The sequence below is a fragment of the Sphaeramia orbicularis genome, chromosome 5, assembly GCF_902148855.1.
Source record: "Sphaeramia orbicularis chromosome 5, fSphaOr1.1, whole genome shotgun sequence".
Taxonomy (NCBI): domain Eukaryota; kingdom Metazoa; phylum Chordata; class Actinopteri; order Kurtiformes; family Apogonidae; genus Sphaeramia; species Sphaeramia orbicularis.
The window spans coordinates 5,182,650-5,247,353 of NC_043961.1; the positions used below are offsets into that span (position 1 = coordinate 5,182,650).

At 38.5% G+C, this 64,704-nt stretch overlaps 1 protein-coding gene and 2 long non-coding RNA genes across 3 annotated transcripts; 1 reads left to right on the forward strand and 2 right to left on the reverse strand.

Annotated features, from left to right (window-relative positions):
• Positions 1–8,904: 8,904 nt before the first annotated feature.
• Positions 8,905–20,586, reverse strand: LOC115420137 (uncharacterized). Its single transcript, XR_003935512.1, has 3 exons — positions 20,403–20,586; positions 17,971–17,975; positions 8,905–8,917 (listed from the first exon to the last, which is right to left on the reverse strand). It is a non-coding gene; the product is annotated as an uncharacterized LOC115420137 (long non-coding RNA).
• A 7,435-nt stretch (positions 20,587–28,021) lies between these two features.
• Positions 28,022–47,654, forward strand: LOC115420257 (uncharacterized). The gene is made up of 3 exons (XR_003935526.1): positions 28,022–28,034; positions 40,645–40,653; positions 47,538–47,654. It is a non-coding gene; the product is annotated as an uncharacterized LOC115420257 (long non-coding RNA).
• p3h1 (prolyl 3-hydroxylase 1) lies at positions 30,632–56,926 on the reverse strand. The gene is given in 16 exon segments (XM_030135540.1): positions 30,632–32,190; positions 33,938–34,078; positions 34,179–34,254; positions 36,184–36,301; positions 38,001–38,148; positions 38,225–38,320; positions 40,884–41,011; positions 41,105–41,232; positions 42,081–42,133; positions 42,221–42,310; positions 44,658–44,797; positions 46,123–46,251; positions 46,337–46,526; positions 48,180–48,332; positions 56,388–56,787; positions 56,789–56,926. Coding segments are annotated over 16 exon segments (2,625 nt in total). The 5' UTR covers positions 56,848–56,926; the 3' UTR covers positions 30,632–31,614.
• Between the last annotated feature and the right edge of the window lie 7,778 nt (positions 56,927–64,704).

Consider the following 64,704-nt stretch of genomic DNA (forward strand, 5'->3'; position numbering starts at 1 on the left):
AAAACAATCATCTATCATTTCAACGGCAAATCGCAGAAATGCAATCTGTAACACTCTGAAATGGTATTAAACTGACAAATTATGAAGTTATTTACAAAGAAAATACATACATTTATGTGTTTTTTTCATCACACTGCTGCACTTTTTTGCTGTGTTTACCTCCATCTGGCCGATGATTCGAACAGAATAATGCAAGATTTCTCATACCCCACTGTTTGTAGTGTGGTCAAGAAAAATCTCCATTTCAAAGGCCAAACAGCCTTTCTCCTCTGACTCATCGAGAATGGGGACACCCCTACCCCTTCACATGAACACAGAAAATTGAGGGGTAGGGGTAATGGGGAGGGGCCAAGGGGTGAACTGGGATAGGGCCTTAGTCTACTAAGTTCCAACCAGACAGTTTATGTTGACATTAGGAAGCGGTTATCGCCAACTTTGCAGAATCAGAAATGATTCAGAACGGTGGCAATCAAGGCATTTATTATTTGTTTGTTTATTATTTATTGAGGATCCCCATTAGCCGCCGCACAAACACCAGGCTAGTCGTCCTGTAGTCCTCTTTAAAAGAAAAAAAAAAGTTCAGTATGCAAAATCACAACACACAGATCCAAAAAAGAGGAAAAAAAGGGGAAAAAAAAAGAGAAAATTAAACAATACACATCTAAAAAAAAGAGAGAGAAAAAAAGGGGGAAAAAAAACAATATACAGATCCAAAAACGAGGGAAAAAAGAGAGGAAAAAAAACAATTCACAGATCCAAAAAAGAGGAAAAAAGGGAAAAAAACAATACACAGATCTAAAAAAAAAGAGAGAAAAAGGGAAAAAACAACAGCAACAAAAAACATACACAGGTCCAAAAGAGGGGGAAAAAAGGGAAAAAAAAACAATTCACAGATCCAAAAAGAGGAAAAAAAGAGAACAAATAACAATACGCAGATTCAAAAAAGAGGGAAAAAAAAGGAAAAAAAACACAGATCAAAAAGAGGAAAAAAAGGGAAAAAAAAAAAAAAAAATACACAGATCTAAAAAAAAAAGAGAAAAAAAGGGAAAAAACAACAAAAAACCCCCATACACAGATCCAAAAAAGAGGGAAAAAAGGGAAAAAAGAGAGGAAAAAAACAATACACAGATCCAAAAAGAGGAAAAAAGAGAACAAATAACAATACACAGATCCAAAAAAGAGGGAAAAAAGAAAAAAAATACACAGATCCAAAAAGAGGAAAAAAAGGGAAAAGAAAGAAAAAAAAACACAACAATACACAGATCTAAAGAAAGAGAGAAAAAAAGGGAAAACATCAACAAAAAAAACATACACAGATCCAAAAAGAGGAAAAAAAGAGAACAAATAACAATACGCAGATTCAAAAAAGAGGGAAAAAAAAGAAAAAAAACACAGATCAAAAAGAGGAAAAAAAGGGAAAAAAAAGAAAAAAAAATACACAGATCTAAAAAAAAAAGAGAAAAAAAGGGAAAAAACAACAAAAAAAACCCATACACAGATCCAAAAAAGAGGGGAAAAAGGGAAAAAAGAGAGGAAAAAAACAATACACAGATCCAAAAAGAGGAAAAAAAGAGAACAAATAACAATACACAGATCCAAAAAAGAGGGAAAAAAGAAAAAAAATACACAGATCCAAAAAGAGGAAAAAAAGGGAAAAGAAAGAAAAAAAAAAAAACACAACAATACACAGATCTAAAGAAAGAGAGAAAAAAGGGAAAACAACATCAACAAAAAAAACATACACAGATCCAAAAAAGAGGGAAAAAATGGGAAAAAAAAACAACAACCAAAAAAACAATACACAGATCCAGTTACAGTAAAAAAAAAGAAAGGAGAAGAAGGAGGAAAAAAAAAAAAAAAAAAAAGGCATTGGAGTAAATAAATACGTTTTCCTAAATTCTAGGAGTCACAAATTTTTTCTACTATGGCCATGAAATGAGTATTAACTTCTGTTCTAAGTAGTCTTTAAAAGGTCTTAAAAAGTCTTAAACTTGTAGAAACCTGTAGAACCTTGGGACAGGAGGTGGAGGCTGATGGAGGGAGAAGCTTTTTGTCAAAGTGGTGCTTCACCTCCCTGAAGGAAAAAGCCCAGCGTTGCGAAGTTCTTCCCCACAGACCTGCTAATGCCTCCTGACGGGCTAACATTTCAAACACCCCAACAAGTAACACGCAACCCTTTTACAAAGGCCAAGCAGCGGAGCTCTGTTTTCAGTCACTGTAAAACTGTCCATTTGTGTGATAATGTGGGCTGCCTGGTATTCATAAAGAATCATTATTTCTGCATTCAGTTTTATGGCTGCCAGTAAAAATGTCATTCTTGCTGTTAGTGCTGTAGTTTATTCGGGCTCATTAGCCGTTAGCACCACACAGTGCCATGCAGTATGTGCCCAGCTCCGTCTGTGATTTACATAAACTGAAGTGTACGACCTCATAATCACATTTTAAAGCACTCGATGGGACTCACATTAACACAGTTATGCTTTAAACCACAGGTGTCAAACGTGCGGCCCGGGGGCCAAATCCGGCCCGCCAAAGAGTCAAGTCCGGCCCTGGGATGAATTTGTGAAATGCAAAATTACACTACAGAGTGAGTCAGAAAAAACACTCTTTCCATTTAAAGAAATTGTACTGCTAAAACGGAAACACTGATTTTCCTTTTGACCATACAGTCATATTGATGTGGTTATTGAGCATGTCTGGTGATGTAGTCATAGATTTATTGCATTGCATAAGAGAGAGAAGGTCCATTGTTTATTGGGCACTGAAATACCTGCCAACACAATGTATGCCACAGTGAACAAACTTGAAATTGACAACAATTACAGGAGTCGGGGCTTTGCTTTCACACTCAGGACATAGGCCTACATGACAGTGCCCAGGGAGTTTTCATCATGGCAAGACCACAGCGATTGCAGGTATTATTTCCTCATCGAGTTGTCTGTTTGGGTCAGGAGAGAGAGTGGCCACCTAGATCCCCGGACTTGACCCCCCTTGATTTTTTCTTGTGGGGGTATCTTAAAAACCGTGTGTATCAGACTGTTCCACAAACTCTTCAGGAACTCCGAAATCGCATCACGGCTGAAATCCGAGCCCTACGACGAACACGAATGGCGAGAAGAGCTGTGTTAGAGATGCGACAACGAGCACAGATTTGCATCAATCTGAATGGTAGCCAGGTTGAAGGTCGTGCCGGACGACTTCGTTGAGACAAAACATTTTGATGGCGAGTAAACATGCTGTAATGGTTGACAATTTCAATTTCATTCACGGTGGCATAAACTGTGTTGGCAGATATTTCGGTGCACAATAAACAATGGACATTCCCTCTGTTATGCTATGCCATAAATCAATGATTCAATCGCCAGACATGCTCAATAACCACATCAATATGACTGTATGATCAAAAGAAAAATAAGCATTTCCATTTCAGTGGTACAATTTCTTTAAATGAAAAGAGCGTTTTTTCTGACTCACCCTGTAGATGATGTATCTTATTTTTGTGGAAGTCTCCTAAACCCCTGTCTATTTCATTTTGGCTTAAAGATGTTCTGTTTTTTCTTAAATTAGAAAAGATTCAACTCTCACTACAAGGCTCCTCAACTAAATTCTTTTACAAATTACAATCTTTTTTAGATTACCTTCAATCTTTACAAGCACTGCCTTCAGATTGATCTCTCACACCTCCACTCTACTCTATTTTATTATTGCTTAGGTGTTGTTGTTTTTTGTCGTAATTTGTTCTGTCTACCAATTATTGTCACATTTGATACGTCTAGGTTAGGGGTCTGCAACTTGTGGCTCCATGGCCACATATGGCTCTTTAGCATCTGTCTATGGCTCCTTTGGTCAAAAAACACAGGGAACATTTTGAAATGAACTGAATGAGTCATTAATTTTTGTTATCGGCCTACATCTATTCTAACTTTGTCCATCTGCAGCTTTACATGGAAGAAAATCATTTTTTCACAGCATAAAAACCAAAATGGATTATTTTCTTCCCAAATTCAATACAAGATGCTCAATTTGGATTTGGTCGTAGTTTGTAAGTAAGCCACTATACAAGAAATTTGCACTTTCTCTCCATTGCACTATGTAATTATGTTTTGGAAATAGTGTCCATCATTTAAAAAATTGTACAAATGTTGAATGTTTTCTTTCTTGTTTTCAAATAAGTAGCACAATGAACAAATAGATAGATAGATAGATAGATAGATAGATAGATAGATAGATAGATAGATAGATAGATAGATAGATAGATAGATAGATAGATAGATAGATAGATAGATAGATAGATAGATAGATAGATAGATAGATAGATAGATAGATAGATGTACTTTATTTATCCTAAACTGGTGAATTACAGAGAGGATACAGACATGTAAACATTTTCATAAATTTACTTTTTTCACTTTTATTATTTTTACTGGTTTGGCCCATTTGAGAGCCAACTAGAATATTGGAACAGTTTACCACTGTCTGTCTGTCTGTCTGTCTGTCTGTCTGTCTGTCTGTCTGTCTGTCTGTCACGCACGCTGTATAATAGAGGAATAAATAGAATGTTGAAAGTATGTAAAATTTCACTTTCGTTTCACGACAGCGTTCGTTACATTAGTTATGGACCGCACCCCCAGGTATATAATTGCGCCCCCCCCTCCCCCCCGGCTCTGACAAAAAAAAAAAAAAAAAAAATCCCCCGTGCACACACAAATACACACAGTGTCCTAAACAGTTTGTTCTCTGTCCTAAAATAAATAATTTGGTTCATTGTGTTGTCAGTGTTTGTCTTCAGTTTGTTTTAACAGAATACCAGTTTACCCTCTTGTTAATGTTTCACTTCATGTGGAATTTTTATGCTATTTTTCTGCAGAATGTGAACTGACAGAACTGTGATTAGATTTTCTTGTTTGTTCAAAACTACCTTTCAGGGAAAAGTGCAATACTAATGTTCAAAATACATTTAGTAATATTAATAATTAATTTTATTTTCTATTTGATTTGTAGCGGCAGAATTATATTATTCCTGTTTTTCTATATTCTATTGTCTCCAAAAATTGGGGGAAAAATGTTAAACAATTCATAAATGCATTAATAGACATTTTGAGGGGTTTTCTTTCTTCCCGTACCAAACCGAAAAAAACGAACGAGGTGAATTTCAACTCCTTTCCTCTGGACGGAGGTTCTTAGTCCCAAGGTGCAGGACACAGCGTTATAAAATCAGCTTTGTTCCTGTCGCCGTCACTGAGCTAAATAAGAAATAGTGACATTGCACTTGACTAACTTATTTAGTTATTTATTCCATTTCTTTGCTCTATTTATTATTATTGTGACTTCGAATTTTAAAATTTTTAAACGTTTTAATTTTATGTTCTTATCCTGGTTTTTATCCCCGATTGTTTTTATGTTATCTTTTCTGGTTTTATTGTGTTATATTGCATCTTGTTTTTATTTATTTGATCTTATTTATTTTATTCTTTTACTTTTCCATGCTGCTATACCGATGAATGGTGGAACACTGAGCGCTTTTTGTCCTGTCTGTAAGGGTGATCAAGTGCCTGTCTTGCATGTTCAATGTATGTGTTGTTGTAATGCCAAGGCAATCACCTAGACTGCAAAACAAATCTACCTACGGGTATAAATAAACTAACCTTGACCTTGAACCGTGGCTTTGAAAACCGAAAATGTACCAAACCGAAAATTTTGTGTACCGTTACAGGCCTAGTGAATTAATATCAGATTCCTGAACTAAAATGACTTTGACACCCCTGCAGTAGATGCAGTTTCCTCCACATCTATACATACTGGGCATCAGATGGGACCTCCGGCCCCCCTCTCAGCTGTGGTCCCATGCCCAGACCGGCACGACTGTGATCCCGGTCCTATAGGAGAATAAGGCGACAGTTCATGGTGGAATGAAGTCATCGGCAAGACATCCATCAGAACGAGCAGCAAAAACAATACAGCCCTCTGTGCCGCTAACACAAGGTTGGTTTTAGACAAGAGGCCGGACAGTGCTGAGATGGACAGGCAGCCGCAATGGAACTGACTGCTACAGTTTGACCCTGTCTTTGACTTTTACTGTAGATTTATTATTATTATCTCCTCAGCTCTAACAGGTTAACATCCCACTTAGAAGCACATGAACCCAGTCCAAACAAGTGAAGTTTCTGCTCCGAAAAGCCTCACAGGATTAATGCCCCCGCTGAAAATGACTTCTCAGAAAAAGGGACAATAACCACACAGAAACACACAGACATGGCCCAGAGCGCTGAGCCAGGGTTTACACAGATAAGTGACAGGCTGATCTGGAAAGTTGCTGCTAAAACGTGGGACAATGAAAAGTTTCCTTTGGATGTGCCAGCAGCCGGAGGAGCAGAGGCAGAGGTCATGTCAGTTCTCCATAGCCTGCTGTTTTATTCTCCTCTCCCCGGAGTCACGATCACAGTTAATCTCAGCTCCGCACCCCCGCTGTGCCCGACCCCAACCTGTCTCCGTGCCCGCTACGTCACCATGGTAACAAGAAACCATCATGTGGCACACAGACACGCAGAGGTACGGAAGCCCGTTTCCACTAATGTGAAGAAAAAATAACAAGAGATCGTAGACGTTAAAATAACGAGGTAATATCTTAAAGGGGTTATATTTATCTACACCCCATGGTTGAAAAACACGATTTACTGCAATAGTTTGTAAACACTTAGAAAAGATAGCCTACTTAAACAGGTCATATTTATCTAAACCCACTTTTCTTAGTCTGTGGTTCATTTATTTGTGTATTTGGACCCTAATAGTTCATACAGTTTGAATTTGAACCCTCCAGCTGCTGTAAAACTATCTTTATATTCATTAGGCCAAAAATCCAGTGGATTTCTACAACCTGTTTCAATTCCTTCCTAATTTGTTACATTTTTTAACTTTTCTTTTTTCTTTTTTCTTTTATCAAATACTAGAAATTTGAATTCCAGGCGACCCCACATGAGGTCCCGACCCCATGGTTGAAAAACACTGTTACTGCAATAGTTTGTAAACACTTAGAAAAGATGGCCAACTTAAACAGGTTATATCCCACTAAACCCACTTTTCTTAGTCTGTGGTTCATTTATTTGTGTATTTGGACCCTAATAGTTCATACAGTTTGAATTTGAACCCTCCAGCTGCTGCAAAACTATCTTATATTCATTCTGGCAAAAATCCAGTGGATTTCTACAACCTGTTTGAATTCCTCCTTAATTTGTTACGTTTTATAACTAGTTTTTTTTGTTTGTTTGTTTTATGAAATACTAGAAATTTCAGGCGACCCCATTTGAATTCCAGGCGACTCCACGTGGGGTCCTGACCCCAAGGTTGAAAAACACTCTGTTACTGCAATAGTTTGTAAACACTTAGAAAAGATGGCCAACTTAAACAGGTTATATTTCTCTAAACCCACTTTTTTTAATCTGTGGTTCATTTATTTGTGTATTTGGACCCTAATAGTTCATACAGTTTGAATTTGAACCCTCCAGCTGCTGTAAAACTATCTTTATATTCATTAGGCCAAAAATCCAGTGGATTTCTACAACCTGTTTCAATTCCTTCCTAATTTGTTACATTTTTTAACTTTTCTTTTTTCTTTTTTCTTTTATCAAATACTAGAAATTTGAATTCCAGGCGACCCCACATGAGGTCCCGACCCCATGGTTGAAAAACACTGTTACTGCAATAGTTTGTAAACACTTAGAAAAGATGGCCAACTTAAACAGGTTATATTTGTCTAAACCCACTTTTCTTAGTCTGTGGTTCATTTATTTGTGTATTTGGACCCTAATAGTTCATACAGTTTGAATTTGAACCCTCCAGCTGCTGCAAAACTATCTTTATATTCATTCTGGCAAAAATCCAGTGGATTTCTACAACCTGTTTGAATTCCTCCTTAATTTGTTACGTTTTATAACTAGTTTTTTTTGTTTGTTTGTTTTATGAAATACTAGAAATTTCAGGCGACCCCATTTGAATTCCAGGCGACTCCACGTGGGGTCCTGACCCCAAGGTTGAAAAACACTCTGTTACTGCAATAGTTTGTAAACACTTAGAAAAGATGGCCAACTTAAACAGGTTATATTTCTCTAAACCCACTTTTTTTAATCTGTGGTTCATTTATTTGTGTATTTGAACCCTAATAGTTCATACAGTTTGAATTTGAGCCCTCCAGCTGCTGTAAAACTGTCTTTACATTCACTCTGGTAAAAATCCAGTGGATTTCTACAACCTGTTTGAATTCCTGTTTAATTTGTTACGTCTATAACTAGTTACATGACGACATTTGCACATATAAGGCCCGGACTTCCGATGAACATTTATCCAGTACGACATACAAAGTGACTGTTCACTGGGCGATAACTTTTAGATAACTTACAGTAACTTGCAGTACATATTTCTGCGGTTTGTCTGTTTGTCTGTTAGTAAGATAACTCAAAAAGATATGGAAGGATTTTCAGGAAATTTTCAGGAAATGTTGATACTGGCGCAAGGAACGAATGATAAAATTTTGATGGTGTTGGGGGGGGGGGGGGGTCTGCCTTTGTGGAGTGCTTTTCTAGTAAAATATGAAATCAGCAAAAAAAGTGCTTGGTTATGGCACTATGAGAAAAGAACATCACCTTGGACAAGGCTTATGCAAACATGCATAATATCCTGTTCTTGCTCAAATTTGGGGCAAATAAAGTTTGGATATGGTAATAAACACATTAACCCTCCGGTATCCCATCCACCAAGGCCCTTACTAAGCACCAAGTGTGCATTTTTCGCACACTTGTGGAATAATGTAAAAAAAAAAAAATTCATACAGTTTGTTTTTAATTCTTTTACAATTTTTTCTATTTCATCAACTTGAGCCGTAAATAAAAATACCAAATACTCAATAATTGTCACATTTTTAACCCTTTAAATGCTGTGTTTGTAATGTAAACAAACCATTTTTTTTTTTGATGCAAAAAACACACAAAATTTTTTTTTTCAGTATACTACATAAAAAGTGGATCACATATTATTTGATTTTTTTCATCCTGGCATATGTCAATGATTAACTCCAAAATTGGTCAATTTGCATTATTATTTTTGGCGCTAGGTCAAATGTTCAAAAATATATCAAATCAAATAAATAAATCAAAAATCTTTGTTACCAAAATTAGTTTGTTGTTCTAAAAAAGTTACTTTATTGTCATAGTTGTAAGATAATTGCACATTACCTATTTTTATTTGGAAAAATATTGCCTCAGGGAGCAGGCTGGTTGGGTTTATTTGCATTGTTCAAGCAAAAATTGAAGTTATTTTTAATTTGCACAACAAATTATTCAAGGAAAAGCAAAAAGTATTTTTATGATATTGATGTTTCTTTCAATAAAAGTTGTAATTGCACCACTGTTGCAATGTTGTGGGGGTCCTGGAGATTTTTTGTCCTCCAAAGGGGGGCTCAACAGAAAAAGGTTGAGAAGCACTGTCTTACACACTCATACTCAAAACTGCTGCTCCCTCACCTTGCTCGACCACTCACACCATACGCACGTGCATGCACTACACACCGCTCTCGCACTTAAAGGAACACACACACACAATATACACACACACACACACACACACACTAATCTCATAACACTACCAAAGAAAGTTTTCACACAACACTGTGAACAGAACCTGCTGCAGGATCGCTGGTCTGTCTGTGAGCAAGGCATCAAACAGTCCATAACAGCATCCACCTGCATAGAACCAACAGCACCACTGTTCACAACTACACTGAATACAACAGCAGTACTGCAGTCACATGACTCACCGTCAGTCCACCTGTAGTAGACCCCCTGTCCAGTCAGTCCACCTGTAGTAGACCCCCTGTCCAGTCAGTCCACCTATAGTAGACCCCCTGTCCAGTCAGTCCACCTATAGTAGACCCCCTGTCCAGTTAGTCCACCTATAGTAGACCCCCTGTCCTGTCCAGTCAGTCCACCTATAGTAGACCCCCTGTCCAGTCAGTCCACCTATAGTAGACCCCCTGTCCAGTCAGTCCTGTCCAGTCAGTCCACCTATAGTAGACCCCCTGTCCAGTCAGTCCACCTATAGTAGACCCCCTGTCCAGTCAGTCCACCTATAGTAGACCCCCTGTCCAGTTAGTCCACCTATAGTAGACCCCCTGTCCTGTCCAGTCAGTCCACCTATAGTAGACCCCCTGTCCAGTCAGTCCACCTATAGTAGACCCCCTGTCCAGTTAGTCCACCTATAGTAGACCCCCTGTCCTGTCCAGTCAGTCCACCTATAGTAGACCCCCTGTCCAGTCAGTCCACCTATAGTAGACCCCCTGTCCAGTCAGTCCACCTATAGTAGACCCCCTGTCCAGTTAGTCCACCTATAGTAGACCCCCTGTCCTGTCCAGTCAGTCCACCTATAGTAGACCCCCTGTCCAGTCAGTCCACCTATAGTAGACCCCCTGTCCAGTCAGTCCTGTCCAGTCAGTCCACCTATAGTAGACCCCCTGTCCAGTCAATCCACCTATAGTAGACCCCCTGTCCAGTCAGTCCACCTATAGTAGACCCCCTGTCCAGTCAGTCCACCTATAGTAGACCCCCTGTCCAGTCAGTCCACCTATAGTAGACCCCCTGTCCAGTCAGTCCTGTCCAGTCAGTCCACCAATAGTAGACCCCCTGTCCAGTCAGTCCACCTATAGTAGACCCCCTGTCCAGTCAGTCCACCTGTAGTAGACCCCCTGTCCAGTCAGTCCACCTATAGTAGACCCCCTGTCCAGTCAGTCCACCTGTAGTAGACCCCCTGTCCAGTCAGTCCACCTGTAGTAGACCCCCTGTCCAGTCAGTCCACCTATAGTAGACCCCCTGTCCAGTCAGTCCACCTATAGTAGACCCCCTGTCCAGTCAGTCCACCTGTAGTAGACCCCCTGTCCAGTCAGTCCACCTGTAGTAGACCCCCTGTCCAGTCAGTCCACCTATAGTAGACCCCCTGTCCAGTCAGTCCACCTATAGTAGACCCCCTGTCCAGTCAGTCCACCTGTAGTAGACCCCCTGTCCAGTCAGTCCACCTATAGTAGACCCCCTGTCCAGTCAGTCCACCTATAGTAGACCCCCTGTCCAGTTAGTCCACCTATAGTAGACCCCCTGTCCTGTCCAGTCAGTCCACCTATAGTAGACCCCCTGTCCAGTCAGTCCACCTATAGTAGACCCCCTGTCCAGTCAGTCCTGTCCAGTCAGTCCACATATAGTAGACCCCCTGTCCAGTCAGTCCACCTATAGTAGACCCCCTGTCCAGTCAGTCCACCTATAGTAGACCCCCTGTCCAGTTAGTCCACCTATAGTAGACCCCCTGTCCTGTCCAGTCAGTCCACCTATAGTAGACCCCCTGTCCAGTCAGTCCACCTATAGTAGACCCCCTGTCCAGTTAGTCCACCTATAGTAGACCCCCTGTCCTGTCCAGTCAGTCCACCTATAGTAGACCCCCTGTCCTGTCCAGTCAGTCCACCTATAGTAGACCCCCTGTCCAGTCAGTCCACCTGTAGTAGACCCCCTGTCCAGTCAGTCCACCTATAGTAGACCCCCTGTCCAGTTAGTCCACCTATAGTAGATCCCCTGTCCAGTCAGTCCTGTCCAGTCAGTCCACCTATAGTAGACCCCCTGTCCAGTCAGTCCACCTATAGTAGACCCCCTGTCCAGTTAGTCCACCTATAGTAGACCCCCTGTCCAGTTAGTCCACCTATAGTAGACCCCCTGTCCTGTCCAGTCAGTCCACCTATAGTAGACCCCCTGTCCAGTCAGTCCACCTATAGTAGACCCCCTGTCCAGTTAGTCCACCTATAGTAGACCCCCTGTCCTGTCCAGTCAGTCCACCTATAGTAGACCCCCTGTCCAGTCAGTCCACCTATAGTAGACCCCCTGTCCAGTCAGTCCACCTATAGTAGACCCCCTGTCCTGTCCAGTCAGTCCACCTATAGTAGACCCCCTGTCCAGTCAGTCCACCTATAGTAGACCCCCCGTCCAGTCAGTCCACCTATAGTAGACCCCCTGTCCAGTCAGTCCACCTATAGTAGACCCCCTGTCCAGTCAGTCCTGTCCAGTCAGTCCACCAATAGTAGACCCCCTGTCCAGTCGGTCCACCTATAGTAGACCCCCTGTCCAGTCAGTCCACCTATAGTAGACCCCCTGTCCAGTCAGTCCACCTATAGTAGACCCCCTGTCCAGTTAGTCCACCTATAGTAGACCCCCTGTCCAGTTAGTCCACCTATAGTAGACCCCCTGTCCTGTCCAGTCAGTCCACCTATAGTAGACCCCCTGTCCAGTCAGTCCACCTATAGTAGACCCCCTGTCCAGTCAGTCCACCTATAGTAGACCCCCTGTCCAGTTAGTCCACCTATAGTAGACCCCCTGTCCTGTCCAGTCAGTCCACCTATAGTAGACCCCCTGTCCAGTCAGTCCACCTATAGTAGACCCCCTGTCCAGTCAGTCCACCTATAGTAGACCCCCTGTCCTGTCCAGTCAGTCCACCTATAGTAGACCCCCTGTCCAGTCAGTCCACCTATAGTAGACCCCCCGTCCAGTCAGTCCACCTATAGTAGACCCCCTGTCCAGTCAGTCCACCTATAGTAGACCCCCTGTCCAGTCAGTCCTGTCCAGTCAGTCCACCAATAGTAGACCCCCTGTCCAGTCAGTCCACCTATAGTAGACCCCCTGTCCTGTCAGTCCACCTATAGTAGACCCCCCGTCCAGTCAGTCCACCTATAGTAGACCCCCTGTCCTGTCAGTCCACCTATAGTAGACCCCCCGTCCAGTCAGTCCACCTATAGTAGACCCCCTGTCCAGTCAGTCCACCTATAGTAGACCCCCTGTCCAGTCAGTCCTGTCCAGTCAGTCCACCAATAGTAGACCCCCTGTCCAGTCGGTCCACCTATAGTAGACCCCCTGTCCAGTCAGTCCACCTATAGTAGACCCCCTGTCCAGTCAGTCCACCTATAGTAGACCCCTGTCCAGTTAGTCCACCTATAGTAGACCCCCTGTCCAGTTAGTCCACCTATAGTAGACCCCCTGTCCTGTCCAGTCAGTCCACCTATAGTAGACCCCCTGTCCAGTCAGTCCACCTATAGTAGACCCCCTGTCCAGTTAGTCCACCTATAGTAGACCCCCTGTCCTGTCCAGTCAGTCCACCTATAGTAGACCCCCTGTCCAGTCAGTCCACCTATAGTAGACCCCCTGTCCAGTTAGTCCACCTATAGTAGACCCCCTGTCCTGTCCAGTCAGTCCACCTATAGTAGACCCCCTGTCCAGTCAGTCCACCTATAGTAGACCCCCTGTCCAGTCAGTCCACCTATAGTAGACCCCCTGTCCTGTCCAGTCAGTCCACCTATAGTAGACCCCCTGTCCAGTCAGTCCACCTATAGTAGACCCCCCGTCCAGTCAGTCCACCTATAGTAGACCCCCTGTCCAGTCAGTCCACCTATAGTAGACCCCCTGTCCAGTCAGTCCTGTCCAGTCAGTCCACCAATAGTAGACCCCCTGTCCAGTCAGTCCACCTATAGTAGACCCCCTGTCCTGTCCAGTCAGTCCACCTATAGTAGACCCCCTGTCCAGTTAGCAAGGTTATTATCGTTAACGAAAACTAACAAAATGACGAAAACTAGAATTGTTAAAACATTTTCGTTAACTGAAATTTAAAAAAAAATACATAACTGAAAGAAAAAAATGATAACTAACTGAAACTGTATTGTGTGTTTACAAAACTAACTAAAACGTATAAAAATTATGGATAAAATTCCCTTTGTTTTTGTCTTTGTCAATGTCGGATTGATATGAAATTGATTTATTTCCCTCAAGCAATTTTAGCTGCTGGCACCATATGATATTTAAGGCTCCGTCACTTGTGTTCACTTGTGGTTTCCAGTCGTCTTCTGGTCCCCACTCTACCTGGAAACACGGAGACTAAAGTTGGGAGAAAGCAGCAGAGTCCTGTCTGGGATTTATTTGAATACGACGACAGAGAAGAAGAGAAAAGGTAAAGAAACTAAAACTAAACTAAAACTAAGCATTTAGAAAATAACAAAAACTAATAAAAACTAGCAAACCTGCTCTAAAAACGAATTAAAACTAACTGAATTAGAGAAAAAAATGTCAAAACTAAATAAAAGTAAACTATAATGAAAAATCCAAAACTGTTAGAACCTGTCCAGTTAGTCCACCTGTAGTAGACCCCTGTCCAGTTAGTCCACCTGTAGTAGACCCTGTCCAGTTAGTCCACCTGTAGTAGACCCCTGTCCAGTTAGTCCACCTGTAGTAGACCCCTGTCCAGTCAGTCCACCTGTAGTAGACCCCTGTCCAGTTGGTGTCAGTGTGCATATTTGTCAGTGTCCAGTCTTGTGTCGTTGTTTTGCTAACTTTAGTCTAAATTAGATGCTACTTTTCTAGCACAAACTGTGCAGACAGCTGAGTCTCCTTAGTTATTTTAAAGCCCAGTAAATGTGATGGCACTGATAAACGCGGTTAAAAAAAGAGGGACGGATGCGGTGAAGGATGACAGACAAGTAAGGAATACTCCAGTTCTGATGGTATTTGGTGGGCTATATGTACGCATTTTCTACCTTTCATGTGTTATTTGATGGCATGTCCATTTGTGCGTAGATCTCTGGTTCACATAACCTGAACTCTAACCCTCAGTGCATGATAACACACCAATTAAAAGCGGCGTATATAATTATGCGAGTCGTGACATCACGTTGGTTTATCAGCCAACAGCAACTACAGCTGCTGCATCACTGAGATGTTTTTGAACATTAACCCTTTCATGCACAGTAGTCACTACAGTGGACAGCTGTTTTACAGCTGTTCTGTTCATGGATTTTGTTGTTTTAGTTCCATATCAGCCAACACAGTGGACAATCATGCATCATCCCATACACTGCAGTTCATATAATTACTGTAACTTTGCTGTTCTTCATGAACTTGATCTGCACTAACATGTTTGAGTGTAAATCAGTTGCTTGTTGTTGTTATTAGACTGTAATTAACAGGTTTTTTTTTTTTAAACACTAGGATGACAAAAGTAGTACTGGGTTTTTATGGGTTCAACAAACAGCTTTCTTATTTTTTGCATATCATCTCCATGGAGTGAGTAATGACCAGTATCAGAGTATGTTAAAATGGGAGAAAACATCAGATTAGCTGCATTAAAATGTTTTTATTTCATAGTTTTCACACAGTATATCAATAAATATGTTTCTTCATTTTGAAAATTAAATACATGGTGTCCAGCTGAAAGGACAGTTTTGCAACTCCATGAAAAATAGATTAAAAAAAGTGTTAATCGCATAGTTTTTTCAATGCCTAGAGGAATAAAAACACTTAAGAAAAAAAAATTAAGGCTCTCATAATTCATGCATGAAAGGGTTAAATACTGCTAAATATATCTCTTTATGATTAAAAAATAAAAATTTGAAATGACGGATAATAATATGTTATGACGGAATTTTCATGACCCTGTCCGTCAAAATAACGGACAATAAAAATGTCTAGCGCAACCTCTGATCCTAAATATAAAAATAAAGAAAGACAGTGGCATTAATGGGCTTTCATACACAGGCACTTATGATGTCAAGACGAAACTAAGGAACGTTTGATACTTATGAAAATGTATTGAAATGTGCAGTGGCTGTAGGCAGAACAGTCAGAGAAGGCTGTACCAATCACGGATCAGACCTCTGTTGTCTACTGTACTCACCACCCTACCACCCCCCCACACCCCCCACACCCCCCCTCACCCACACTCTGCTGGTAGAAACAATGGTCAAATCCATAGGCCACAAATACACAAAAAGACAAAGTGGCCTGTGTGTGTCTCACTGTTTCAGTCAAACAAGAGTAAGATGTTACAAAGAAGGCACTGACAGTACAACACACACACACACACACACACACACACACACACACACACACACACACACTGAGTGCAGCAGAGTGCTTCTGTTCATGTATTCTATGCTGTAGGAGGCTGGGAGCTGCTTTGTGCATGACAGCTGAGTCCATGTGCCCTTCGCCATAATCACACAACGGATCCTATCTGAAACAGAGGCTAAATCACTGTGGTATTTTATGCACAGTCTCTCTAAGTCTGTGTATAAATTTACATGGTTGGAATATGTGCGTATGTGTGTGGTTTGTGTCGGCGGATGGGTAGGTGGTGTAAGAGTGTGTGTGTGTGTGTGTGTGTGTGTGTGTGTGTGTGTGCAGCAAGGTTATTATCGTTAATGAAAACTAACGAAATGACGAAAACTAGAATTGAAAAAACATTTTCGTTAACTGAAATAAATGAAAAGTATAATTAAAAGAAAAAAACGATGACTAACTGAAACCTTATTGTGTGTTTACAAAACTAACTAAAACTGTACAGAAAACAGAGGTTATTTAGAGTCTGGTTCTGACCAACTCTATATGTAAAGTGTCACGAGGTAACTTTTGTTATGATTTGGCGCTATATAAATAAAATTTGATTTGATTTAGATTTGATTTGATTTGTGGTTTTACTGTGGCTGTTTTCAGTCTGAAAGCAGAGCTAAGCTAGCAGAGCTAAGCTAACGGAGCTAAGCTAACAGAGCTAAGCTAACAGAGCTATGATGTAAACTATCAGCTGACGCAGCAGATGAAGATACTGTGATATTTTGAGCAAGTGTGAAAATGATCAGCTATGAGTTTTAGTTTGACAAAGAAAACTTGAAACCATAACACAGACGTGTGGAAACAATGAGCTTTATACTTTATTCAGTGAGTGATACACTCTGTGGATACTTAGTGTTGATTCATTGGTGTTTTGTTTTTTTCTTTTTTTTTTTTTTTTTTTAGTTATAAGTGTGTTCTGGCCAAGGTTATTATCGTTAACAAAAACTAACAAAATGATGAAAACTAGAATTGAAAAAACATTTTCGTTAACTGAAATAAATAAAAACTATAATTAAAAGAAAAAAACAATAACTAACTGAAACTGTATTGTGTGTTTACAAAACTAACTAAAAAAGTACAGAAAACAGAGGTGATTTGTGGTTTTATTGTGGCTGTTTTCAGTCTGAAAGCAGAGCTAAGCTAACAGAGCTAAGCTAACAGAGCTATGATGTAAACTATCAGCTGATGCAGCACATGAAGACGCTGTGATATTTTGAGTGAGTGTGAAAATGATCAGCTATGAGTTTTAGTTTGAGAAAGAAAAACTGAAACCATAACAGACGTGTGGAAACCATGAGCTTTATACTTTATTCAGTGAGTGATAAACTCTGTGGAAACATAGTGTTGATTCATTGGTGTTTTTTTTTTTTTTTTAGTTATTAGTGTGTTCTGGCCAAGGTTATTATCGTTAATGAAAACTAATGAAATGACGAAAACTAGAATTGAAAAAACATTTTCATTAACTAAAATAAATAAAAACTACAATTAAAAGAAAAAAAACCAATAACTAACTGAAACTGAATTGTGTGCTTCTAAAACTAACTAAAACATATAAAAATTATGAATAAAATTCTATTCGTTTTCGTCTTTGTCAATGTCAGATTGATATGAATGCGATTCATTTCGCTCTAGCAATTTTATCTAGCGTCACCATACGACACTTCACAGTGTGTCACTTGTGTTCACTTGTGGTTTCCAGTCGTCTTCTGGTCCCCACTCTACCTGGAAACATGGAGACTAAAGTTGGGAGAAAGCAGCAGAGTCCTGTCTGGGATTTATTTGAATAAAAGATATGAAAAAAACTAAAACTAAGCATTTAGAACTAGAAAAGCACTCAGAGTTCTGCCAAGCGCCACAGTTCACCCCATATTGTGATTTACACCATAAATATTAGTCCTGGATCCAGACGGTGATCCGGATCACTCCCAAAGTTGAATCATTCGGTCCTTGTCCCATTTCACACCTTTCCTGAAAATTTCATCCAAATCCGTCCATAAATTTTCAAGTTATTTTGAACACGGACAAACACTGGCAAAAACATAACCTCCTTGGCAGAGGTAAATAAAAAAATGAAAACCAATAAAAATGAGCAAACCTGCTCTAAAAACGAATTAAAACTAACTAAATGAAAGAAAAAAAGTCAAAACTAAATAAAACTAAACTATAATGAATGAAAAACCCAAACCCATTAGAACCTTGGTGTGCAGATTTACATGATGTGTGTGAAGGCTTCGGCTGTGTCAGCTCCGACTGCAGCGTTTGCACAGAGCCAAGGAATGTTGCACTAAACATTTGCCTCAAACACACGCAGTCTGGACAGCCGGACAGGTGCTTCACATGTAGGACACCCGTGGGACGGTCGGACGCCCTCCCCACACGGCGTTCGTATCCCAGCCGGTGCAGTTTTGTGCTCATTATTTGGACGGGTGTCTTTTTTTTCTTGCGCTGCGTGTGTTGGGTTTGTGAGTGCGTGTCCAGATGGCCTCTGTGTGCTGCCATGACTTCATCCACATGCTGAACCTACACACAGACGTCACATCACGGATCCCAGAGTCATGTCTCCACACTCAGACATCTAGAAAGGGACAAAGTGTACGTTCAGATGTTAACCCATAAAGGCCCAGTGGTGCTTCTGTAGCAGTTCCCAAATGATTTGTTCTCTATATTTAACCATCTGTAAGGGATTTATCACCGTTTATGATAATATCCCAGCCGGCATGTCCATGTGGGCCCCAGAAGGGTTACAACTGGGCTGCATATAAGGGTCCCATGTGGGTTTGTCTGCAGTTTCCATGGTGACCCCATATGGGTTTGACCAGATCCGAATCAGGATCAAAATCAAAATCAGAATCAGAATCTCTGTATTGTCATTGTACCAAATACGATGAAACTGAGGTAGAGCTCTCAGGTTCAGAGCAAGAATTTACAGACAACAAATATGAGTAAAACAACAACAAATATGAGTAAAACAACAAATATGAGTAAAACAACACATATGAGTAAAACAACAACAAATATGAGTAAAACAACAAATATGAGTAAAACAACAACAAATATGAGTAAAACAACAAATATGAGTAAAACAACAACAAATATGAGTAAAACAACAAATATGAGTAAAACAACAACAAATATGAGTAAAACAACAAATATGAGTAAAACAACAACAAATATGAGTAAAACAACAAATATGAGTAAAACAACACATATGAGTAAAACAACAACAAATATGAGTAAAACAACACATATGAGTAAAACAACAACAAATATGAGTAAAACAATAACAAATATGAGCAAAACAACAACACATATGAGTAAAACAACAAATATGAGTAAAACAACAACACATATGAGTAAAACAACAAATATGAGTAAAACAACAACAAATATGAGTAAAACAACAAATATGAGTAAAACAACAACAAATATGAGCAAAACAACAAATATGAGTAAAACAACAACAAATATGAGCAAAACAACAAATATGAGTAAAACCACAACACATATGAGTAAAACAACAACAAATATGAGTAAAACAACAAATATGAGTAAAACAACAACAAATATGAGTAAAACAACATATGAGTAAAACAACAAATATGAGTAAAACAACATATGAGTAAAACAACAACACATATGAGTAAAACAACAAATATGAGTAAAACCACAACAAATATGAGTAAAACAACATATGAGTAAAACAACAAATATGAGTACAACAATAACAAATACGAGTAAAACAACATATGAGTAAAACAACAACAAATATCTGTAAAACAATAACAAATATGAGTACAACAATAACAAATACGAGTAAAACAATATGAGTAAAACAACAACAAATATGAGTAAAACAACATATGAGTAAAACAACATATGACTAAAAAACAACAAATATGAGTAAATCAACATATGAGTAAAACAACAACACATATCTGTAAAACAATAACAAATATGAGTAAAACAACAACAAATATGAGTAAAACAACAACAAATATGAGTAAAACAACATATGAGTAAAACAACAACAAATATGAGTAAAACAACATATGAGTAAAACAATAACAAATATGAGTAAAACAACAACAACTAATTTTAGCATCGAACCAGAATAGAATAGAATAGAATAGAATAGAATAGAATAGAATAGAATAGAATAGAATAGAATAGAACAGAATTTTGTCAAACTGTATGAACTATTTGGGTCCAAATCCTCAAATAAATGAGCCACAGTCTAATAAAAGTGGGTTTCGACAAATCTGAGCCCTTTAAGTAGAAGGTGTGTCTGAACAGTATGAAAAATGACCTTATATTTACTTTTCCTAAACACTTACCCTTGACCTTGTCGGAAAATGTGACGAGTTCGAGGAAAGTTGACAAGAAGAATTCATAAAGACTCGACAGAATCCACCTGGGCTTAGACCAGCGGTCGTTAGGAGTGGACCGTGGTGGAACTACAGGGTTCTTCAAAAAGAATGAACCCATTTCATGACGCGTTGCTTCGGTTCTCCAGCGTCGTCATGGAATGAGTCAGTGAGCGTTTGAAAGAGGAGTTTTCTAAGATTTGAACGGCTGACCTCGATGACCTTCAACAATAACAACAGCGATCAGCTCAGTGGAATGGTGATCTGCTGATGAACGTCTGGGAGGAATTCTGTGATCGTATTGATGTTGTCCGTGCTGCAGGTGGTGGACACATGGAACACTTGGAAGACAGGAAAGAAAAGTTGATTATGAGTAGAATACTTGTGACTGGGCTGGAGTTTTCTGTTGTTTTTCCTTATTAAAATATTGTGTAATGAAATGTCATTCTTTTTGAATAATCTGTATAGCAGGGGTGTCAAACTCATTTTAGTTCCGGGGCCACATTCAGCCAAATATGAACTAAAGTGGACTGGACCAATAAAATAATAGAAATAATAGGATATGAACTTAGAAATATTGTCAACTCCAAAGTTTGCTCAATGTTTTTGAGTGAAAAGAGTAAAATTATGTAATTAAAATGTTTACATCTACGAACCGTACTTGAATGTAACATGAACAAATATGAACAACCTGAAAATTCTAAAGAAAAATAAGTGCAATTTCAACAATATTACACCTTAGTTTATCATTTAAACATGTGCATCATGACTTACAGATCACAGTGAATCTACAAATAAACCAAACATTTTAGAACGGACAGAATATTGGTAAAATGCTGCATATTTCTCTTGAGACATTTCAGGTGGTTCATATTTTTTGTGAAAAGCCAGTCTGTAAAATGTAAATATTTTTGTGTAATTTTACTTTTTTGACACTAAAAAAAAGAAAAAAATGGCTTTTTTTCATTATTTACAGGGTGGGGAAGCAAAATTTACAATGAACATTTAGTTGTTTTTTCTCAGCAGGCACTACGTCACTTGTTTTGAAACCAAACATATATTGATGTCATAATCATACCTAACACTATTATCCATACCTTTTCAGAAACTTTTGCCCATATGAGTAATCAGGAAAGCAAACGTCAAAGAGTGTGTGATTTGCTGAATGCACTCGTCACACCAAAGGAGATTTCAAAAATAGTTGGAGTGTCCATAAAGACTGTTTATAATGGAAAGAAGAGAATGACTATGAGCAAAACTATTACCAGAAAGTCTGGAAGATACTATTAAAGAAGAATGGGAGAAGTTGTCACCCCAATATTTGAGGAACACTTGCGCAAGTTTCAGGAAGCGTGTGAAGGCAGTTATTGAGAAAGAAGGAGGACACAGAATAAAAACATTTTCTATTATGGACATTTTCTTGTGGCAAATAAATTCTCATGACTTTCAATAAACTAATTGGTCATACACTGTCTTTCAATCCCTGCCTCAAAATATTGTAAATTTTGCTTCCCCACCCTGTATAGGTTGTTTTGATAGTATTTTACTGGTCTGACCCACTTTAGACTGTACATCCTTGATTGATAATATCTTCAGTGTAATTTTTACATTTCACACATTCATCCCACAGGCTGGATTGGACCCTTTGGTGGGCCGGATTTGGCCCCCGGGCCACGTGTTTGACACCTGTGCTGTATAGTATCTCAAAGATGGACAAAAAAAAAAAAACACAAGTTGCTTTTCCATTGGACATTTGCGCAAAACTTTACTGATATTTACTAAATGTCGAAAAAACAGAAGTCGGTTTTTCCATGAAATCACAAATGCGATGATTTGTTTATTTATTATCGCGAGATGACACGAGAAGTCATTCCATAAACATGGTGACGAATGTAAATATGGTGTTGATTTACACAAATATTCATTATTATTATATATTACACCTCTATTTCTTTCTAAATTAAAAAATGATTGGGTTTCCTGGTGTGTCCACACATACTGCACCAAGTGGTCAGCCAAGTGATTCATCATCATTGCGTAGCATTTTTCAGTAAAAGTCAGACATTTTCCTGTATCACAGATCATATACAGGGTGGGGAAGCAAAATTTACAATATTTTGAGGCAGGGATTGAAAGACAGTGTATGACCAATTAGTTTATTGAAAGTCATGAGAATTTATTTGCCACAAGAAAATGTCCATAATAGAAAATGTTTTTATTCTATGTGTCCTCCTTCTTTCTCAATAACTGCCTTCACACGCTTCCTGAAACTTGCGCAAGTGTTCCTCAAATATTCAGGTGACAACTTCTCCCATTCTTCTTTAATAGTATCTTCCAGACTTTCTGGTAATAGTTTTGCTCATAGTCATTCTCTTCTTTCCATTATAAACAGTCTTTATGGACACTCCAACTATTTTTGAAATCTCCTTTGGTGTGACGAGTGCATTCAGCAAATCACACACTCTTAGACGTTTGCTTTCCTGATTACTCATATGGGCAAAAGTTTCTGAAAAGGTATGGATAATAGTGTTAGGTATGATTATGACATCAGTATATGTTTGGTTTCAAAACAATTGATGTAGTGCCTGCTGAGAAAAAACAACTAAATGTTCATTGTAAATTTTGCTTCCTCACCCTGTAGAGTATATTAAAATGGGAGAAAACATCAGATTAGCTGCATTAAAAATGTTTTCTTTCATAGTTTTCACACAGTATATCACTTTCTGATGATGGGTTTTGAAAATACATGGTTCTTTATTACCTCCGCCAAGGAGGTTATGTTTTTGCCAGGGTTTGTTTGTTTGTTTGTTTGTTTGTTTGTTTGTTTGTTTGTTTGTTTGTCCGTTAGTGTGCAACATAACTCAAAAAGTTATGGACAGATTTGGATGAAATTTTCAGGGTTTGTTGGAAATGGGATAAGGAAGAAATGATTAAATTTTGGTGGTGATCGGGGGTGGGGGAGCCCACGGGGGGGCCCATTTCCAACAAACCCTGAAAATTTCATCAAAATCTGTCCATAACTTTTTGAGTTATGTTGCACACTAACGGACAGACAAACAGACAAACAAACAAACAAACAAACAAACCCTGGCAAAAACATAACCTCCTTGGCGGAGGTAACTAGAAGCACTCAGAGAGCGCAGACCTCCACCAAGGCTGATCAGTAGCCCCCCCCGTTTCAAAACAATTGACGTAGTGCCTGCTGAGAAAAAACAACTAAATGTTCATTGTACATTTTGCTTCCCCACCCTGTAGGTGTTTAGAAAAGCTTGGCGTGAATTAAGTTTATTATATCAGATTAGACGAAACTGAACAAAAAGGGATTTTTTTTCAGCAAAATATAGAGAAGTTTCATGTGACGTATGCATACATTAAGTCTTGCTGTGCGCGCATCTTGGAGACAGAAGTCACGCCAAGTTCGTAGCGTGTTAAACGAAAATGTGGTGGAATAAAACCCGTACCTGTGGACGGACCTGCTAAACTCCTGTGTGCCGTTCATTCCTTCGCTTTCAACAAGTATCAGTTCTGCATACAGACCGCTGGGTTCCACTGGTGTCAGCGGTGGTTCTGTTCTGCCCACCGCTGTTTAGAGTTATTACCGCCGTTAGCGTAGCTTCTCAGTATAGTTAGCCTGCGTGTCTGTGGCGCTTAGCGGCGTGGAAAAAAAGAATTGTCATCATGTGGTACGGTGATGAAGACCCCTTTAAACCTACAGGAGGACTTCCCCTGGACCATCACCTACAGACAGAGTGACTGTGGATCTACCTGCTCCCTTTGAGTTTCCTCAGCTGGGTGAGGCAGATGGAAGTGGGCGGAGCTACGGCGGGCGACACCGCTGAGTTCAGCTGGAACTGGTGACAATACTGCCCCCCCCCCCCCCCCCGCCCCGTCTGTGACAGTCTGTTTTAACTATGGGACAGCCTTCCACATGTGGTCCAGTCAAATTATGCGGCCGTGAAACAGAAGATGGGAGGGGCTTTTGGACGCAGACAGTTAATGGAGCGTTTTAGAGCGAACATATGGGCTCGTTCACCAGTCCTGGGGCAGAGCCTGCAGGTGTACGGCTGATGTGAGCCGGCTGGTTTTACCTCCGAGTTGCGCACGCATCTTAATGATGTCACTGTTTTTATTAAACACTGAAACTCATCTGTATCATTAACTGAACTTAAAACAAGTGTTTTCAGTGACTTCATCAGTCACTTTTTCATTGGACGTATAAGCAGAACTTTACCGATCTTTACTAAATGTCAGAAAAACAGAAGTGCGTAATGTCGGTTTTTCCATTAAATCACAAATGTGATGATTTGTTTATTTATTATCACAAGATGACACCAGAAGTCATTCCATAAACATGGCGACGAACGTTAATAACATGTTAATTTACAGATATGTGTAACAGGGTCAGTTATTTAGCAGCAGTGTGGGTGTGTGTATTGTATTGTGTATTGTTATAATTACACAAAATCTGTTCATTTTATTTTCCTTTTTTTGGTTGGTACCTGACACTGTGGGCCTCCAGGTCAGTGTGTGGAACTTTTGGTTTTGGTCTGTTCCCTACCGAACAATTTACAGTGTGACACTGCGCACTATAAGCGGAGTTTTGGCGCCTTTGCCTCTTCCCTTTTGTTCGGGATTTCTGTGGGAGAGGTAAGCGGCCGTACAGTTCGTGAAAATTTTTGGTTTAACTTCTGTTAATTTAATTTATTTTACATGAACTTTAGGCTGTATCAGGAGCTTATAATGTATTTAAACACATTTCTTTATCATTTGGTTTGTGCAGGAGTGTGTTTTATGTGGGATACTGACCGGAGGGTTTTATGTTTTCTGTCACTTTTGTCAGAACAATAAACGGAGACTGCCTCCAAGGACACACATGTGGGTCTCATCATTTTAAAAAAATAAGAACACAACGCAGAGTCCGACACCACCGGTTACATATATTCATTATTATTATTATATATTACCCCTCTATCCTTTACTAAATTAAAAATGACAGGGTTTCCTGGTGTGTCCACACATACCGCTCCATTTTCCTTTCAAAACACTTCTTCTTCTCTTGTTGTAATGTACACCAGCATCCATTTTTTTTATTCACGTGACTCTAGTTGTGGAAAAAGGTCTTTACATTGTAGTTTTGTGTGATATACTATTTGTGCTGTGCCTGAAAACCACCTCTTGCCAGCACAAAAACTTTTAATTGAAAAACAAGAGTTTTGATGAAATTGTCGTTTTTCCTATCTATCTATCTATCTATCTATCTATCTATCTATCTATCTATCTATCTATCTATCTATCTATCTATCTATCTATCTATCTATCTATCTATCTATCTATCTATCTATCTATCTATCTATCTATCTTTTCCCCCAATGACTGATTTTAAATGTTCTTTCTCTAAATTTCTAAAATATTTTTTCTACTCTTGACTGTAAATAATAATTTTCTACCACAACTAACCATCTACTTTCTCCACATCTCACTGAGGAAGAAATATCTACAGTTAAACTTTAAGGAAATATTAATGTTTTTAAATTATATGGACATAAAATGTGGGACACATCATGTCTCCAGTTTGTAAAATGTCCTGTACATGATCATTTAAGATATAAACATCATGAGTATAATAAGTCAAAACCATCTCTGAGGCATTTTGGAAACAAAGATAACAAATTTAAACAAAATTAACCAATGCAATGCAATGATATTTATCCCATAATATAAAACTCTATTCTGACATTAGTCACAATTGTTAAAGAAACACCTTAATTCAATGTGTCCACATACTTTTGTCCATACAGTTTATGATGTAATGTTGAACTAAAATAAGCTTCATGAACGTGTTCAGAAGGCTAATATGTAATCAGATGTTTGGGTAAACCACTACTAATTCACATCTGGAAAAGTTTGACCTGCTCAGCTCTAAAATATATGAATATTATGAAATTCTACTTGTGCCGAGGTAAGAAAAGACATCGTTAAATGTGCTGAGCTTCGAGGAACTTAAAGGGACTTTGAATTATTCAGGTCCTGAGATCTTTAGGTTCATGACCCGAGGATTTCAATCACAAGTGAATTTGTTCTGGTTTGTTAAATGAGGAGAATCCTCCTGCAGAAGAGGTGGAACACATTCCTGCGTCAATGCTGCCACCTGGTGTCGCTTTGGAAAAACACATGAGCTGGTAATAGTAGAAGTCTAACCCTGTTGTCGCTTATTTCTTACTTCATTTGATCTTTCCTCTGAGTGTTTGTATTCATTTCTCGTTCTCGTCACCATGTGGGAGTTTTTGTTTTTGCCCAATGAACTGAAAAAGTAATAAAGATTAGCACTTTACCATCAACTTTAACCCATAAAGACCCAGAGCTACTGTTGTGTCAGTTCTCGCATGAATCTTTTCTTTCTATTTAACCTTTCTTAAGTGATTTATCACCATTTATTGTAATATTTTCCTATTTATTTTGCATTGTTTTCAGTATAAATCATGTGAGTAACACTTTACGTGAAGGTCTAGTTTATAACGCATTAAGCGCACATTCATAAGACATTATAATGTATTTATAATGCATTATAAAAGTCATTACAACAGTTTATGATCATATACAACAACTTATACCAGGGTTAATAAAGTATTATAAGCGTAGGCATAATGAATGATAAATTCAGCTTTCATAATGTTTTATACATCCATACCAAAGCAGTGTGAAGGAATTTATGTTTTTAGGTGGGGAACTTTTGTTAGGTTTTGGCACTGGTCCCTATACCCATATATTTTAGGGATTTCATATTTATTAAAAAAAAAAAAAAAAAAAAAAAAAGGATGTGTTTGAATTAACAAAGACTGAGAGCTGCCACATTATTTTTTATTCATGTATAAAGCAACATGTAACACTTCTATTTACTGTCTCTGTTCTTTTAATGTTTTGTTTTTGCAAAATAGAGTTATTAAGAACACTTTAATGTATAATTTTGGACTTACACTTTACTTAGAGCCAGCAGATACTGCTCATACGTCATCATACTTGTGTTATATCATACAACTGATAATGTGTTCTGTAACCCAGGACCTGAGATTCTTCCTACAAACACTGTTGTCACTTTGGTATGGATGTAGAAAACATTATGAAAGCTGAATTTATAATACATTATGCCTGCACTTATAATACTTTATTAACCCTGGTATAAGTTGTTGTACATGATCATAAACTGTTGTAATGACTTTTATAATGCATTATAAATGCATTATAATATCTTATGAATGAGCGCTTAATGCATTATAAACTAGACCTTCAAGTAAAGTGTTACCATCATGTGTTTTCCTATATTTAATTCACTGATCATGTAGATGTTCTTAAAAGCTCAGATTAAAGTTAAGGGTTTTTAGTCGTTCCTATCTGACATTCCTCAGGTTCATCATCATCTATTAAATGCTGTTTGTGTCTTATTAACCCTTTCATGCATAGTGGTCACTACAGTGGACAGCTATTCTACAGCTGTTCTCTTGTATATTCATGGATTTTGTTTTTCTTTTCGTTGTTTTTTTTTTTTTTTTTTTTTTAACACATATCTTTATTAAAGTTTTAAGACACTACATATCTTTTCTGACATGAATTGGTAACATTATGTAGACCTCTCCTGATCATAAACCCCCAGAATCACAAGCCCTCCCCATAGTTTTCACACAATTCATCAGTAAATACATGTTTCTGTGCGTCAAAAATTAAACGTGTGGTGTCCAGCTGAGTGGACATTTTTGCAACTTCATGAAAAATAGATTCATAAGAATTTTTTTGTCATTATTACTTTTTTAAATGTATTTTAATTTTTTTTAAAAAATTATTTGTATTTTATTTATTTATTTTTTATTTATTTTTCAGAAGAAAATTTTCAGTCACATTGTTTTTTTCATGCCTTAAGAGGAATAAAAACACTCAGGAAAAAATTTTGATTAAGGTTCTCATAATTCGTGCATGAAAGGGTTAAACTACGGTGGCCCAGAGGTGCAACAGGCCAAAAAATTATCCACTAGACGAAAAAAATGATCTACTACAAGAAAAAAAAAAAGAGAACAGCCTAAAAAAATTATCCACTTGATGAAAAAAATGATCTACTACAAGAAAAAAAAAGAGAACTGCCCAAAAAAATTATCCACTGTAAGAAAAAAAAGAGAGCAGCCTAAAAAAAAATTATCCACTAGATGTAAAAAAAAAAAAAAAAATCCCCTATAAGAAAAAAAAAAGAGAACGGCCTAAAAAAAAATTATCCACTAGATGTAAAAAAAAAAAATCCCCTATAAGAAAAAAAAGAGACCAGCCAAAAAAATTATCCACGAAAAGAAAAAAAAAGAGAACAGTAAATACATGTTTCTGTGCGTCAAAAATTAAACGTGTGGTGTCCAGCTGAGTGGACATTTTTGCAACTTCATGAGAAACAGGTTCATAAGAATTGTTTTTGTTTTTTTTTCATTATTCTTTTTTTTTTTTTTAATGTATTTTTACATTTTTTTTTCCAATTATTTTTATTTTATTTATTTATTTTTATTTATTTTTCAGAAGAAAATTTTCAGTCACATTTTTTTTTCATGCCTAAAGAGGAATAAAAACACTCAGGAAAAAATTTTGATTAAGGTTCTCATAATTTGTGCATGAAAGGGTTAATGTAATAAAGGTTCCTCAAAGCCCAACAAAGCCGTCCATTACTGTTTGAATTAAATATAGGAAAATACATGATTTACACAGAAAAACTCCAAACAAAGAGGATAATATTACAATAAATGATGATAAAACAATTAAGATAGGTTATATATGGAGAAAAATGTATGTTTGGAACTGCCACAAAAGTATCACTGGGTCTTCATGGGTTAAAGAGGAGCTGAAACACTGGAGTTTTCTGAGCAACTCTATCACAGACTGGATAAACAGACTAATAACAGGACGTAATGCGATCAAACAGTATCTGGACACTTTAACCCATAAAGACCCAGTGCTACTGTTGTGTCTGTTCTCAAATGAATTTTTCTCGAAAGTGATTTATGATTACTTATTGTAATATTATCCTCTTATATTACATTTTTTCAGTGTAAATCAGGTTTTTTCCTATATTTAATTCATTGATCATGTAGATGTTCGAGAAAACTCAGATTAAAGTTTAGGATTATTATATCAAAAACAGAAAAAAACTGATGTAAAAGTGACTTTCTCAGCAAACATACCAATAACTGAACATAAACCCAGTGTGTCCATCCACTGTCACTGATCCAACTTCAATAATTTTTTCACTATATTTCACATTTTTTAAGGGATTTATCACCATTTATTATAAAATATCCCTCCGTATTTGGCATTTTTCAGGTATTTTCCAGTAATTAATTTACTGATCATATTATTACGTTAGTAACTATACAATTTAATTTAATCAATTCTGTATTTAATCAATTCTGAATGTGTATGGACTATGGACATGTCATAACTTTTATAAGGTTTATGTATTTATAAGGTGGAGGCTTTAACCCTCCGGTATCCAGGTGTGCCTTTTAGGCACACTTTGCACTTTGTTTTAAAAAACTTCATATTATTTTTCACAATTTAAATAAGGTTAGAATTCAAAAGTTGTTCATTTGTGCATGATCTTTAAAACTCTGACCACCAACTAAAATGTGCACATTGTAAACAAAAGAAAATGACAAAACTAGCATCTGTCTGCCAAGTGTGCCTAAAACGCACTATTTCTTCCATTTGATCTGTATGATTAGGGCTGACCTTGATTTACAAAAATAAAATCAAATTACAGCAGAATAAATCAATATATAATATTTAATAGTTTGATTCATAGGTGTGCACTTTTGGCACACTTGGTGACAGATGCTAGTATTTTTGAACATTTGACCTAGCACCAAAAATAATAATGCAAATTAACCGATGTTGGAGTTGATCACTGACATATGCCAGGATGAAAAAATCAAATAATATGTGATCCACTTTTTATGTAGTATATTGAAAAAAAAAAAAAAATTTTGTGTGTTTTTTGCATCCAAAAAAATGGTTTGTTTACATTACAAACACAGCATTTAAAGGGTTAAAAAATGTGACAATTATAGAGTATTTGGTATTTTTATTTATGGCTCAACTTGATTAAATAGAAAAAAGTGTAAAATAATTGAAAACAAACTGTATGAAAATTTTTTTGACATTATTCCACAAGTGTGCCAAAAAGGCACACTTGGTGCTTAGTAAGGGCCTTACTGGACGGGATACCAGAGGGTTAAAACAAGCTGCACCTTTACTGTTTTATTATGTCTTTGATTAATGTTATGTATGTGCAAAATCAATCAATCAATATCATAAAAAAAGTCTAATCCTCCCAAAGTAAGAAAATCACTTTTTAATTTTTATTTTTTTTGTAAATTCCCAAGTTGAGTTTCCTTGTGAATTCATCTTTGTTATATTATATATTATTCCCCCTGAACACCAGAACAAAAGTACAAGAAAAAAAAAACTCAGGAAAATTAAGAACTGAGATGAACATGTGCACCACGAACACAGAAACAGAGCTTTGGACGGTGCACAGTGAACAGTGGCTTTGGGCGTTTCAGCACAAAAACAAATGTTAAGGACAAAAACACTGCAGTGATTCATACAGCAGCGACTGGGAAAGTCTTATTATTGTTAATGTCTGATCAATTAAAAACACAATAATTATTAACACAATGACAGTGTATCACTGTAGGTTCAAACAGACACAGCGGAGCAGCACCGGAAAAATGTAAATCTGAACAAGTGTATTTTTCTCATTTCTAGTCCAAATATCTCATCACACTTAAAATAAGACAGAATCACCTAAAGAGGAACTTTTCAGTGAGATATAAGAACTGGTTTTTAAACAATAGATCTGGAAAATCTGATTTCAAGAAATCTGACCAAGATAATTTTCACTCTTGGTCAGATTTAGATTTTTGCAGTGAGGAGAACATGTCATAAAAAACATAGCAATTACCAAGACTGACAGGTGGAAAATTTGCAAGAAAAAACCACACTGAGCCTCTTTTCACGTACTTTGTCTTGTAAAGACAAAGAAAACTCACGTTTCTTCCTGTAAAATTTCCACTCAAATCCCAGAAACCGTCTAAGTTTTCATTCATTCACAACATAAATCCTAGAAATTCAGAGTTTTTCCTCAGAGGATTCATCTTCTGACCCTGGCTTTGTGAGTTTCTTTTGACCTAAATTGGGCGTGACACACCGCCACCGCCGCCGTTGTTTCCCCACAGAGAAGACCTGGTAGACTTTGTATAAAACAGACGCCACATGGATCACAGCTCATCTTTGCCGTTCTGAGAGTCTGAGGCTTTAGGTGTTTTCGATTCCTTCGAAGCTGACGGTTTCACTGTCTGTTTCGCAGCTGGTTTCGGTTCCTTTTTGTCTGATTTTTGCTCCTTTTTGACAGATTTCGTCTCCTTTTTTTCTGATTTCAGTTCCTTTTTGTCAGATTTTGTCTCCTTTTTGTCAGATTTTAGGTCTTTTTTGTCAGATTTTGACTCCTTTTTGTCTGCCTGCTTGGCTTGTGTTTTCACCGTCTTTTTCCCGTCGGTTTTAGCGGCAGGTTTGGTTTTATCCGTCGTCTTGGCCTTTGCTTTGGGAGCAGCTTTGCCCTTCGCTACCGTCTTCTCTGTTTTGGCTTTCGGTGCGTCTTCCACTGGTTTTTCATCCTTACTTGCCGCTAATTTATCTATGTGTTCATCATCTGCTGGTTTCTGTGGAGCTTCTGTTGTTGTTGTTGTTGTCGTCGGTGGCTCTGAAGTGTCCGTCGCCGTCACCTCCTTTTTGCTGAACTCTGCGTCCAAAGGGGTCGCAAACATCTTCAGCATATCCTGAGCCTGGATTCTCTCCTGAAGAAAAAAAGGCAACATTTGAAAAAAAAAAACTCAAAATGCAATTGATCCCAATTAGGAACAAAAATAGCAAACGTAGAGAGGAAGTTTTTGTTCTTACAGAATTAGTTTAAGAGGTGATAATTCCACTTTTTATCTGCAGGTTTACACATGATGGCACCTTTCCTGAAAAATCTCTGCTGGCTGTCAAAAACGAAAGCACCGTTTTCTACACCTTTTATTCTGAAATTAGAAAATTGGGCTGTTTTTATTTAATGTAAAACTCCAATGTGTTTAAGACTAGATTTTAGACGTTGATAACAAGAAAAAAAACTTTTAAAAAACGGTAAATTTGAGTCTCAGCTGAGATTTTTAGTAGTTTTTTCTATAGCGGTAACCTGTGTTCCCAAACATGTATTAACCCTCCAGTATCCAGGTGCACCTTTTAGGCACACTTTACACTTCGTTTTAAAAAACTTCATATTATTTTTCACAATTTAAATAAGGTTAGAATTCAAAAGTTGTTCATTTTTGCGTGATCTTTTAAATTCTGGCCACCAACTCAAATGTGCACATTGTAAACAAAAGAAAATTACAAGACTAGCATCTGTCTCCCAAGTGTGCCTAAAACGCACTATTTCTTCCATTTGATCTGTATGATTAGGGCTGACCTTGATTTACAAAAATAAAATCAAATTAGAGCAGAAAAATAAATCAATATATAATATTTAATAGTTTGATTCATAGGTGTGCACTTTTGGCACACTTGGTGACAGATGCTAGTATTTTTGAACATTTGACTTAGCGCCAAAAATAATAATGCAAATTAACCGATGTTGGAGTTAATCATTGACATATGCCAGGATAAAAAAAATCAAATAATATGTGATCCACTTTTTATGTAGTATATTGAAAAAAAATATTTTTTGTGTGTTTTTTGCATCCAAATAAATGGTTTGTTTACATTACAAACATGGCATTTAAAGGGTTAAAAAATGTGACAATTATTGAGTATTTGATATTTTTATTTATGGCTCAAGTTGATTAAATAGAAAAAAGTGTAAAATAATTAAAAACAAACTGTATGAAAAATTTTTTGACATTATTCCACAAGTGTGCCAAAAAGGCATTCTTGGTGCTTCGTAAGGGCCTTGCTGGACGGGATACCGAAGGGTTAATAACAGAAAAATACAGTGAAATATTGAAATATTCAGAGTTTAGTTTCGGTTTGTAGTTCCTATTTGACATTCCTCAGGTTCATCATCAACTATTAAATGCTGTTTGTGTCTTATTCGTGTAATCCAGGTTCCTCAAAGCCCAACAAAACCGTCTATTACTGCTTGAAATAAATAAAGGAAAATACATGATTTACACAGAAAAAAACTCAAAATAAAGAGGATAATATTACAATAAATTGTGATAAAACACCTAAGATAGGTTATATATAGAGAAACCTGGTGAATCAATGTTGTAGAAGATGGTGGTGTTTCCACGGTAACTACAGAGCCTCTGAACGTCCAAATGGGTCATATCTGATGACCATGAAAAGAGGAAGAACTGTATTTTACACCAATTATTTACATGGATTGATAGAATTAGTGGATCAACAGGTATTAAACAGTTTATGTCAGCAGATGGTTTTGGTTGCTGGTGGAGGTTTGGGTCTTTATGGGTTAAATCTGAATCTGAAACAAAAACAATGTGTGATCAAAGTCGTACGCTGCTTTAATATCCCTGTCTTTGCAAAATACAGTTAGCTTCTGACCTTTTCCTCGTGGGTGGGATCCAGGGTGAACCACAGCGCCACCGCACACCTCTGGCCCTTCGTGACGGCCCTGACACCGTGAGGGTTTTCCTTCCCAGATCCGAATCCGACCACGCGACCGCACTGTGGACGAACCTCGGCCTGGACCAGAAACAAGACAAGGACCGGAAAGAGGGAGTTAGTTAAAGGTACAGCGTCTCCTCTCAGTTACATGTACTATAAGAACCAAAAACATATGTACCGTGACTGTTTTGGCGTCCAGCTCGGTGAAAATGAAATCTCCTCCTTCAAAGTCGTCGTTCAGATAAAGGATGGCGCTGCAGAGGTAGGACAGGATGTTACTATGGCTGCTGTTTGTCAGTTTAACCCTTTCATGCACGAATTATGAGAACCTTAATCAAAATTTTTTCCTGAGTGTTTTTATTCTTCTTTAGGCATGAAAAAAACAATGTGATAGAACATTTTCTTCTGAAAAATGAATAAAAAATAAATAAATAAAATACAAATAATTTTTAAAAAATTTTTAAAAATACATTTAAAAAAGTAATGATGACAAAAAAATTCTTATGAATCTATTTTTCATGAAGTTGCAAAAATATCCACTCAGCTGGACACCACACGTTTAATTTTTGACGCACAGAAACATGTATTTACTGATAAATTGTGTGAAAACTGTGGGGAGGGCTTGTGATTCTAGGGGTTTATCCTCAGGATAGATCTGCATAATGTTACCAATACATATCAGAAAAGATATGTAGTGTCTTAAAACTTTAATAAAGATATGCGTAAAGAAAAAACAAAAACAAAAAAAACAACGAAAAGAACAACAAAATCCATTAATGTACAAGAGAACAGCCGCAGAATAGCTGTCCACTGTAGTGAGCACTATGCACGAAAGGGTTAAGGCGGGGGGGGGGGGGGGGGGGGTGTCAAAGTCATTTTAGTTCATGGGCCAAATACAGTCCGATGTGATCTAAGCGGGTCGGACCAGTAGAATAATAACAGCGAAAAAAGTAAAATTACATGATGAAAATATTACATCTACAAAAAATCCTTTAAAAACTGTGAATAACATGAACGACCACGAACAACTCGAAATGTCTTCAGAAAAATAAGTGCAATTTTATTAATATTCTGCCTCGGTTTACTATTTACACACATGTATTACAACTTACAGATCACAGTGGATCTACAAATACACAAAACATTTAATAATAGGCAGAATCTTGTTAAAGTCACACTTATTTTTCTTTAGATATTTCAGGTTGTTCATATTTGTTCAGGTTATTTTTTGTTAAAGGATAGTTTGTAAATATAAACATTTTCATATAGTTTCACTTTGAGTAAAAGTTGGATTGGATTGTGATTATTTATAGGTTCTGATGATAGTTTTTGTTTTTAATTTTGCTTTGTATATATTCTTTATATGTTGTGTACATTTCTTCTTTGTATATCGTCAATATTTTTCAGTTTAATTTTTGTATGATAGTTTTTATAAATAATTCTATTCTATTCTATTCTATTCTATTCTATTCTATTCTATTCTATTCTATTCTATTCTACTGTTATGACCCTCTTTAGATCACATATGTCTGTATATGTTTCCTGAACTAAAATGATTTGATCTTTGATGCTAATATCTTAAGTCAGAATTTGGAAACATTTTCAAATGTGAAATTCAAGCACTTTTTAGGGTCATTTAAAAAATTTTCCAGCACAGCACCTTATCGTTGGGGTCAAACACACATCTACAGAAATACATATACTCCAGAATATTTTTTTCACTTTTTATCACAATTACGTACATTGTATTTTGCTATAAACATCTAAAATGATGTTTTATTGTAGCAAAAAGTTTAGAAACTAAAGAAAACCACAATGTTTTATCCAAAAAAAAGGGAATCCACTTGGCGTTCTTTAGACACACTCGTACTGAGACAAAGACTAAAATAAAAATGTACCTGGAGTCGACCTGAGAACACCCACTAATTTTTCTAATTGACATAAAAATTGCAACACTTTCAAGCACTTAAACTAAAATTCAAGCACTTTCCAAATCTTGAAAACACAGCATTGAAATTCAAGCATTTTCAAGGGTTTCAAGCACCCATAAGAACCCTGTTAAGTGTAGTTTCTGCATTTCACAAATTCATCCTATGGGTCGGATTGGACCCTTTGACGGGCTGGTTTTGGCCCACGAGCCGTATGTTTGACACCCCTGATCTAAGGTGTGTTTAAGTGCTCACCTGTAGTCTCTGTGTGTGTACGCAGGAGGTTCTTTAATACACTCGTTCATCTCAGACACCAGCAGACAGTTGTCCACGTGGACGGGGTGACTCAGGTCTGTCCTTTCCTCTTGTTTCTCTAAAGAACCGACAGCACAAACACATTTAGAGCGTCAGAAGTCGGCTTTATCAAACAAGAACAACCACCCATGCCAACACACGCCTGGAAGAAACAAACAACGCAAACATCAGTCGGTGTGTTTCATGTTGGAGCTAATCTTTTAACTTGTTTTTTTTTTTTTTTTTTTTTTCTGGATGCACTCTTGTTGACCTCCTTTCAGGTAGTTTTTGATGATAAATTAAGTTTATACTTCTTCCTACTCCTTTTCGACCATGTAAAATTCAGACTTGTATGTGCTTAAAGATAGATTCTGTCCATTTAAATGTTATTTTTTTATGTCTTAATTTGCTTTGTTTTGTCTTATTTTCTTTGCTTGTTCGAAATAAAATAAATAAAAAAATAAATAAATTTAAAAAATAAATAAATCCACTGTAGTCCACCTGTTCAACCACCAGATACTGGACAAACACAGTTAGTGACCTGCACAGTTTAGGACGGAGCAGAAAAAAAGGTGGATTTTTTTTCCTCAGGGGTCATAAAAACCAATACAAACTGAAACAATTAAAGAAATGTGGCCAGAAAAAGACCTGCCTTGTATGTAGGTTTAACACTGATTCAATAGCATGACGAATCATGACATAACATTCTTGCCAAAAAACAAATCTACATTATCTTCTTTTATCTTTAATATTTTAATTCTGAAATGTCTATTGCTACAGTACTGTGCATGCCCCCACATGGCCATTGAGGTCAGCTGATCGGGCTCAAATTATTATGCCTGTTATTTTGTATGCGGCCCCTGAACTAAAATGAGTTTGACACCCCTGGTATATGCCTCCTTCTGACCAGAAATATTGGCGTTTTTTGGTTTCGTTTCTTTTACCTCAGCCTGAAAAACAGATGCTGTGTATCACAAACTGGGGTCTACACGTCCACAGAAAACTCCCAAATCAGGGGTGTCAAACTCAATTTAGTTCAGGGGCCACATTCAGTTTAATGTGATCTAAAGTGGGCTGGACCAGTAAAAAAATAAAAACAATAGGATAAGAACTGATAAATAATGTCAGCTCCAAAGTTTTCTCTATGTTTTTGAGTGAAAAAAAGTAAAATTCCGTAATGAAAATGTTTGCATCTACAAACTGTACATGAACATAACACGAACAAATATGAACCTGAAAATTCCAAAGAAAAATAAGTGAAATTTTAATAATATTACACCTTAGTTTGTCATTTAAACATGTACATCACAACTTACAGATCACAGTGGATCTACAAATACACAAAATATTTAATAACAGACAGAATATTGGTAAAATTCTACATACTTCTCTTGTTCATATTTGTTCAGGTTATTCACATTTTTTGTAAAAGGCTAGTCTGTAAATGTAAACATTTTTGTGTAATTTTACTTTTTTTTTTTTTACACTAAAACAAAGACAAAAATTTTCTTTTTTCATTATTTATGGGTTATTATGATAGTATTTTATTGGTCTGACCCACTTTCGATTGAATTAAAATGATTTAAACATCCTTGATTGTTCATATCTTCAGTGTAATTTTTGCATTTCACAACTTCATCCCAGGGGCTCGACTGGACCCTTTGGCGGGCTGGTTTTGGCCCCTGAGCCGCATGTTTGACACCTGTGATCTAAAACTTGTCTAATCTCAGCACATCCCTCGTGTTTTTACCTGAAAACGCTTCATCCAGATGACTTACCGTCAATAGCAGAGCGGCAGACCAGGTGGGAGTAGGAGAAGTACAATGTGTCCACCCGGAAGTACGACTCCAGAACCTTCCTCACCTTCTCGCTCAGGTCGAAGAACAGTCGAGCGCTCTTCAGTGGAACCGTCCCCTCCTGTCCGAGCTACAGGAGAACATACCGTCAGCAACACTGGGACGTAAAAGCCTTCAAACACGACCGAGTGGACTGAGCTACAGACCTTCACAGCCTTCAGGACGGTAACTCCCTGGAACATCTCACTGGGGGAGTGTGGGGAAGGGCGCCCCCTGTAGCCGTCACCCTTCAGCGCAGCGGCCTGGAGGATATGCACAACATCAACACTAGTCACTTTTCCATTGGACGTCCGCGCAAAACTTTACCGATATTTACTAAATGTTGAAAAAACAGAATTGCCAAATCTGTGCGAAATCGCTTTCACTTGGTTGCCATCTTTGTTGCTGCTGTGGCTGCGTGGAATTCCCATTCCCACAATGCACTTCGCAACAAAATTTTTGAAAATGCCCGAGTGTTTATAATGGAGTCCTCTTCGAAGTTGTTCACCGTGAAGGAAGTGATTCAGGCACGGAAAGACTAATGGATTACTGAGAATTAGGATATGACTGGGGTTGGACACATTTGAACAAAAATTGTGATGAAAGTCAGACGCTGCTTTAAAGAGGAGCTGAAACACTGGACTTTTCTAAGCAGCTCTATCACCAGTCGCTTTTCCATTGGACATAAGCGCAAAACTTTACCGATATTTACTAAATGTTGAAAAAACACAAGTGAGTAATGTTGGTTTTTCCATTAAATCACAAATGCGATAATGTGTTTATTTATTATCGCGAGATGACACGAGAAGTCATTTTATAAACATGGAGATGAACGTAAATATGGTGTTTATTTACAGATATATTCATTATTATGAGGGGTGTTAGGAAATATCGGTTCTGCAATATATTGCAATATTTCATCTCACAATACTGTATTGATATTTTTAGGTATTTATTCAAATGCAGATATTGTGGAGGTTCATTTTTTTTGTTTGTTTTTCCTCTTTTATTTATATTTTATTTATTGTTATTTAACGCTTTTACTAAATAATGTCAGTTCCTTTGTTGGGATTGACCTAAAATAATGTTCTGATGTCAGTTCTGAACTAATAGAATATGAACATTTGAACAGGATCTGAAACTGTAACGTCTGTAAAACAGAATTTCAGTTTGAACACGGGAACATTTTATGATATAACATTAGATCCTGTTCTGACCAAATAAAAATGTGTTTAGTATTTGTGCAGATTTCTGCTGTAATTCAATTCTTCCAGGAAATAATCATTTAAAAAAAGAAACAAACAAAAAATTGCCTTTTTAACAGTATCATGACATATTGTGATATATCATATCGCGATCCTAGTATTGTGATTTGTATCGTATCGACAGATTCTTGCCGATACACAGCCCTATTTATCTAGCGTAAAAATCACAACAAAAACTCTCATCCTTCTGTTGACAAGTCCCACAATGCAATCTCACATTAAATGTATTGACAGCTGCCAGCCAGGGCTCTAAATGATGATGAAGAGTACAGTGTTTAGTAGAACAAAAGTCCATAATGGAGTGATTTCAGACACAAAACCAAAGACCTAGAGGTGTCTTCCATTCTCCCAGAGGTTTTCTATTATGTTGTGATTTTTTTTATGTAACTGCTTTCAAGAAAAATGTTCATGGAAATGAGCCACTCCTCCCATAGGACTCCAGCCTCTGGTCTCCTTTCAAAAAAGACTTCAAGAATATATCGTATTTGGGTGCTTCTGTGAAACTGGTCCTAAAAACAGGACAGAGGGACTAAAAATTCAAACCAGATGTAGACTAATGTTATGAAGCAAGTTTGGAAGCACTTTGGGTCTATTTTAAAAATAAATATTTCGAGATAAAAGAGAAACTACTTTTCACATAAAATACATTTTTATATACGAAAATCCACATGTAACACAGTAAAAAGGACATGAAAATTACGTACTGCTATTTTTTTTAATATCTCTTTATTCTCTCACAGGTATATTTTGGGAATTGAACTAATTATGCAAGGCAGAGTGTTGCAAAATCACTTATTTGTTTTTTAATGGGCAGGTTCTGCATGTAACACAAGTGGACACGATGGGTTCCACACCAAACCCGGAATGAGACTGAGACTGATGAAAAACCAACATGTGTGGATTAGAAAAACCACTAGGATCGACACATTTAACACAGTGTCTTTATTTACAGTCTATATAAGACCATTTACACACATGTTTTCACATCTAATGCACTGACACCTAGGTAGCTTTTCCTGTCCCAATTTGGGTCCTATTTTTGGCCCCAATATTTGATTAAAAATTCATTAATTATAGGATGGCTCAGAGCAAGAGTATAAGTTTTTTGCATTTATCTGAGGTCATCATTAGGTCCGTCCTGGGGGAAAATATGTCTAAATTTCTCTTTTATTATTGGGTCTAAAAAGCTGGAAAAGTGCCAGATACCAAAATAAACCCAGTCTCATAGAAGCATCCATATATAGGTAAACTTTGGTGTCTTCAGTGACATCATCTCTGGTGCAGCTCAGAAGAACAAACTGCAGCTGTTTAACATGTGAAAGGCTTAAAGTGTTAGTTTCGATACTGTTTAGATGAAGTTTTTCATCCTCCATACATGTCTACTATTAGTCTTTTTAGTATATTCTTAATGCTGACATGAGTTTTCCTCTGTGTTGGATTTCTGAGGCGGTCTCCCTTTGACTCTACGTAAACCTCCATCTTCCTCACAGAACCTGTGAGTCACACTGGTGTCTTTATGGATGTGAAAGGGGTTTTTCATTGCCACTTCTTGTTCACTCACATTCGAGAGGCGATGCAGCTCCCTGCACTCGTCGTCGGAGATCACTCCATCCAGCAGCACCCGCTTGGAACCGTTCAGCTGCTTCGACGTCATCGTCACCCTGATGTCATCGTACAACAGCGAGCCGCCTAGAGTTCAAAGGTCACAGAGAAGAGTGTCAACACCTGACAGCTGTGACATTTCACACGTCGGCGGACCGTTGTTCTGTGAGGTTTATTCACCATCCTGTGGCGTTATCATCTTGGCCATGTCTGAAGAATCCTTCTTTTTCTCCTCAACCAGGGTTTCAATCTCTTTCATCAGGTTTCCAATTTCCTCGGTGATCCTCGCTGCAGTCTCTCTGTCAGCTCTGAGACAAACAGGAAGTCAGAAACACAGAAATCATGGCAAAGCACTAATGCAGGCCTGTCAAACTGGTTTTAGTTCAGGGGCCACATTCAACCCAATGTGATCTCAACTCAGCTGAACCAGTAAAATAACAAGCATAAGAACCTATAAATCAGTGTTTCTCCACGGGGCTGGTGCTGCCCCCCAGGGGGCATTGGGACACCGTTGGGGGACATTTGGAACAAGAGAAAACTGAGAAGGGGGGCGCTGAGACTGAAATGGGGGCGTTAGGCTGTAAAAGTATCAATATCGAGCTGCATGTTATGTCAGTGACGAATCACCGTGCCCCCCTGATCCTCTGCAATACAGTATGTCGCGATAACCACCCCCCCAGTCTATGGTGGTAACATCTGTCGGAGTGGGGGGATAGTGGTCTGTGATTGTCGGACCGGTACAATGTGAAAGTGAAACTGAGGACGCTTTACTATTCCTCTAACTCTCCAGGCCCACTCCACTGCATGTATGGCCCCCCATGAATGCTGGGCCCCATGAATTTGTCATGTTAAACCCCCCCACACACACACTTAATGGTGCCCCAGACCCCCAGTGGCGAGGGGGGGCACTACCTATACAACGTACCTGCTCTCCCCAAACGACAATTTGTTACGGAGCGCTATAACCCCCCCTGCTCAACGTATTAACCCCCCCCCCCCCCCAATGTAATTTTTGCACTTCTCAAATTCATCCCATTGGCTGAATTGGATCATTTAGGTGGGCTGGTTTTGACCCGTAGGCCTTATGTTTGACACCCCTGCATTAATGCAACCAGAACATCTTAGAATGAGTCGACTCTGAAATGTTAAATCTTACTTCTGCTTGTCTCTCAGTTTCTTTGGCATAACATCCTCAGGAGTCCACGTGTCCTGAACACACAACAACAATGATAGTAAATGTCAAAAACCACCTCTGACGACTCTGGACCTCCATAAATGTTTGTGTTTTTTACTCACAGGATCTACAAAAGTGATTCCAAAGGCTTCATATCCAAAGTACAGCAGCTCCTTCTCCAGGATGGACTGACGAATGTAGTCTTTTACCACCTGAAGTTCGCACAAAAAAAGACAGATTTGACCATTTTTAACAAAAATCAAATCCCAGAAAAAACATCCTCTATGTGGCTAAGTAAATTTTGTGTGCCAAATATACACTGAAAAGTGCCCTCTTTCACTGATAAGAGAAGTAAATAAATTGGTCATTAATTAATAAATGAGCCATTGATCCAACTCTATGACAGAAACTGACAGTTTATTTTGATTTGTGTATTATTGTTATGAAATGGACAGAGTTTATTTTTGTTTTTTGATGTGTGTATTATTGTTATGAAATGGACAGTTTATTTTTGTTTTTTGATGTGTGTATTATTGTTATGAAATGGACAGCGTTTATTTTTGTTTTTTGATATGTGTATTATTGTTATGAAATGAACAGAGTTTATTTTTGTTTTTTGATATGTGTATTATTGTTATGAAATGAACAGAGTTTATTTTTGTTTTTTGATATGTGTATTATTGTTATGAAATGGACAGAGTTTATTTTTGTTTTCTGATATGCGTATTATTGTTATGAAATGGACAGAGTTTATTGTTGTTTTTAATATGTGTATTATTGTTATGAAACGGACAGTTTATTTTTTTTTTATATGTGTATTATTGTTATGAAATGGACAGAGTTTATTTTTGTTTTTGATACGTGTGTTATTTCTGCTACGAAAAGGATAGAGTTAATTTTGATGTAAAATGCTGCTGCAAAATGGACAGAGTCTATCCTAGATATCGATAGCATTTTTATGTTTTGTGCATAGTTAGAATTTAATCTGATATGTGTAGGATTTTTGAGTTACTTATGGGATCTGACAGGAATTTGGATGGGGTAAGGGGGCGGGAGATTATAAATTAAACTTCCACTCTTAGGAGAATATCTGGTCATAATGTGCTGTTAAGTGCTAATTGCGTTAAGTTGATTTAATTTCAAATTGCATGCACGTTTTCATTCACTCATTTATTTGTCTTTTGAGAGTAGAGGCTGCAAAGTGACTTCAATTCAGCAAGAAATGTCAGCACCCTGGGAAATATTCAGTTAAGTCATTACTAATAATACCTACCAAGAGACGTGTGTGTTATGGACGTTTAATCGCTCTTATTGCTTCATTAAAAAGTAAATGTTCGGTCGGGGTGCTTTAGATTACCATTAGTGCCTTTCTAATGTCTCCTTTGTGCCCTTGAATACCTTTATGAGCTGATGGAGGCTGTATTCTGTCTGTGTGGTGAAGGCTGATTAACTGCAGGACTTTATGAGTGAAGGTAACACACTCCGAAAATAGATGTGTCCATGTTAGGGGTATTTACACAGAAAAATGATCAGAAATGATAGATGATGATAGATGATAAATGATAGATTTAAATCTGTAATCAGTAATGTTGAAGTTCTGTCCATGTGACCACAGCGACTGTTGTATTTTTATTGTGGTGCTTTTGTTTCTAGATTTAATAAATTGGGGTAAAGCAGAAATTGGTCAAAATATGATTGTGGAATTTATGACCGTGTTGATATCATACTGGTAAGTATCATTTGATTTTTTGAATTTTTGTGACTCCCCACAGCCATCAGAGTCTAAAACAATTCCTAATAACTCGGCCCCCCTACCCGCCACAAAATAAATATGTAAATAATATTTAAATCTCTATAAATATGTATAGAAATTCCAGATTTATTTATTTATTCTCTCTTTATGTTTAATTTTTCATCCATTTGTTGTTTTTCTCTGCACTTGCTTGTTATATGTTGCTGTTGTTAACTGCGAAATTTCCACGTGGTTGAATAAATAAAACCATATCTGATTGGACACATATGCAGCATTTGAAAGCAGTAACTAAATATGCATTCTAGAGTTATTTAATGCATGCATTTACTGTCAAAACTACAGAAGAGGATTAGGGCCACTGGAAAAAAAAATTAAGGTCTAATATTTTTTTTATTATTACTATTACTATTACTGAGAAACAAACTCAGAATTCTGACTTTTTTCTCATAATAATAATAAACCCCCCCCCCACACACACACACATATATATATATATATATATATATATATATATATATATATATATATATATTAATATATATATATATATATATAATATATATATATATATATATATATATATATGTACGTGTGTGTGTGTGTATGTGTATATATATATATATATATATATATATATATATATATATATATATATATATATATATATATATATATATATATTGGACCTTAATGTTTTTCTTTTTTTTTCCAGTGGCCCTAATCCTCTTCAGTAAAAAACATCCATTCTTTGGTTTTTCCAAAGGTCAGATAGTCTCTATAGTCCTTGTGCATCACATATACCGTACCTGTCTGGCTGATATGGTTTCTGCTTTGTCCTCCCCTAAAACTACAGAATAATACGCCAGGTTCTGGTTCATGACCTCGTCGTTGGGGCGGAACAGCAGGAAGGTCTTTGCACACTCGATGGCCTTCTCGTACTTCTCACCTGGAGGTGTCGAACATGGTAGGAGTGGGTTTTATTGCACGTATATTTATGTTTTTAACCCATAAAGACCCAGTGCTACTTTTGTGGCACTTCCAAAATGAATTTTTCTCTCAATTTAAACTTTTGTTAAGTAATTTATCACCATTTATTTTAATGTCATTCTCTCTATTTTGCATTTTTTCCAATGAAAATCCGGTATTTTCCTATATTTAATTTCACTGATCATGTAGCCTAGATATTCATAAAAACTCAGAGTAAATTCAAAGAACCCAGACAAAACTGAGGAAACTTGACTTTTTCAACAAAATCTATCACTAACTGAACATAAACCCAGTGTGTCCATCCGCTGTCATTGATCCAACTCCATGGGTTTTACTGGTGAATCGATGTCATAGATGACAGTGTTTCCACGGTAACTATGGAGCCTCTGAACGTCCAAATGGGTCATATCTGATAACCATGAAAAAATTAATAACTATATTTTTACACCAATTATTGACTACCAGCTCAACAGCCCAGTTGTTCATGTGCTTTAACACTAACTCTACTTGGACAAACTGACCCAAATGTGTTGGAGGAGATGTTCAGAGTCATTCTGCTGCAGATGGGTTAATGGAGTTAACATTTAGAATCAGGTTAATCATGATGTTGGATTAATCCATGTAAACGTGTTAATTTTGACAAACCTACTTATTATTATTATTATTATTATTATTATTATTATTATTATTATTATTATTATTATATCATTATGACTGTTACTGTTACCATCTTATAACTTTTACGCTGTGATTAATGAACTATACATACATATATATGTATGTATGTATGTATACAAACATACATACATACATACATATGTATACATACATACTTGCAACATAGTTACCTATTTATTATTGTGATTATTATGGTTAATTATTATTATTACTTTATTATTACCACCTTCTACTACTTTACAATGTGCAATTGTCTGTGTTTTTCAATTCTGTTTTTTGAGTTGTTTTGTTTTTTTCTTGTGGTATTTCTTGCATATATATTCGGTGTTTGTGCTGCTGTTGGAACCTCAACTTCCTGAGGGCTCTGCACAAAGGATTAATAAACTTCTATCGAATCGAATCGAATCGAATCGAATCTAATCTAATCTAATCTAATCTAATCTAATCTAATCTAATCTAATCAATAGTGCAGATCAGTAGATGGTTTTGCTTGCCAGTAGTTGTTTGGGTCTTTATGGGTTGAGGCAGAATAACAGCAGTCATATGGGTTGAACTGTTTAGTGTTGTTGTTCATGTCTTTCAGTGGATTCTGTTTCATGAACTCACTGTTGTAGTAGGAGAACTGCAGGTAGTTGAAGTGGGAAGGCAGGAAGTCCTCAAACAGTTTGATGCCGGCATTGGTTGCCAGTTCCACAGAGCAGCGCTGCTTACAGTTCAGTACCTGAGTGTAGTGGTCTGACACACACACACACACACACAGATTAAACATCACCACAGCAGTCTGAGGAGCACAAATAAAACCGCCCGTCTTCCATCTCACCTGTCATGGCCTGGAACAGGTCGGCTCTGTACTCCATGTAGTTGTATCCGTCGTAGTTGTACGCCCCCTCACACAGCACTCTGCACTCTTTGTCAGCGGTGAAGTACTTATCCACTGCTGCTTCAAAATGCTCCGCTGCGAGGCCAAATGAGTCATCGCTGTAGTAACGTTTCCCCAGCAGGAAGTCAGCCTGGGGGGGGAAGGTTTGGAGAAGCATATCCCATATGATAAATAAAAACATTCTGGGCCAGTTTTAATGTAATGAATGGATGTTTTATTAAAATATGTGATGCACTGATCCTCTAATTCTGCCAGAAGCATGTTTTGGTGCTAACCACTAGCATACTATTAAGCAATGTAATAACTACTAGTAGGTGAAACTCATAGCTTATACCAGTGGTTGTGAACTGGTCCGGCTTCAGGACCCACTATCACCCCTAGATGACAAGACCCAGATTAATAACAGTTAAAGTTATCAAATTTATTTAATAAACAGATGGTGTTTTTTGAACCTGAGATAATACAGAATATCACAGTATGAAACTAGAAAAGCAATCAGAGAGCACAGACCTCCGCCTAGACAGATCTGCCCTCAGCCACCCCCCCCCGATCACCTTCAAAATTTAATCATTTGTTCCTTGTGCCAGTATCAACATTTCCTGAAAATTTCCTGAAAATCCGTCCATAACTTTTTGAGTTATCTTGCTAACAAACAAACATGCAAACACACAAAGCAAAGTGATCACAATACCTCCTGGTGGGGGTAAACACAGAAGACAACTGACCAGCAGGTGGCAATGATTGATAAATAAATAAATAAATACATACATACATACATACATACATACATACATAAATAAATAAGTAAATAAATAAAACCTTTGTTTAACCAGGAAAAAAACTCATTGAGATTAAAAATCTTTTTCAAGAGTATCCTGGCCAAGGCAGCAACATAAGTTACACAAAATGGAAATCACAGCCGTACATCCACACTATTATACATAAGCACAATTAAAGTCAGTACTAAAAACAAACTTAAAACTGATAAGACCATAGATATAAGACATCACCATTATTTTAAAAGGTACTAAGTATAACAACAATAACATGGAAATAATCCCTTTAACACTAAATTTGAACCAAAACTAAAAAGTGTACTAATCATAAAGCTGACGTAACAATCACAACATTTCAGTAACAGCCATTTTTAACACACTCTGTGTTTTCATGCAAAATGAATTCAAATAATAAACTCCAACTAGTGTTTCTTAACATTATTATTTGCCCAGACAAAGGCCTGCGACCCACTGAAAACAGGTTTGAGACCCACTTTTGGGTTGCGACCCACCAGTTGAGAATCACTGGTTTAGCTCATTGGATATAATAAATGGTGATAAGTCACTTAGACAAGGTTAGATGGAGAGAGAGATTCATTAGGAAGTCACCACAAAAACAGCTATATTTTGCTGTAAAGGTAACTTTTTCATTCGGTTTTCCTTGTTTTGATTTAATAACCGTTTAATCTCCTCGTAGCTGTAATTAACAATGTATATGGTCAATAAATTAAATATAAGAAAATACCTGAATTTCACTTTAAAAAATGCATAGGACGATGTTATAATAGTTCCAGATAAATCACTTAGTAAAGGTTAAATGTAGAGAAAAATTAATTTGGAGGATCCCACAAAGGCAGTTCTGGGTCTGTTAACACCATTACTGATGGTTTTAGTGGGTGTCATTTTATTTTTTATGCCCATCGTAATCAGAAAGGTCCATATTGGCCAACGCTGTTCCTATAATAGTTCACCACAGAAAGTAAAATGTCATAAAACATAAGGCTCACCATATGTGGCCTAATCTCCAGGTCCTTAAAATCCTCCTCCTGAACCCCCGCCATCATCCGGTAGTAGTCCAGGTTCTGCTTCATCTCCATGTGATCCGGATTCGCCTGGAAGAACGTGTTGGCAGCCGCTACCGCTTTGTCCAGCTTATTGATCTGAGAAAACACACACAGGCAGGTGTTCAGCTGATCTGCTCTGACTCAGGAGAGGTGTTATTGAACAGACAGAGGAGAGGGAACTTTAAGGATTAATATCAGACAGAAGACTGAAATGGTCAAAGATAGATAGATAGATCGACAGATAGATAGATATTCTGCCTGTTATTAAATGTTTCGTGTCTTTGTCGATCTGATCCATAATACACGTGTATAAATGATAAGTTGAGGTATAATATTGTTAAAATTGCAATTATTTTTCTTTAGAAATTTCAGTTTTTTCAGGTTATTCACATCTTTTTTTGTTTGAATAGTTTATAAAACTAAGTATTTTCATAATTTAATGGGGGTTTTTGCACTAAAACAAAGAAAAAAATTGGAGTTGTCATTATACATAGGTTATTGTGTTATTATTTTACTGGTCCGGCCCACTGGAGATCAAATCCGGCTGAATGTGGAACCTGAAAGAAAAAGAGTTTGAGACCCCTGGGTTATAACATAGAGGAAAGTTTGGAGTTGGCATTATTTATATATTATTATGTTATTATTTCACTGGTCCGGCCCACTTCAAATCAAATTTGGCTTAATGTGGCCCCTGAACTAACATGAGTTTAACACCCCTGCCATAGTTCCTCTACTTGTAAGCTCATTGTCATTGTCTACTTGTCAGCGGTCAGCTCATTTAAATCAGGCCTGAAAACATTATCATTTATTGCAGCTTCCCCTTAAACTCTTAAATAATGTCTTTTAAATGAACTAAAAAATCACATTTTATCGCTAATGATTTTAATGTCTATTTTTTTTAATGAATGACTGAATGGATGAATTTATTTTGGTTTTACATCAGTCACTGCACTTAGTACATTTAATCGTAATAAACATAAAAACCAAAACAGAAATAGGCTAAAAGCAAAAGCGTATTTTTTTGCCTATCCTTTTCACCTCATACTGTCATACCTGTTGCCAGACAATAGTCTGGTTTTGTCTGTCTTTTATGTTTTGTGTGTCACTTCCTGTTTTATTTTGTTAAGTTTTCCCTCATGTGTCTTGTCTGTCGTCTTTACTTCCTGTTCCCCGCTCATCCTGACCTCTGTCCTGATTACCTGTCTCCGCCCTGATTTGCTCCACCTGTGTCTAGTTGTCTTCCCTCCCTTTTGTGTATTTAAACCCTGTCTTTTCCCCTTGTCAGTCGCCAGTTTGTAACTCCAGTAGTTCAGACCAGCGTACTTGACCTCGTTTGTTCGTTTGCTTGCCTGTTTTTTGACCTGTTTTGGATTCCTCGGTTTCTCGTCTTCTGCCTGATCCCTGTCGGTTTTGTCTGCCTCATCTGATCTGGTTTTGACCTTCTCGCCCTGACTACCGGTACGTGAGTTTGCCTAGTCCTTATGTCCTGTTACTCGATTGTTAGCCTGCCTGTGTATGACCTGTTTCCGTCCCTGACCTCCCTTTGCTTTTCCCCAGTCGGGGAAAAGAATCCTAACACCGCTGGGGGAGACGGGCTGCTGCCCTCGATCCGGAGGACTAATCTGAGGAGAAAAACCCCCACCATTATCCTCAAGATTCTGTCACTCATTATATTTTTTCACCTGTGTGTGAACAATAAACCTTTTGGAACTAACTTTTGTTGTCGGAGTTCTGCATTTGGATTCTGGGTTTGTGCTAACGTTATTACAGTACAAACTGGCCAAAATATGAATCCAGCAGAACTCACACAGGTCAAGGAGGCTATTCAGTCCCAGGGGCACAGGCTAGGGGGACATGACCAAGCTCTCCATACTCTCCTCAACAGGATGAACCAGCTTACTACTCAGGTGGCTCTGCTCACTAGTACCCAAGCTGCGGCTGCAGCTGTGTCAGGCGAGAGTCGGGCTACCACCCCGCCAGTTCGAGACTCGGCTGAGCCGAACATTCCGGCACCATCCAAGTACTCTGGTAATCCCGACACCTGTCGAGACTTTTTTACACAACTTCAGTTAATTTTTGATTCGCAACCTGTTCGTTTTGCTAAAGATTCTGTTAAAATTGCCTACGTGGCTAGCCTGTTGGAGGGTCCCCCTCTCAGTTACTTTAACGCTCTGTTTGAACAAGGTTCTCCTGCTGTTCAGTCTTTTTCGGCTTTGGTATCCGAACTTAAGAGGGTATACGATCACCCGGTCCGGAGCCAGTTCGCTGGTCACCAGATTTTGAGGCTCAGACAGGGAGAAAAGTCTATCAGGCAGTATGTGAGCGCCTTTCGTACGTTAGCAGTAGAATCAGGGTGGAATAACCAGGCCCTGATCACTGCATTTTTATCCGGCCTTAATTGCTCTGTTGGCCGTGAGATGGCGCTCCGTCAACAGCTTCACTCCCTAGACGACGTCATAACCGAGGCCATCCGGGTCGCTGACCAGGAGTCTGTTTGGCAATCTATGGAACCAGAGGTCAACTCTCCGTCCAGTAGGGGACCTGGTCGTGAGACGCCACGCCTTCCGGTGACAGAGACTGGGGGTAACCGGGAGGAACCTATGCAGTTGGGACGGACTCATATTTCGGCTGAAGAACGTCGCCGACGCATGACGGAGGGTCTTTGCCTGTACTGCGGCCAAAGTGGACACAGAGTCATTAACTGTACTCTTAGACCTGATGCCAAGACAGGTGAGGGGTCGCTGTTGAGCAGAACTGTGTGTTTATCCACTGTCACTCGCCCGTTTCCTGTGGTTCTTCTGTGTTCTAACTCTCTGTCTCTCCAGCACCCCGTCCTGATCGATTCCGGGTCCGACGCTAACCTTATGGACCAGAACCTGGTTATTAAACTGGGTCTCATCACGAATCCGGTTCAGCGTCCGCTGGAAGCCCGAGCCCTGGACGATCACGTGATCTGCCGCATTACTCATTGCACTGAACCTGTTGCTGTGCAGTTCCTGGATGGGCACTCTGAAAACATTAGCTTTCATGTTTATAGTTCTGACTCTCAGCCATTAATTCTGGGTTACCCTTGGTTACAGACTCACGAACCATTTATTGATTGGGGCACAGGGGGGGTTATTTCGTGGAGTAAAGATTGTGAGACTCGTTGCAAGTTTGTTGAATTGCCTGTTAGTCCTCCCAAATCATCACAGATTTCTGTAGCCCCAGTTAGTGTTCCCTTGGAGGAAAATAAGGATTTTCCAGCGCTAGAGAAGGTTCCGTCGTGTTGCCACGATTTAAAGGAGGTTTTCAGCAAGTCTAAAGCTACGGCTCTGCCTCCTCATCGTCCTTATGACTGCTGCATAGATTTACGCCCTGGTACGTCTCCTCCTAAAGGGAGGTTATATTCTCTATCTGGACCGGAAAACTTAGCCATGAAAAAGTACATTGACGAGTCCCTGGCTGCTGGGTTAATTAGGCCCTCTTCGTCGCCTGCAGGAGCGGGTTTTTTCTTTGTGGATAAGAAGGACAAGTCACTTAGGCCATGCATTGATTACCGGGGGCTCAATGATATTACAGTCCGCAACAGATACCCTTTACCACTAATGTCCTCGGCCTTCGAACTATTGCATGGTGCTAAGATCTTCTCCAAGTTAGACCTTCGTAACGCCTACCATTTAGTCAGAATCAGGGAAGGTGATGAATGGAAGACAGCGTTTAACACCCCTAGTGGCCACTATGAATACCTTGTGATGCCTTTTGGTCTGACCAACGCCCCTGCTGTCTTCCAGGTCCTTGTCAATGACGTACTCAGAGACATGTTGAATGTTTTTGTGTTTGTCTATTTGGACGACATTTTGATTTTTTCCCCAGACGAGGAAACACACATTCTGCATGTGCGACAGGTGCTCCAAAGACTCCTCACTAACCAACTGTTCGTCAAGGCAGAGAAGTGCGAATTCCATCAGCCTTCGGTGTCATTTTTGGGGTTCATCATTTCTGAAGGAAGCGTTCAGATGGACCCTGAAAAGGTTAGTGCTGTCAGGGAGTGGCCTACTCCAACGTCCCGGAAGGACGTTCAAAGATTCCTAGGATTTGCTAACTTCTACAGGAAGTTTATCCGGGGGTTTAGCAGCGTGGCTGCCCCCCTGCATGCTCTCACTTCTTCTAAGTCTGTGTTCAGGTGGAATACTGAAGCGGATACGGCCTTCAACCGCCTTAAGGGGGTGTTCTCCTCGGCTCCTATCCTGTCCGTCCCCGACCCGACTCTACAGTTTGTGGTGGAAGTTGACGCCTCCGACTTGGGTGTGGGGGCGGTGATATCGCAACGCTCTCCTACGGACAACAGGCTACACCCTTGTGCTTTTCTGTCCAAGAGACTGTCGTCTGCTGAACGGAACTATGATATTGGAAACCGTGAGTTGCTGGCCATTAAAGTGGCATTGGAGGAGTGGCGCCATTGGTTGGAGGGGACGGACGTGCCATTTCTCATCTGGACGGACCATAAAAACCTGGAGTACCTGCGCTCAGCGAAGCGCCTCAACTCTCGTCAGGCCAGGTGGGCTCTGTTTTTCACGCACTTTAATTTCACTCTTTCCTACCGTCCAGGCTCTAAGAATGGTAAGCCTGATGCTCTCTCCAGAGTGTTTTCCCCTGACACACGTTTCTCTGAACCTGAGACTATTCTGCCCAGTTCCTGTCTGGTGGGGGCTTTTCAGTGGAGTGTGGAAAAGTTGGTTTTGGAGGCTCTTAATGATTGTGAAATTCCAGATGGCGTCCCGCCAGACCGCCTTTTTGTTCCTCCTCACCTTCGTTCTCAGGTGATCCAGTGGGGCCATGCTTCTAAGATGGCGTGCCATCCTGGAGTGAAGAGGACTCTATTTGTGCTGAAACAACGCTTCTGGTGGACAGCGATGGAAAAGGACGTCGCTGAATATGTGGCTGCCTGCCCTGTGTGTGCGGTCAGCAAGGTCTCTAATAAGGCTCCGATGGGGGAGTTGCGTCCGTTGCCTGTTCCCAAGAGGCCCTGGTCGGACATCGCCTTGGACTTTGTGACTGGGTTACCTTCATCTAATGGTAACACGGTTGTACTTACGGTGGTGGATAGGTTCTCTAAAATGGTGCATTTTATTCCCCTACCTAAACTGCCTTCGGCTAAGGAAACAGTGGAGGCGCTGTTAAACCACGTTTTCCGCCTGCATGGTTTCCCCAGAGACGTGGTCTCCGATAGGGGGCCCCAGTTTACTGCCAGTTTTTGGAAGGCTTTTTGTTCTCTTGTTGGTGCTTCTGTCAGTCTGTCTTCAGGTTTCCACCCTCAGACCAACGGCCAAACGGAGAGACTTAATCAGGTCCTGGAGGTGGGACTCCGTGTGCTGGCCTCCCAGAACCCCGCCTCCTGGAGCCGCCAGTTGTTATGGGTGGAGTTCGCCCACAATTCTCTGCCCAGTGCATCTTCAGGTTTATCACCCTTTCATGTGGTGTATGGTTACCAGCCGCCATTGTTTCCCTCGCTGGAGAAGGAGGTGGGCGTGCCTTCGGCCTTGGCTCTCATCCATAGATGCAAGAGGACCTGGACTCGAGCTAGACAAGCCCTGCTGAAGGCGTCGGGCCGTTACAAGACCACGGCTGACTCCCGGAGAAGCCCCGCTCCCGTTTACCATCCGGACCAGAGGGTTTGGCTGTCGGCTAAGCATCTTCCTCTGCGGATCGAGAGTCGCAAGTTGGCACCCAGGTTCGTAGGCCCATTTCCTATCTCAAAGATTATTAATCCTGTTTCTGTACGTTTGAAGTTACCAAGATCTATGAGGATTCATCCCACGTTTCACGTCAGTCAAATTAAACCGGTGAAAGAAAGCCATCTGGTTCCGCCCACCCAACCCCCACCTCCTCCACGGATGATTGACGGGGGTCCAGCTTACACGGTTCGGCGGTTGATGGCAGCTCGTCGCCGGGGAAGAGGATTCCAACACCTTGTGGATTGGGAGGGTTATGGTCCTGAGGAGCGTTCCTGGGTGCCTGCGTCCCGTATTCTGGACCCTGACCTGATTCGACAGTTCCATCAAAGTCATCCTGATGTCCCTGGTCCGTCTGGTGCCGTCCCTAGGAGGGGGGGTACTGTCATACCTGTTGCCAGACAATAGTCTGGTTTTGTCTGTCTTTTATGTTTTGTGTGTCACTTCCTGTTTTATTTTGTTAAGTTTTCCCTCATGTGTCTTGTCTGTCGTCTTTACTTCCTGTTCCCCGCTCATCCTGACCTCTGTCCTGATTACCTGTCTCCGCCCTGATTTGCTCCACCTGTGTCTAGTTGTCTTCCCTCCCTTTTGTGTATTTAAACCCTGTCTTTTCCCCTTGTCAGTCGCCAGTTTGTAACTCCAGTAGTTCAGACCAGCGTACTTGACCTCGTTTGTTCGTTTGCTTGCCTGTTTTTTGACCTGTTTTGGATTCCTCGGTTTTTCGTCTTCTGCCTGATCCCTGTCGGTTTTGTCTGCCTCATCTGATCTGGTTTTGACCTTCTCGCCCTGACTACCGGTACGTGAGTTTGCCTTGTCCTTATGTCCTGTTGCTCGATTGTTAGCCTGCCTGTGTATGACCTGTTTCCGTCCCTGACCTCCCTTTGCTTTTCCCCAGTCGGGGAAAAGAATCCTAACACCGCTCGGGGAGACGGGCTGCTGCCCTCGATCCGGAGGACTAATCTGAGGAGAAAAACCCCCACCATTATCCTCAAGATTCTGTCACTCATTATATTTTTTCACCTGTGTGTGAACAATAAACCTTTTGGAACTAACTTTTGTTGTCGGAGTTCTGCATTTGGATTCTGGGTTTGTGCTAACGTTATTACACATACACTGCTTACATCAACTTATATGTGTCCAGCATCGAGCATTCACACTATTAAAAAAAAAAAAAATCAACAACAAAAACATATCTACCATCTCAATTCAATATTTCTAAATAATTTTAAATTTAAGGCAATTTTAATGTTAATGTTTTTATATTTTAATTTTCTCTCATCTTAACCCTTTCATGCATGAATTATGAGAACCTTATTCAAGATTTTTTTTTTCTGAGTGTTTTTATTCCTCTTTAGGCATAAAAAAAATGCAATTGAATATCTTTTAATGGACCTATTTTTTGTGGAGTTACAAAAATATCCACTCAGCTGGACACCATGTGATTAATTTTTGAAGCAAATAAAGATGTATTTAAATTGCAATACCAGAAAGTGATATACTGTGTGAAAACTATGAAATAAAACCATTTTTAATGCAGCTAATCTGATGTTTTCTCACATTTTAACATACTGTAATGCTAGTTGTTACTCACTTCATGGAAATAATATGCAAAAAAAAAAAAAAAAGTTTAAGAAAACTGTTAATTACAGTCTAAAAACAATTAGAAAACATGTTAGTGTAGATCAGGTTTACCAAGAGCAGCAAAGTTACAGTAATGGTATGAATTGCGGTGTATGGGATGGTGCTGTGTTGGCTGATATGGAACTAAAACAACAAAACCCAGGGATATACAAGAGAACAGTTGAAGAATAGCTGTCCCCTGTAGTGACCATTATACATGAAAGGGTTAAATGTATTATTATGTCTCTCCTGTGATGCTTTTATGTTTTATGAGTTGTCCTGTACATGAAAGGTGCCATACAAATAAACTTGCCTTGTCTTGCCTAATTGACTATCTGCAGATTTCTTCCTATAAACTCATATTTCTTGACTAAACCCAAAACAGTTGAGAAGATGCATGCATGGATGGATCTTATTCACCATCCAAAAGCACACAAATAGATCTGCTGAGTGTGAGTTTATGAGAAGTATTTGAAAGCTGCAGGATCAGGCCTGTTAAACTGCAGGATCTCCCCAATGTGCGTCCTCACGTCAGACTCCACACAGCCAGACTCCACCTTAAGACGTGGCATGGCTGACTTGGGTTTTTTTTTTTTTTTTTGAGAGAGGTGGGGGTGGGGGGTTACAGTATGCAGCTCCACGTTAACTCTGAAGGACTATGAATGAGAACAAACGTGTATTATCCGTTATTACACATTGTTCTGGCCCTTGTTTTCTAATCTGTGCACAAACAGTAAAAAAAAAAAACTCCCATCCCTGCATGATGCGTTTAAAGACCATCAGAGATTTCAGCTTCACAATCTGAACTGTACTTTACCTTAAAATAAGCCACTTGTAAGTAGTTATAAGGAGTTCTTTTCTTAAACTCCAGTTCTACTTCTTCAGTGGCTTGGTGTATAGTCGGTGGACCGAGTTGTTCACTTTCGCAGGAGTTCACACAGTCTGCCCGTTTCAGGATTTTCTGGAAGAAGCCCAGGTCTTCCACAGACCCGGCCCCGGGGATGGGAACTCCGAGCCCGGCCAGAGGCTCACTGAAGGCGGTCTGGTTGGCGCAGCTGATCCGGCATTCAACCTTCACTTTACGGACCAGAGCTTTGTTCCGGAGAGCCTTTTCCATGTGCAGGATGACGGATAACCAGTCCCCTTTGTAGTAGGCTTCCACCGCAGAGTCGAACAGGAAATCATAGGGCTCCAGAACCCTGGCCGAGCAGAACCCCGTCCGGCCGACACAGCGGGATGAGCAGGCACAAAAACAGCAGCGGGTAACGGAGCTCCATGATGCCAAAAGTCCAGCCGAGAGCAGCCGGAGCACAGGAGAGAAGCCGGGGGAGACTGCGGAGCTTCTTTCCCCGTTAGTTGTGGTCTGGAGGTGGGGTTTGAAGAGTTGAGCCCCCCGGTTAACACCCCCTCTGTTCAACCACCCCCCAAAACACCTACGAAAGATTTAGAACTATCAACTATATATCAACTAGCTAAAAGTTTAACAATAAAACCAAATAAAGCGCAAAAAAACAACGAATAAATAACTTTCTGAGTCATTTTAGTGATTTGATATAGCGTAGTGTATCATCGTGAACACTAGGAGCGCTAATGCTAATATAAACTGCTGTGCCAAGCTAACAACCCACGAAGAAGAAGTAGGAGTCAATCAGCAAAACACCTACGTAGCTCTTTAAACTATCAACGAGCTAAAACTTGAACAATAAAACCAAAATACAGCACAAAAACGAATAAATAAATAACTTTGTCAGTGTTTTTAGTTGGATGTGAACACTAGGGGCGCTAATGCTAATATAAGCTGCAGTGCCAAGCTAATAACCCACGAAGAAGAAGCAGCAGTCAACTACTAAAACACTTAGGAATTATTTATAATATTAGCTACGTAGTTCTTTAAACTGCCAGGGAGCTATAACGTGAACAATAGATCAAAATAAAGCCACCACCCCCCTCCAAAAAAACAACAACAAATAAATAAATAAATAAATAACTTTCTGAGTGTCTTTAGTTATTTGATGCAGTGTATTGCTGTGAACACTAGGAGCGCTAATGCTAATATAAGCTGATGTGCCAAGCTAACAACCCACGAAGAAGAAGTAGAAGTCAACCACCAAAACACCTACGTAGCTCTTTAAACTATCAACGAGCTAAAACTTGAACTATAAAACCAAATAAAACACAAAAACGAATAAATAAACAACTTTCTGAGTGATGCAGTGTATCGCCGTGAACACTAGGGGCGCTAATGCTATTATGAGCCGCTGTGCCAAGCTAACGGCCCACGAAGAAGAAGCAACAGTCCACTACCAAAACGCCAACGAATTATTTATAATGCTAGCTACGTAGCTCTTTAAACTGTCATCGTGCTAAAATTTTAACTATAAGACCAAATAAAGCGCAAAAAACAAATAAATAAATAACTTTCTGAGTAATTTAGTTATTTGATGTAGTGTATCGCTGTGAACACTAGGGGCGCTAATGCTATTAAAAGCTGCTGTGCCAAGCTAACAACCCATGAAGAAGAAGCGGCAGTCAACTACCAATAACCTACGAGTTATTTATAATGTTAGTTACGTAGCTCTTTAAACTATCAACTAGCTAAAAATTCATCAATAAACTCAATAAAACAACAAAATAAATCACTTTGTCAGTGATTTTAGTTATTTGATGCAGTGTATCGCCGTGAACACTAGGGGCGCTAATGCTATTATGACCTGCTGTGCCAAGCTAACAGCCCACGAAGAAGAAGCAGCTGCAATCAACCACCAAAACACCTACGATTTTTTTTATAATGTTTGCAACGTAGGTTTTTAAACTATCAACTAGCAAAACTTTAACAGTAAAGTTAAAGCGCAAAAAAACGAAAAAATAAATCACTTTCTCAGCGATTTTAGTTATTTGACGTAGTGTATCACCGTGAACACTAGGGGCGCTAATGCTAATATAAGCTGCTTTACCGAGCTAGCAAACCACGAAGAAGAAGCAGCAGTCAACCACCAAAACACCTACGAATTATTTACAATGTTAGCTACGTACGCGCTTTATACTATCAACGAGCTGAAACTTGGACAATAAAACTGATTAAAGCGCAAAAAACGAACAAAAAATAACTTTCTGAGGGATTTTAGTAATTTGATGTAGTACACTGGGGGCACTAATGCTATTATAAGATGTTGTGCCAAGCTAACAACCCACGAAGAAGAAGCAGCAGTCAACCACCAAAACACCTAAGAATTATTTATAATGTTAGCTACGTAGCTCTTTAAAATATTAACTACGTAAAGCTTGAACTATAACATCAAATAAAGCACAAAAAACGAATAAATAAATCACTTTCTGAGTGATTTTACTTATTTGATGCAGTGTATCGTCGTGAACACTAGGGGCGCTAATGCTACTATAATCTGCTGTGCCAAGCTAACAACCCACGAAGAAGACGAAGCAGTCAGAGGGTGGAGGACTGCGTTTCGACATGGCAGGCAGGTGGGTAGACACTGAATGTAACATTTCCTTTAAAATATAGACACTTTATTGGCAGAACGTTTATTCTTCGGATCTTTTCGCAGTGATACGCATTGGTATCGTGTATCTGCGGGTTCAGCTTCTGCACTTTTATCCGACGTTTGCTTGTGTGGATAACCACGCTGGAACGTGCTGCTAGCTAGCTGCTAGCAACGTTAATGTGGCTCGATAGCTAGCAAGTTGTAGGGAGTGGTGAACCGACGTAGCCTCCAGAGTCCGGTGCAGAAATTCGAGGTCTTTATTTATGCGTTTCGATGCTTTTTTTCGTTGAGCTTAAGACACGGCGTGAGTATCTAAAGTACGCGTTTTAATCGGTAAATGCCCAGTCACGTTGACTCATTATTATAGCTAGCTAACAGGCTAGCTTGTGTTGATTGTTGAAGGAGTGTCCCTGTCAAGTCGCTCTGTTCGTTTGTTGAGTAAAGTAGTCTAATTTTAGCCTCAAACAACCCCTTGAATATGTCAAAATTATAGCAGCCCCATGTGTTAAGGTGGATCTCCCAGCTCAAGGTTTGTTACAACACAGGACAGGTGGTGTCAACATGTTAGTGGGGGGTTTCTATCACACAGAGCAGAAATCTCGGCATCCCAGTTCGCCTGGAGGTCTGGGGAGATCCGTGAGTAGTCGACTTACTGGAGGAAAAAAAAAAAACGCCCCTTATGTGGCAGCAGGTGGGCAGCTGGTAAACCTGCTGCCAAATGCAACTGAGCCTTTGATGCTTTATTTGGATAAAACAGCAGCAGGCTTGGGGTAGAAAATAGGAGCGTATTTATTTGATTTTAGACAGAACAGTAACCATAACAGTTGACAATAGTAGTAGGAAAAAATAAAGGTATACTGAGAAAATGTTGGGCACAAGTGGAGCTCTATATCATTCATAAATGTGCAGAACTGGCACTAATACCTTCAAAAACCTGGGCTGGGTGTCACCGTTGACTTCTCTTATCCATCCAGTTTTGATTCAGTGTTTCAGTTAATGCAATATTGAATTCAGTGTTGGTTCGTTTAGGGATATTTCAATTAAAAGTGGTAAATTTGCTTAGAATATGAAAGAGGTTCTTAGAGAAAATAATACTCTTATCATACAAGTAAATGCAACTTAAAAATGGATGTTAAAGAACTTACCTTTATATTTAATATAAACATGTATCAATTATCTGGGGGCTTAATTAACATTGCATTAATATAATGATTCAAGAGAATTAAATTTTTTCCTCTAAACCAATCAGTTTGACGTTATTTCATGAATAATACATTTACATAATAATACAACTACCTTACACATTATGGTACAAGTCTTTTTACTTTCCTTTTTTCTCAGTACTCTTAAAGTAGGAAAATCGATTATCCTGGCATAATTTCTGTTTCCATGAGGAGGATAATAATTCATATTTGGTTAATAAGTGAGTTTAGTCCGTTTCTAAAAACTTTGAAGGTCTTTTACAGTCAGTATAACTCTGTGGATATTGGATTATTTGTTAGTCAAAGTAATTATTTTTCTCTAAAACGTAAGTTTTTTTCACTGTGATATTTTATAAACTGCACATTTGATTGAAAATTATCCACAGATGACTTGAGTGATTTGCTTTTACAGGCTTTATTTAATATTGCAGGTAATAAAGCTGATTAATAGCTTTACTGCAGTTGTTAGCTAATCTGAAAAACCACTGGCATTTCCACTCAGTGTGATGCTCAGAGTTCAGGGTAGGTGACACTTTATTATCAATTCTAAACAGTAACAAGAGGTCAGGCTCACTCTGTAAATGCAACCTGAATTACTCCAAATAAATAAACATTAACACTTGATGTTAATAATTACTTGTGGATGAGCCATTCGCCTACGCATTTAGAGAATCTGAAGCTGTGTGAAGGTTAATGTAGAAGAGTAATATGTGCAGCTTTAACCTCCTGAGATCCAAGAAAGTACAAGCTCTGGCTTTTTTAAAATTAAAAAATGGCCTATATTGGAAACATCATGATGAAATGTTTTTTTCACATGCATTTCTTGACATTTTTATGTAATGTCTATTGCAGTGGACATTTTTTTTATTTTTTTTTTAAAGCTATGAAACTCTTGTCTACAAATGTGGACAGAAACCCATGGCTAGCTCTTAGGGGGGTAAGCTTGGACAGTTTTTGCTAATGTTATTTGATTCGGGAAAGCAGATGCGATTTCAGAGGTGTTTGTATGTTTACGGTACAAAAAGCCTTTAAATATTTCTGTTGGGTTTCTGTAAATTGAGTTAGAGTCTGGTTTTGACCAACTCTATATGTTAAGTGTCATGAGATAACTTTTTTGTTGTGATCTGGCGCTATATAAATAAAATTTGATTGAGTGATTTGATTGGTTTTCCCCTGTAAGTCGCTTTGGAAAAAAGTGTCTACCAAATGCATAAACATAAATATATAAAAAGAAGATGTAGCTATTTGTGTTATTGGAGCTAAATTATGGAACGACATAAATATACATTTAAAGATGTGTAGTTCATTAATGGTTGTGAAAACATTGGTTTGTAAAGATATTTTCAAGGGATACAAGCCAGAATAATTTTTGATGTGTTTAGTAGAATAAAACTGATTTTGATTTGAATGTAGGCAAGGCGTGTATAAGCATTTAACTTCTGTCTAAACCTGTTCAGTCTCAACATAATTCAGTCGGTTGACTTAAAATCAACCTCCTTGATCTTATGTTCTGTATTATGGAATATGACTGAATAAACGTAAACCTTAAAACAGAGGAAAGACGTGGAGTTGGATTCCATTTTGCAGCAGAGGGATAACGCGCTCTGCCAGCTGCTGTCCGTGGTACTGAACCTGAACAAAACCATTTGGCACCGTTGGTTTTCCGTAGCTGCTTTTCTTCCTCTGTGGTTGTGGCTGAATAGTCTGTATTTAATTTCTGCTCAGCCACGATTCTGACTGAATGACCCCTCTGGTTCTAAGTGGAACCCATGATAATATCTGGGTGAATGTGGACCATCCTTTACCAAAGATGGAGATGATTTCATCTTACTTTAAATGCACCATAATTACATGTCTTGATGCACATGGAGTCAGATTATCTTTGTACCGCGACTGTCTTGTCCAAGTGGGTGCTTCTATGAAACTGGGTTTATTTTAGTATCTGGCACTTTTCCAGCTTTTTAGACCCAATAATAAAAGAGAAATTTAGACATATTTCCCCCTATGATGTACCTTGTGATGACCTTAGATAAATGCAAAAAAAACCAAAACAAAAACAAAATTAGACTCTTGTTCTGAGCCATCCCAAAATTTATGAATTTTTAATCAAATATTGGGGCCAAAAATAGGACCCAAATATGGACAGCTAAAGCTACCTAGGTGTCAGTGTGTTAGAAGTGAAAACCTGTGTAAATGGTCTTATATAGACTATAAATAAAAACACTGTTAAATGTGTCGATCCTAGTGGTTATTCTAATCCACACGTGGGTTTTTCATCAGTCTTAGTCTCATTCCAGGTTTGGTGTGGAACCCATCGTGTCCACTCACGTTGCATGCAGAACCTGCCTAGTTAAACACAAATAAATTGTGAATAATTTTGCAACAGCGGCCTTGTATAATTAGTTCAATTTTCAAAATGTACCTGTGAGAGAATAAAGAGATATTTTAAAAAATAGTAGTGTGTAATTTTTGTGTCCTTTTGACCGTGTTACATGCGGATTTTTGTATAAGAAATAATATAAAAATGTTTTATCTGAAAAATAGTTTCTCTTTCATCTCAGTAAATTTTTATTTTTAAAACAGACCCAAAGTGCTTCCAAACTTGTTTCATAACAGTCTACATCTGGTTTGAATTTTTAGCCCCTCTGTCCTGCTTTTAGGACCAGTTTCATAGAAGCACCCTAGTTCAATCTCTCCTTAACACTTTTCTCTGACCACATCTTAACCTGATGTTTTCCATTGAAGTTGAGAAATATTTAGGACAAATGATAGGATGCAGCCTGTGGTGGCTTTAAGCATAGATTTGAGGTTTATGGCTTAGGTTACAGCGTTCAGGAGCTCCAACTGTAACTATACATCAGGGTCGATGGTGATGGCGTGTGGGTTTATAGTAGCTGTGATTGAATGCTTGAGTTTGAGTTCTGTAACTGAAGAGGAAAACGTGGAAGACACTGGAATGGATAACCCAGGGCTAGTAAAATGTTGAAACTTAATGGTCAAAGATGCTCCAACACATTTTCTCCACTCCACTATGTGATAACCGCTAAATGTGTAACGTCAAGTAAAAGTGGACTTCTGATCCTCTCTCCACACTGGGAAAGAAAGAGGAAAAAAAAACATGTTAATGTACAGTTGAATTCTACAACTGTTGTCTGGTCACATGCATAAATCGGCACACTGTCATTTCACCTTTACCACAGTCGTCACTATGACTGAAGAAACATAAGCGACTTCACAAAGACTCAGTAATAATATCTAATGTAACTGCACTAGTGATGTCCGGATATGGATGTTTTTGGTTTTTTTTTTGCCTCTGATCCAATTTTTTTTAGGATTAGTTTTGCAGATACAGATCTGATACCGACTTTTTACAATGAAATTTTGATTTAAATTTGAAGTCATTATTTATAGGTTATTATACTATTATTTTACTTGAGATCACAATTGGGCTGAATGTGGAACCTGAACTAAAACAAGTCTGACACCTTTGAGTCTTAATAACTTCAGTATCATTTTTGCATTTTCCAAATTACCTGCCAGAGACAAGTCTGTATCCTCATCCTCCTCTTTAGACTCATATAATGGTACATTTTTTATTTATTTTTTTTCTTGGCTCTGGTTTGTTTAGACCACAGGTCACCAACTCTGGTCCTCCAGATCTACTCTCCTGCATGTTTTAGATGTGTCCCTCTTCCAACACCTGATTCAAATGATAAGCCTATCATCAAGCTCTGCAGAAGCCTGAGAGCGACCGTCAGGTGTGTTGGAAGAGGAAACATCTAATGCCGTGTGTTCACTACGTGGAACCGGCTCGACTCGACTTGGGTACCAGATACTATTCCTAGAGACCGTTTCCATTACAGGATACTACCGACTTTACATTACCTGGACGTCATATGCGTCTGCTCAGAGAGTCGCTGATAAACTCGCTCGTTGCGTGTTGTCTCGTAGAGCTCATACTGAATTTTTACGTCTGAACCTCCTCAACAAACCATGGTGTAGTTCTGTGGGTTGTCATCATGTGGATTAACCTACAGCTATATTTACTGTAAACTTCTGCATCTGTTTTTTGTAAAACGGCGGATCACAGAGACGACTGTCTGACCAATCAGTGGTCTGCAGTGTTTACACGTCACTTTTTAGTATCTGGAGGTGATACCAAAAAACTAGTACCGAGTAGGGATGTAACGATATGAAAATTTCATATCACGGTTATCATTATTATCGCGGTATTGTTGAAATTGTGCTCAAAATGTTCAAAAAGTACTTATACACGTACTGAAATAATTTAACCACATTGTATTTTGAAAAAAAAAAAAACCAAAAAAACAAATAAAATAATTGGCACAATGTACTTCCTGTTGCAGAAACATTCAAGTAGTAACCCTTAGTGGTCTGAGTCTATTTTGTCCGTTTTTCAGTACTTTTGATT